At 38.7% G+C, this 62650-nt stretch overlaps 3 protein-coding genes across 3 annotated transcripts; 1 reads left to right on the top strand and 2 right to left on the bottom strand.

The window, feature by feature from the left end:
• Window positions 1-13145: 13145 nt before the first annotated feature.
• LOC121866979 lies at window positions 13146-15637 on the bottom strand. Its single transcript, XM_042366729.1, has 2 exons — window positions 15331-15637; window positions 13146-13933 (listed from the first exon to the last, which is right to left on the bottom strand). Exons 1-2 carry the CDS (start codon window positions 15605-15607, stop codon window positions 13257-13259), a joined length of 954 nt encoding a protein of 317 aa, XP_042222663.1. The 5' UTR covers window positions 15608-15637; the 3' UTR covers window positions 13146-13256.
• Window positions 15638-16154: 517 nt separating this feature from the next.
• LOC121866983 (aminoacyl tRNA synthase complex-interacting multifunctional protein 1-like) lies at window positions 16155-42367 on the top strand. The gene is made up of 6 exons (XM_042366734.1): window positions 16155-16357; window positions 19872-20006; window positions 25440-25562; window positions 31922-32086; window positions 38239-38409; window positions 41902-42367. The coding sequence occupies exons 1-6, from the start codon at window positions 16277-16279 to the stop codon at window positions 42133-42135; spliced, it is 909 nt and encodes a 302-aa protein (XP_042222668.1). The 5' UTR covers window positions 16155-16276; the 3' UTR covers window positions 42136-42367.
• Window positions 42368-45722: 3355 nt separating this feature from the next.
• Window positions 45723-58844, bottom strand: LOC121866982 (cytochrome b-c1 complex subunit 7-like). The gene is made up of 4 exons (XM_042366733.1): window positions 58727-58844; window positions 52318-52377; window positions 48483-48649; window positions 45723-46058 (listed from the first exon to the last, which is right to left on the bottom strand). The coding sequence occupies exons 1-4, from the start codon at window positions 58758-58760 to the stop codon at window positions 45972-45974; spliced, it is 348 nt and encodes a 115-aa protein (XP_042222667.1). The 5' UTR covers window positions 58761-58844; the 3' UTR covers window positions 45723-45971.
• Window positions 58845-62650: the final 3806 nt, after the last annotated feature.

Below are 62650 nucleotides of genomic sequence, written 5' to 3'. Positions count from 1 at the left end.
TCTTAATCATTATGATATTTCTTCAGTAGAGTACTTTTTTTTAAATAAATAAAAGACAGGCTAAAAGATAATAACCTATTGACAAATAAAGACAATAGAATATAACGGTTTTACTCACATTAGGAATTATTTCCACGTCAGGGTATGAGTTACTATACAGAAATGTCTGTAATGGGAGGCTTGATTGAAGATACAATAATGCCATGGGAACAACGAAAGGTGGGTCTACAACTCTACACTAACGCAACAATATAAATAATAAAATAATAATAATAATAAACGGTTTATTAATAGAGTTGCAGCCGGTGGCTGAAAATATACAGACTTCCATTTGATTTAGACAGAATGATATAATATGCATTGAATACATTTACAGTGCTGTACAGTACATAAATCAGGAGATGTTTATTATTTTAACAATAGATGGGATGGTGCTATTCTTATATCTATCGGTGCGGGCTCTTATGGGCTGAATTTGGTTGTAGTGGCGGACTGCGCGAGGTGGGTGGGGGACTGCCGGTGGCAGGAGGTGGCGATGACGAGGGTGGTGCATTAGTTGGCTGCCGAACCTTTCCAGTGCTTGGTGGTGGAGGTCACTGAGGGATGGCATTTCCAGGGTGGAGAGAGCGTTGATGTAGCCGGAGTATTATGCGCCGAGCATGATTCTGCAGGCTCTTTTCTGAACCTTCTCTAGCCAACGTTGTTGGGTAGAGTTGAGAGAAGACGACCAGGCTGGTGACGTATACGTTAGTTTGGGGAGAATAAAGGCGTTGTAGATGGTCCTCAGCTCTGGCGTGGGTGTCCCAAGTGACCTAAGTCGTTGTAGCATGTAGAGTCGGTACGAGGCTGCCTTGACTGTGTTATTTACATGGGCCTTCCAGTCCAGTTTGTTGTCTATAGTTACACCCAGGAGTTTGGCAGACTGCACCAGCTGGAGAGAATGGGCACCCACTGTGACTGCTGGGGCTTGCACTGGAGTGGTGGCGGTATTGATGTGCATGACAACGGTTTTGGTGTGGTTGATGGTGACCTTGTTCTCCGTAGTCCATGCCTGTAGCCTGTCCAGGGTGCCTTGTAGCGATGAGTAGTCTGGTGCGGTGTTGCCCACTGAAACCCCCACAGTGCAGTCATCCACGTACTTCCACCTGTGAGGAGTGTCCGATATTGGTAACATTGTTGTCAACACGTTGGATAAAAGATGCCATCATTGTTGAAAGGTGAAATAGTAGTTCAGTTGGCGAAAATATTCCCAGCAATAATGTTGCAAACATTTTCATATAATATTTACAACATTATTGATAGATAATAAGTAATTATTATCTGAATTGGAGTCATGCAAACAGTGGGTTATTGACAACAAATTATCCCTACATCTTGGAAAAACTCAATCAATATAATTTGGATCAAAAAGGAAACTCAAAAGAATAAACGAATTCAAAGTACTCTGTGGGATATAACCCATTACATCTCAACTGTAACTTCAGTGAAATATCTTGGGTTAACTCTTAACGCTGATTCTCTGGTGAATTAATAGTATATAATCCTCCATAGAAATGCTAAATGCCTGTCTTTTTACATTAATGTTTACACTGCCTGTATGCAATTTCCTTTTCATGATCTTTTTTGTACAGGAAGAAGATGACACCCGCATGCTGCTGCACTGCGCTGATGCTGCACATTAAAACCCAGCTGTCATTGTTCGATCACCTGACGCTAATGTGTTTACCCTTCTTCTTGTTCACTCACACAAGTTTGCTGCCCCTGTCTACATGGACACTAATTTTGGAGACAAGAGGAGGTTGATTGACATCAGTGCAGTACGTCAAGACATCGGTGCGGGTGTGTGTGAAGCACTCCTTGGTCTTCATGCATTCACTGACTGTGACACCACCAGTTCGTTCGTGAGGAAGGGGAAGGTGAAGTGATATAAGTTGATGATGAATAGATCCATCATTTATCCAAACATTCAGTCAGTTGGGTGAAAAATAGGTGTTGTCTGAAGAGGACCAGAGTGTTTTGGAGCACTCCACATGTGCTATGTATGGCTCAAAGTCTACATCCACAATAAACAGCTGCAGGCTGGAGAAGTTCCTGCAGCGGTTCTCAACGAGGAAGTCAGAGGGGCCGCTGAATATTAATGTCGGCATAGACACCAGCCTGCTCCCACCTTGCCTTTCGAGTCTGGTCCTCCACATCCAGAGAGCTAACGACCAGTCATTTATTTGGAAGAGAACACTGGTTGCTGCAGGACACTGAAGAAGAGCCTCCAACATGTAATTTTGAAGACACTTATTATGAGATGGACTATTAACATTACTTGTTACCCCACTTTGTCGATGGAGTTTTTCTTGTTACTGAACTCTGTTTTGAATATGTCACATTTGTGGACATCTTAGCAACAATAGCAGGACTTCTAGCGTTTAATTAACCCTTAGTGAGTCTTATGTTAGCCTTTTAGGTGCAAAGTGGCTATCATTCATTTCTGTTCTCAGGTATTCGCAATGAAACATTATTAATTTAGCAAGCAATGCATGAATTTTGCAAAATTTAAATGTCTAATTGCGTTTTTAATTCCTACAAGGTGAAATGACTGCGACGGAAGGGTGAAACAACATAGATGTTTGAGTTATATATTTTATTTTTATTTTAGCCTTCTTTATTACTAATTTGGGTGTTTGGGCATGAAGATGCCAACAAAATGCAAAAGTACTGTCACCAGTGAATTTCTCATCCCCAAATTAGTGGAAATGAATCCCTCAAAAGTTAATTTTTTTCTTAAATTTCACTGACGACGCATGGCGGCCATTTTTGCCTCCCATTATCCGAGCAGTGGTTCCCAACCTTTTTTTCTAGCGACCCCAATCATGCACCTCTAGCCATTCTAGTAAACAAGGTAATAATTTTTCATTAATGTAATACGCATTTAAACGAACTTTAAAGAAGGCTTAATCTTAACGAAACATGTACTTCAATGTTGAGATAAAATACTATTGTTTTGTCACATCCCACAAAGACTAACTAAAAATGAAAATGTCTCTGATCAACTTCGAAATCAGAGTTGGGTAATTCCATCTAATGGGGAGCCTGAGCCTGATCTGGCTGGTAAGTTTCTCCAGTCGTGAAAAGTGCTACTCTCAAATCGTGTCTAGGTTGCAACCGATTCCCTGCTTTTGTTTTGATGAGAGCCACAGAGGAAAACCCTGATTCGCAATAAATAAGTAGTAGCGAATGGCAATAGCACTTTCACAGCTTCTTCCAAGGACTGGTTTCTCCTTCTAAAGGGTGCAGTCCAGAACACGTGCCGAAAGGATGTCGCTGAAAGTTGAAGCGAAAGCTCATCATGTTGTACTTCTCGATGAGCCTCATGGAGTATTTTGAATGGAAGACTTCTGAGAGGTTCGACTTGTAGGTTAGGTTAGGTTAGGGTTAGGTTGAAATCGAAGAGTCTGGCACCCATTTGTATTTTCGTGCAATTCTTCATCCGGAATATACCTGTCGAACTCATCACTCCAACTTCTCAAGATGCTCAACAATGATATTTTGCACGTCCAGAAGTGAGACGTCTTCTTCTATCTTCGAGAAAAAGTTCAAGAGGAAAGGACGCAGCTTTCCCCCGTTCAATCTTTCCTTCCATAACTTCGGCTTCGCCTTTGAATGCCTGAGTTTTCTGACAAAGTGACATAAGTTTCATCCTTCCTGCATGGACATGTTCAGCAACTAACTCAGAGAATATATCTGCCAGATATGCCAGCTGAAGCAAATCACCTTGGTTCCGAAAGCTTTGATGCTAAAGTTCTTTCCGTTCAAGAAGATTTCAACCTGTGTACGCATTTCAAACACTCTCTGGAGCACTTTCCTCGAGATAGCCACCTGATGGCAGAGTAGTAAAGCAGGTGTTCATACTCCATCTATCAGAGCACAGCTGGTTGAATAGCCTTGAATTCAGAGCTGATGATTTAATAAAGTTTCATTATTTGAATCACATCTTCCATCACAGAGTTAAGCCTTATGTGACAGTTTCCTGGAGGCAAGGTTTTCCTGGTGAGCAGACAATGAACCACTATCACTACGGGGTTGACTTATTTTATTCCTTAGCAGTGAAAAACCTGACGTACCCCTTAGCATTGCTGGTGCTCCGTCTGAGCACACACTGAAACACTGATCCCAGCTTAGGTTTCTTCTGATGAAGCTGTCAACCAACTTGAACAGCCTTCCTCATCTGTTGTTGTCGTCTCCAGTCGTCTACAGAACAGGAAGTTCTCTTCCATGCCGCCTTCCCTTGGTACCGCGCATATACCAAGAGAGCTGTGCATCGTCACTGACGTCAGTTGACTCTTCCAACTGCAAGCTTTAACTTTCTGCTCTCCTTGATGGCAGCCACTACTTGTTCTTGATGTCTGCCGACATTTCTGAATCCGTCGGCTAACTGTGCGTTTGGACAGTGAATATTTCAATCTTTTTTCACTGCATCATCTCCGATAACAGTGAACCATATCAAGGACTGCTGGCTTCACCAAATTTTCCCAATTGTGTGGGACTGTTTACACTTGGCAATTCTTTTTTGCAACCAGATAGGATGCAATTAAGCTTGCCGAACAGAAAACACTTCTGTTCATAGGGGTGCCTAACCGCTGACGCTTCAGTTGTTCTTTCTTTCCTCTTAAAAATACTGGCGGCCTTTCGCCAGCGTCGGATGTTTTCTTCTGGAGATGGCGCCTAAGCTTGTTTCCCTTTTGAGCAACTCGTGGCTGGAGCACTTGCCACATATAACGCATTGAGGTTGACCCCATGATCGATGAGAAGCGTAAACCCAATGTCAAGGAATTCTTCTGTACATCACTGAAGAACGGAATTAAATATATATTTCTGTTTACTGATGCATCAGGCAAGAGATTTTCTTGGTACAAATTTAAAAACGCAACGCACATGTATGGAAGGTAAAATTACCGATCAACTGTGCAACAACCAACAAGTATCACTGACATAATGGGTACAATATTTCATCGGTTTCACCCCCCTTCCCTTCACCCCACCCCCTTTCCATTCACCCTCCACCTCACACCTGGGCTTCCATTCACCTCCCATTCCCTTCCCTTCATCCTCCACCCCTTTCCCTTCACTGCCACTCCTCCTTCCTACCACCTCCACCGCCTTGTTCCTACCACACCCCACCCCTTCTTATCCCCAACCCCATTCCTGTCAACACCCCAATCCCAGCCCCATCCCCTTACCATCTCCCACCTTTCCTTTCCCCCATCCCCTCCCTTCCTATCACCCCAATCCCCATCCCTGAAAGACGAAGAGTGCGGGAGATATGATGGAAGTATTCAAGTGGGTGAAAGGAATCAATAAAGGTGATATAGATAAAGTTCTCATAATACCCGAGCAGGATAGGACTCGTAGCAACGGAATTAAGTTGGATAAGTTTAGGTTTAGGAGGGAGATAGGAAGAAACTGGTTCACTAGGGTGGTGGACGAGTGGAACAAGCTTAGCAACTTTGTAGTAAGTGTTGGAACGCTGGAAAGTTTCAGAAGGAGGCTAGATAGATTCATGGATGATAGAGTGGTAGTAACTCTCGACAGGAGCTGCCATGCACAGGCCAACCGGCCTATGCAGACTCCTATTTTCTTATGTTTCACACCTCACTCCTTCCATTCACCCCCGATCCCTTCCTTAACCCCACCCCCTTCCATTCACCCCATCCCCTTCCCTTCACCCCACCCCTTTCTTATCACCTCCCTCACTGTTTCTGGTGACACTACACTTCTTTTTCATACTCATTGAAGGAAACACTGAGTGTACCTTACAGCACATTCCCAATTCAATATACGGGTAAAAATACATTAACTTACCATCAGAAGATGAACAAGTTACTTTCCTATTCGACCACAGCTCAGTGGTTGACTGGCTGAGGAAACACGTGTGATTCAGGGTTGGCGGTTACTGCATTATATTTATGAAATAATACGCAAGTAAAAATCGCCACCTTATCAGCAATATTTAACAATATCTCCAAATCATTCAACCAATATTAGACAAGTATTTTATGTACCTGAGAATCCAGCAAATACTTGTTTTAGTAGTACATATAAATATATGCTGGCAACATCTCAGATTCGGGAACTGAACCTGTAATACACGTAGGGCCGTAGGCCGAAGGACGGCGTAGGGCTTGGCGACGGTGTTGCCACTTCAAAACAATTCCCATGCACCTTAGCTATTTTCTCCCACACGAAATCCCACAGATTTATATCGAAATCCATCAAATTTCATTCAACACCTCCCACGTAGGCCTATTTCTCCTACAGATTTGGGAATTTTCCATGAAGTGGCAGAACTGCTTCGCGACCCCAAGAAAAACGCTTGGAGACCCCATTGGGGTCGCGACTCCAATAGGTACCAACTAACCAAAATCATAGCAGCAGTTAAATAGACGGGGGTGGTAGCCCTTGGACCATAGAAACATTTCTTGGCGCTTATACAATGTCACTTGAATTATTCCTGCTCGTCATGGTACTTTGCCTCAACTCAGAATCTAAAATCAGACAGTCAGACAAGAGGCCACACCGATAGGCAGCATGCCTTCCGATGAGTCTGCCACCCTTTGGGTGCAATTAGTCTATTAAAAAATAAAATAACATTCATTTGTGATAATTTAGCATAAAAGTATAATAAGAAAATTATAGCAAATTTCTCAAATACAACACAAATATTAATGACTGTCATGGGAAGCAAACTAACAGTAGCTCTTATTTCTGAAACCTTATTTACCTAGTTGCTACCCGCTAGAGGCATGCCGAGGATAAGTATGCCGAGGGCAAGTATGCCTAGGGCTATTTTGAAGCGAGTGCTGTTCTTGATCCCACACCCTGAGCTCGTAGACCGTTCCATACCTCTACCATCCTCCGTGTGAAGTATTTCCTCCGGTTCATTCCGCAGAGTAACTTGAAGAGCTTGTAGTTCTGTCCCCCTGTTGGTGGTACGTGATATCACAAAGAAATGGCTGGGGTCGCGTTTTCTATCCTTTTCAGGAATTTGAAAATTTTCGTGAGTCTACCTATTGTGCCTTGTCTGGAGGTTGTTAGTTCTAAGGCGCTCAGTCTAATTGGATAATCGAGATTACATAGTTCCAAACTTCCCGAATCACCTTAGTTGCATCTTTTCTAGGGATGTTAGGTCTTTTGTAGGAAGAGTTTCCCTGCCTGTATGCAGTAATCTAAATTGAGAAGTACATGAGATTTTTACAGTTGATGGGGCATTTTACTTGTACTGTATTCGAAGATACGCTTTATAATTCCCAAATTTCTCTTTTGCCTTTCTCACTGCTGCTCACACTTTATACTTTTAACTTTATCCTCTTCACCACTAATATGTTCGTTATCTGCTTGGACGGTCGGTATCTGTTATGCACTGTTGGCAGGAACTGGACGTATACTTGCTCCAAAATGTATCTGTATCTGCGCTGGAGTTGGTCAAGTCTGGTCTTGAATGAGCTCACACTCGGTACCTCAATTACTTCCTTTCATCTTCCGCCGGTCGGGTCGTGTTATGTCTCTGTAACAAAGCGTGTTCGTCATTCAGGCCATCGTTGTTGAGCTGGCAGAAATTGACGGTGATTAAGCATAAGAACATCATGATCGTCTTAGTGATGTGAAAGTGTAAATCGATGTAGGATTTTTAATGCTACACGCGATTGTTATTTTGAAAAACTCAATCTCTACCGAGTTGGAGGTACAGCCCAGGTCAAGAGGCCTACAACCACAAAATCATTGCCATGTGACAAAACTTTAATTTTTTTTTACGGAGCTGTGGTCACGGCTGTGATAAAGGCCAATCAAGGAGTGTAGTACTATGCCTTTAGTTTAATCAATTCATAGTGTCATCAGTGACTGCGGAAGAAGTTGTAAATAACTTAAAAGTGAATACAAATTGGCAAGCAAGCTGGTAAGGCACCACTGCTAGCAGAAACTAAGTCGTGTTATAGGTGCCACAGAGACTTTTAATTTTATTTCGGTTGTGCGCTTTCTCAAGGACTGAAACTGTGCCTACAAGACACCATTCACAAGGAGATACAGTGTACACAGTGATAGCACAAAGATATATAGTCGTTGATGAGAACTGGAAAGTAAGTATAAGGAAATAATAGTTAAAATAAAATAAAAATAAAAAATTAAACAAGCTTGGCTATCCGTAAAGACATTCTATTACCGCCCCAAAGGAAGTTTTATTTTACTTTCTGTGTTTCTAAAGGACTGAGTGGGCGTATAAAATCCGTTACCCATAGCAAAATGCAGTGTGCATAGAGATAGCACATAAATACCGACAAATTGCCGAAGTGAACTGAAAAAAAGAGAAGAAAAACAGAAGACAACAAAGGCAACAGGGGCGGTTAAAACCAGCAGAGGGCAGCTAAGTACTGGTTTTTTTAATAGGTGTTGATCTATACACAGTCTGCATCCCCCCCCCCCACCCCACAACAACAACAACCATGAGGGATATGATATGTGACTACTGCGGGAGGATGACGGATATGGATGATACAGGCCTGACCAATGCAACGTTTAGGACGATGCAAGCTGCCGTAAAGCATGAAGGCTGTTGCTGGTATTGCCCTGACTGCATAGTCAAGGTGAAAGAGGCGATTGCAAGCCATAAGGGAACGAGTTCCCTAAGGACAAAAATAGATGAAGCTGGAGCCCTGTTGGTTGCCAAACTAGAGCAAGTTGGGAAAGAGATCCTTGAGGAAGTAGCTGATAGAATGGAGGTGGTTGCTAAGAGGAGTTATGCTGAGGCATTAGCAGGGCCACGAGAGGGGGCGGAGAGTAATGCAGGATCAGAACAGGTTCTACAGCAGCTAGGGAAGTGTGTCGAAGATATGAAAATTAACGGATGGACCTACTGTTAGGGGAGAGGAGGAACAACGGGAACGTCTCCAGCGCAGGAACAATGTAATAGTTTTTGGAGTCCCCGAGAGCCAGGCGGAGGGAACTGAGAGTAAGGTAACACACGATAAGATGCAGTTTCAAAATATTTGTACAGAGGTTCTGAAGATTCCATCAACCCCACAGGATGTGAGGAGGCTGGGACAAAAGCAGGGGGATAAGCCTCGCCCCCTCAGGATCACAATAATGAGCGAGGAGGAGAAATGGCTGGTTATTCGGCAGGCAAAAAACTAAGCAAGGAGCGAGGCATTTCGGGATGTATTCATTCACCCAGATCGCACGGTAATGCAGAGGGAACAGCACAAGAAGCTCCTGCAGGACTTGAAGCAGAAGAGGGAGGAACGGGGACAGGTGTACATGGGTTATACTCAGGGGGAGGGTAGTGGAAACAAGTGTGCCGACACAGGGCCAGGGGGCAGTAGTGCACCCTCCACCCACTCAACCCCCCACCCGGGAGGCGGCACCAGCTCAGCCTACCGGACAGGAGGGGGCGAGCGCCGTGTAAACAATGACATTTCTAACCACACCCTGCAAAATACAGTGTACTTAGCAAATGCTGCAGCTTCTGAGAATGTGGGGGGAGCGGGTTTATTACTAAGAGCAGAGACGTTACCGAGAACAAATTCTGGCTTGAATGTCATGTACACTAATACTGACACGTTCCTTGATAAGAGAGAGGAGTTTGAAACACTACTAAGAGTACACCAACCAGATACTGTAGGTGTTGTAGAACTGTTGTACAAGAACAGGAGAATCGACCCAGAAGAATGTGAGTTCAGTATTGCTGGATATGACTCATTTACGAACCTTTCTCAAGAAACTTGCAAGACCTTAAGAGCCAGCCAGGCGAGGGTACTGGGAGAGAATGTTTTTGAAGAGTCGGGTGTATCTACAGATCCCCAAACTGTGGCCCACTAAATCAAAGGAACTTAAGAACCTTAATAGACAACGCAGCGATGCTCAACCCTAGCCACCTCCTTATCATGGGGGACTTTAACTATGGCGACATTGACTGTTGAAACGAGTTCACCCCCAAATGACTTGAATAACCCTGCTACGCTTTTTGTAGAAACTCTGAGAGATAATTTTCTGTTCCAACATGTAAGAGACCCGACACATTACAGGGAGGAGCAAACACCCAAGCCACTAGACCTCATCATAACAAACGAGAAGGGTATGGTGGACAAACTGGAACACCTTGTCCCAGTTGGAACCAGTCACCATATAGTGTTGTCATTCAGATTTAACTGTTACCTAGTTCAAGATAAGGCCAGGCCAAGGTGCAAATATTACAAGGGAAATTACAATGGGATGAGGGAAGAGATGAGTGGTATCAACTGGCCTGACTCATTAAGGTACAAGAACGCAGACACTACACTGAATACCGTAGCTAGTAAAGTGACACATTTGATAGATAAATATATACCCAAGACCAAACCCAGTGCCTCTAGGAATACGAGGGGATCCCTATACATGAACCATGCGGCGGTCGACCAAGTTAAGAAGAAAACCCAGAAATTCAAGACTTGGGTTGGGTCAAACGATGAGCAAGACAGGAGGATGTATGCAAGAGCCAGAAACCAAACAAAGTCAGAGTGTAGAAGGGCTGAAAAGGAGTTCTAGAGGCTGGTTGCAAGCGAGGTCAAGTCAAACCCAAAGGCGTTTTACCGCTATGCAAAGTCGAAATTAAAAACGCGAGTAGGAGTATCAGACCTGAGGCTTGAAGATGGTAGTTACGCAGATTCTGACCAGGATAAAGCTGAGGCATTAAACAGCTTCTTTTCCTCGGTGTTCACAAGAGAGGATGCGATTAACCTTCCTGCGTTTGAGGACAGACGGTTCGACACAGCACTGACCCACATTGTGTTCACAGAAGAGGGTAGTAGATATAAACTGTCAAAGCTAAAGGTCCATAAGAGTCCCGGCCGTGACATGGTGCATCCCAAAGTGCTAAGAGAGTTGTACAACGAGCTTGCCGAGCCCCTGAAGATCCTGTTCTGTAAATGCCTGGATGGACAAAAGGTCCCCAGTGATTGGAAAATGGCTCATGTGAGTCCTATCTTCAAAAAGGACGATCGTCACTCTATTAACAACTATAGACCGGTGAGCCTGACAAGCATAATATGTAAAGTACTTGACAGTATTATCAGAGATGCCGCGATGGAACATCTACTACGAAACAACCTTGTAAAGGATTGCCAACACGGTTTTATGCCGGGGCGCTCCTGCTTAACACAATTGCTCAAGGTGTTGGATAATTGGACCCATATTCTGGAACGGGGTTGTAATATCGACATTATATATCTAGATTTTGCCAAGGCTTTCGACAGTGTACCCCACGAAAGGCTGAAAATCAAACTGGAAGGGTACGGAATTCGGGGAAATGTCCTTGCGTGGATCGAAGACCTTCTACATGACCGCAAGCAGTGTATGATGTGTTTAATGACACGAAATCAGCATCTGTACCTGTCACAAGCGGGGTATTGGGCCTGCTGTTGTTTGTTTGTTTCATAAATGACATGCCTGACGTTGTACACTCCTTCATACAAATGTTTGCCGATGACGCCAAGTTATTTCGGGAAATCAAGAACCAAGCGGACTGTGAAGAGCTGCAGAAGGATCTCTGTGAGCTCCAAGAATGGTCAAAGAAGTGGCTGCAGAGATTCAATGTCACGAAGTGTAAGAGGATGCACCTGGGGCGTACCAATGGTGAGGAGGCGTATCATATGTCCCAACAGGATAAAGAAACTGCACTATTTGAGACTGAATGTGAGAAGGACCTAGGTGTGTATGTTGACAATGAGCTTAAGTTCTTGGGCCATTGCGAGAAGAAGGTAAATCAGGCAAATAAATTAATGGCTCTTATAAGAAGGTCGTTCAGATATCTAGACGGTCCGTCCCTGGTAACGATCTTCAGGAGTGAAGTGCTTCCCCATCTGGAGTACTGTCACCCCGTCTGGTCCCCTAGATATGCTAGGGACTGTCAGTTGGTTGAAAATGCTCAAAGGAGGGCCACCAGACTGGTGCCTGCACTTCGGCACCTCAACTACCCTGAGAAATTGGAGCGTCCGAACTTGCCTAGCTTATACTACAGACGGGCAAGGGGCGACCAAATTAGGTGTATAAGCATCTCAAGGGGCACTACTCAGTCGAGTGTCCTTACTTGGAGCTGGCAGACACTCGCCCCACAAGTGGTCACAGCTCAAGATGGAAGAAGCCGCAAGTCCAGAAAACTGTGAGGGCAAACTTTTCAGAGTGAGAGTTGTGAACTCTTGGAACAATCTGCCAGAAAGTGTTGTGACGGCACCGTGTGTGAATTCTTTCAAGACCAGACTTGACTAACACTGGAGCAGGTTCAGGTACATTCAGGAGCCGGTGCTTGCCCAGTACCTGCCAACAGTGCGTAACAGAGAGCCAGTACATGACTAGTACTTGCCAACAGTGCGTGACAGAGACGTGACCGATAACCCAAGCGGCTAACGAGCCGATCAGTGGTGAAGAGGATAAAACAAAACAACAACACCCTCTGGCAGATTGTTTCAATACTTACAACTCTCCCCCCAAAAAATATTTGCCCTGGCAGTTTTCTATATTGTGGCTTCTTCAACCTTAAGCTGTGACCTCTAGTGGAGAGGGCATCCTCTGGTTTCAGGTATTAAGAATCGACTGACTACCAATACCCTCCGTCTGAGGTGGTTTAAGGCTGTATTTACACCAAGCCAGTCAAGTCAATCAAGTCATTTGACTTGACTTGACTCATTGCCGTTCACACAGACTGAGTCAACCTGAGTCAATCAGGACTCAGTACCCAGACTGATTTCGAGGAGGATGGACGCATATTCTCTCGCCGAATTAGCTGTTTTGTTGTGGATTCGGCGTCGTAAACGCAAGAGGAGGACCCGAATCTGGATGCATGAACTCAACACCAAAAGACCCAATTTTGGAAGCTTCAGTCATTTATTCCCAGACTTGGTGAACCATCAAGACAAATTCTACAATTTCTTTAGGATGACAGTTGAAAACTTCAAAATGCTGGTGTACTTGACTGGGTCTTCCATAAGGAAAATGACTACTAACTACCGACGTGCAGTTGGAATTGAAGAAAGAATGGCCATTTTTATAAGGTAAGAAGTGTATGTTATTGCAAACATACCAATAATCATTGCAAATACGCTTATGTGTAGGGCAATAGTAAACAAATGTAACATGAAGACAGATTTAATTTATTCCTGTTAGGCTGCATTTACAACAAGCGAGTTACAACTCATACGTTAGGAAACATGAAATTATAGGTTTACCTCTCAGAGGTTAGATTACTCAGAATAATTAGCACTCGCATTGGAGGTAGTACACGGTGATGGTGTATGTGATTGATCTTGTTCATTCCAGTAATCGTAGGGGACAGAGCGGACGGGTGGAAATAGCCTCCTACGAAAGGCTTCATGTATTTCAATTTTGATGTCAATGTTGTCAGCCGGAGACAGCTGTTTCATCATAGGTAGTAGGCTCAACAGAAACAGGCGATCTGGGTCATTGTCATCTGTAGAACACGTTTGTTCTCGCATCTTTTTCAGCTCTTCTAGGAAACGCATATCCATGTCATCTGCATTGTCGCTGTAACGTTTTTTGGTGACTTTAGGTTTCTTTGACATGGGAAGAGTCGGCATGACAGTACTGCGGACCTTACAGATGTCGACATTATATGCAGCTTCTTGATAAGATGAATTATCTGGTGCATCCAGGATAGTAGAACATGAAGCATTGTGAGATGTGTCTTCCGCATCATAGCTGGTGTCCTCGTCAGGAGGTGTAGAGACGTTTGAGGATGTTGGTCGTGGTGTCACAAGAGGGATCAGAAATTCCATAGCATCATAATACACCCACTTCTTTGATTGGATGTCAGTTGATCCAGATGCTTTAGCACTAATCTTTCTCTTTTCCCTCATAAAGTTGCTCCTTAGATGCTGCCATTTTTCCTTACATTCAGCTTCTGTAAAAGAGATAAAGGAGATATCTTAAATAAATAGTCGTCATAAGAGTTACAATTTATGCTCTATATAGTGCAGTTCAATAATTAATCTTATGCTCGTTGTTAGGCTCATTATTAAGAATTATATTAGCGTGGTATATATATATATATATATATATATATATATATATATATATATATATATATATATATATATATATATATATATATATATATATATATATATTACTGTCTTTCCAGACATGTATGTGGCTACAGGAGAATCCTTTGCTTCCCTTGGTTACCAGTCTCGTGTTGGTACGACCACAGTACACAAGATTGTCAAAGAAACAAGTAATGCCGTATGGGAAACACTGCAGCCACAATATATGCCAGTACCTGCTGAACGTCAGTGGGAAGAAATAGCAAGAGCCTTTTTCGAGAAATGTAATGTACCTAACTGTATTGGGAGCCTTGATGGTAAACACTGTCGGCTGAAATGCCCAGCTGGAGCAGGATCACTTTTCCATAATTATAAAGGATACCATTCTTTCGTACTCATGGCATTGCTGATGTCAACTGTTGTTTCACATTGATTGATGTAGGGTCATACGGACGATATAGTGACAGTTCAGTTTTTAGTGATTCAAATATGGGTAGGTCATTTCTCTCTGGATATTCAGGTATTCCACAGTCTCGTGAAATACCAAATACTCCAACCAAATTACCATTCTTTCTTGTAGGAGATGAGGCTTTTCCGCTGAAGCCTAATCTGATGAGGCCTTACCCTAGAAAGGACCTGGATTAGGCTAAAAGGATATATAACTCTCGGATCAGTAGAGCTAGGACAGGGGTCACCAAACTTTTTTCACAGTGGGCCGGATAACTGAAAGAATGACGAGCGCGGGCTGCATAATCATTCTGTTCAATACTTGCAAGCCAGAATGAAAGCCATGGAAACCATGGTAACGTCAGAGCGTAGGCAGAGCTACCACGGCGGGCCTGATGAACTGACGTCGCGGGCCGGATCCGGCCCGCGGGCCGTAGTTTGGTGACCCCTGAGCTAGGAGAACAGTAGAATGTACCTTTGGAATGTTAGCTAAAAATTTTGGTGTACTTCAAACATCAAGGAAGACAAGCATTGAAGTATCTGAAGCAATAGTGAAGAGTATCTGTGTGCTTCATAATTTCATTCAACATGAAAACAATTTCTTGGTGATGGTGTTGATGAAGCAACTGATTTCCGGTGTTCAAACATGAGCCTGACACCAACAAGAAGCACAAGACCTACAGCAGAAGCTATGTCATTTCGTGACATTCTGAAGTTATATTTTGTATCCCCAGTTGGGGCTATCGAGTGGCAAGATAAAATGATCCACTAATGTATAGTTACTTTGAGAATAAAATTGTTGTATCACCTTTACATTTCAATGCAGCAGCAACCTCCTTCCACAGAGCAGCTATAACATCACGATCCCGGCGGCTACGATCATTGGGATCATATATAGCAGGACGCTCTCGAACTAAATTTATCAGGACGTCAACCTGCATGATGTACACACCACTGCAGACTCGGCATGACTGATGAAGAAAATGGGCCCAACCCCATCTGTGACTTGACGTGACACGATGTGACGTGACTTGACTTGACTTGACTTGACTCATCTGGTGGGAATGGCTTCTGAGAATATACATTGGAGTAAATGTGCATTTGTGGCGATTCACGATGAGTCATGACTTGACGTGACTTGACTTGACTTGACTGGCTTGGTGTAAATGCAGCCTAATACTTACATTGCGTCACCCCTATAATATATAAGCTAGGCAACTGCAAACGTCGATCGATCTCTTTGCGTACCTGAAGTGCCTTAGTGGGATAATGCATTTTAAATTTTTATATATTTATTTACTCAACCTTCAGTATAAATAATTCATAAATTACAATACAATCCGCGGCTGGATACATTGCTAAAAGGTGGATCCGCAACAACAACAACAATAATAATAATAATAATAATAATAATAATAATAATAATAATAATAATAATAATAATAATGTTTATCCAGTAAAATTACATAGTTGCTTAACAGTGTCTAGTTTATCAGAAAAACGTTGGTCCAGCTTTCTAAGGGGTAAATGATGTCATAAATTTCAATCAATAAATTCGATTATTATTTGATAAAAATTAAATAATATAAAATTTATCTCTTTCATTTAATTTAATTATGTTTGTAGTCATACAGTAGTTGTGTTGGTATTTTGGTGGTGTGCGTGGAGCTCTTGTGGGAGGAGATATCTGACTCGTTCAACTGTCTAGTTTATACATAGTGGCACTAAAAACCACACAAAGATTATTATTTACTATGGCATCACCAGAAGTATTAAGTAGGCTAGAACAAAGAGCCGTCCAGGCAGAGCAAATGATCCAGGTGCTCACTAAACAGGTATGTATGAGGGTAATTGCTCACATTATCATTTTGTCACCAGATGTTCTTAAAACTTTCGAAATGTGAATATTATACAGTTATAAGGGTAATTTTGAACTGTATTTTTGCGTTTTTATTACGTAATGGATATTTTGCCCTGACCTGATAAGTTTCTACTAGCGCTATTTTACCGTGAGTGTTCTCAGATTGGCTAGGTAGTTAGGTAAGATTAGGTAGGTTTCTTTGGTTGGTTAAGTCTGGTTCTAGTAAATGTCGCCTTTTTATAATGATAAGAACTATCTGTGGAAAAAATGAACAAATGAACAATTTCTGGTGGTTGTGGTGTTCTCAGACATTACCATATTTTTTAACCATTTTTTACAATTTAGGTAAGGTTTTCAAGGGCTTGTTTGGTGTTCTTTATAGTATTGTACCCCACATTTTTGCTCGGGTCCGACTAATTACCCAAATGTAGTCGCAATGAAGTCAAATGATGGTCCTACAAGAATAAATCGGACTGCCAATCACTTCTCGACTGGTATTTGGTGTCACGAAGTCACAAAAAATTGGTAAACTTAATTTAATTTGAGTTAATAGATCGAGTGCATGTACCTAACCTAACCTAACACAACTCAGATTAAATTAAGTTTACCAATTTTTTGTGACTGACACCACATAATAATCGAGAAGTGATTCACAGCCCGATTTACGCTTGTAGGACCATCATTTGACTTCATTGCGACTACATTTGGGTAATTACTCGCTCCCTCAGTACATGCACGCGATCTATTAACTCAGATATAAAGTAAGTTTTCCAATTTTTGGTGACTTTGTGACACCAAATACTAGTCGAGAAGTGATTGGCAGTCCGATTTATTCTTGTAGGACCACTATTTGACTTCATTGCGGCTACATTTAGCCGGTCCGACTAATTACCCAAATGTAGCCTCAATGAAGTCAAATGATGGTCGTACAAGCGTAAATCGGGCTGTGAATCACTTCTCGATTATTATGTGGTGTCATAAAGTCACAAAAAATTGGTAAACTTAATTTAATCTGAGTTGTGTTGTGTTAGGTTAGGTTAGATTAGGTTAGGTACATGCACTTGATCTATTAACTCAGATTAAATTAAGTTTACCAATTTTTTGTGACTTCGTGACACCAAATACCAGTCGAGAAGTGATTGGCAGGCCAGGATATTCATGTAGGACCATTATTTGTCTTCATTGCGGCTACATTTGGGTAATTAGTCGGGCCGCATTTTCGCTCTACTGTCCACTATGAACAACCAATATTGTTGGTAGATGGGGGAGATCTTATTGGTTAAAATACTCGAAAAATATAAATTTACGCCTTAAATGTAATAGAGCAAAGTTTTTTCTCTTTATATAAATGGAAATATGAAATTTCTTGATCGACCTAAAACAATTCTTTACCTCTATTTTTGTTAGTAGTTTCCATGCACAACAGAAATATGGTTAGGGATGTTTCTATAGCTACACAACGATTGAGTCAGCAAAATAAATGCCAAATGCCACCAGTCACGAAAAAATTAGTTCTCATGTTGTTCGCCAGTAATGGACGTTTAACCAATCGGAGCACGCGCATGGTAAAACAGCTTTAGCAGGAATTTAGCTGGTCATGGCAAAATATCCACTGCCTGTTAATGGTTTGTTTATTTTGGGATATTCCCACAACAAAATAATGAAACATTCCAGAGGGTATAATTCACATGCATTGCATTAAAAATTCTGGTAATAGTGTACCTTAACTACCTGTTGTATGACGTTTCACCATAGAACATAAACACTTTCTGGAAATGGTGGAGGCGACAACAAAAGGACTTATGGAATTGGATATGATAGTGCACCAAACCTAATACCTGTAGTTAATATCGACGACTGACCTGCCGCCGAGTTATTTGTTTTGTTTATTTTCATATATTTTCATTTGGTAGATATTGAGGCACCTAAGGTGCGCACTACTTTGTTTTCTTGGCGGTAATGCAGCAGGTGTTAAATTATGCTAGGTTTTATGTTTAGGTTAGGTTTAGTTTGGGTTAGGCTGGGTTGGGTTATTAAAAAAAAAATTGTGCAAACTATGAGTGTCCTCCATAAAACAGTGAATTGTGTCAATTTTATAATCGTTTACTATGCAAAATCGCCGGCGGGTCAGTCGTCAATAATTACTACCCTAACAAAACCTGACCTAATCTACCTACCGGTAAATATTTTGAAGTTACCAGCACTTATATATTGAGTCTAATATGGGGAGAAAGAAAAAACTAAAAATAATTTATTCTGTACCATTTCCTTTGGTAATTTATATTTTTTGAGTATTTTAACCAATAAAATTACCAGCAATACTGTATTACTTTTTCAAGTGAGCATGGCTTTGAAGTAGAGCAGGCATGGGCAACCTTTCCTCAGTCATGGGCTGCATTACAATTAAGGTATTTTTCTGTGGGCCAAGCCAACCCACCAAAATTTTTATCCTACCTTACCCTAAAGTAATGTTAATATTGTACATATTAGCACGGACAATGAAACTGTTTATCATCACGTCCACCTTACGATATTTTAGATTTACAATCACAGTCTTTTTCCCATTTATGAAATAAATCCATCTTAATAATTTTTTTAAGTAAAATGTTAATGTTTCTTGGCATTTAACAGAAGGTGAGTGAAATAGTCTGTGAATATATTGATTTCCCTAGTTTTCTTAAGTATGAGACACACATACCTGAATAATGTCAAAACATCTTGACGCAAGAGGAACTACTGTCCAATGAAACAACCTATAGGTACATCTATTTATTTTAATATACATATATACATACAAAGCACTTAAAATAAAATTTTAGTGTCATATCAGCTTTTCGCCATGTTTTACCCTGCAGTTTTCCTCATTCTTTATACCCTGCTTATTACAAGTGATTTATGATCGTAGATAGAGAAAACTTAAAAAAAGTTCTTATAATTAAAATAAAAAGTTGTATAATTTTTATTAATTACTATCATCCAAAGAATATCTGCGGAAAAGTGAACAAAATCGAACAACTCCTTCTGGTGTTGGCCGTCTGCTCTAGTATTACCTTCATTTCTGCCAAAAATGCAGATCATATTCTTTTAAATCACTTTTATCTTTAGCCTCCAAAATTGGTATGCCATGTTTATCTTATATCTTAGCATTGGTTTTCTATTAATTTTTTTTACAATATAACAATACTGTATAATATAACTAGTAATTTAGGTTTGGTAGGTTAGGTTTGATTAGGTCATTTATGAATAACAAATAACTGATGATCCCTCTCGGCAACTCCTGGCAGTTGCTAACATTCATGAGTACTAGATAAAGTACCGCTACATTTTATAATTTATAGTTGCTCCTTCTAGAATTTTTTTTTGGTTTTCTACAGTATAAATGAAGGTAATTGAATTTAATAAATTAGGAAAAAAGATTCCCAGATGTTTAAAAAAATAAAAAAGTTTTAATAATGCAGAATCTATACAGCCACATTTATTTTCCTCAGGTAGGACAGCTGCAGAAAGTTGCTGTGAGTGCTCTAAAGGATGAATTGAGAAGGGAGAATCTAGAACTGCTACAAGAGGTGGATAAATTAAAGACTTGTCTGTTGAGTCATGAGAAGACCCAAGGAATTACACAGGTAAATTAATCAAGTTTTGTAATTAATGTCATGTTTATTTTCTACCTTCTCCATTTGTAATTCTTCCTTATTTTGTTGTAACCCACCGACAGTTGTGTGTATTAGCTGGTCTGTAGAAGGTCTTTTGCCTTGCATCTGATGTCATCAATATAGTTGTTAGTAAATGTTATCCTTTGTTTTAACCTTTAAACAGTGGCCAACATCAATTGATGTTAGCTGTAGGGACTGCAGCCATCATCAGTAGGTGTTCCAGTTTATGTGTATAATACTGTATGGGTTAAGCAGGCTTGGGGTAATCGTAAGACTGTACAGTATATAAATACAGTCTTAAGTACTCTACTGCAACAGCTGGAGGGAGTCCTCGATTTATGCAGAACTGTTATACAAAAATCCAAAGTTATGAAAAAAAGTATTGTCCCATGTAGTGATTTACTGCACTGTATGTATAGTACAGCTGCTCCCCGACTTACGACGGGGTTAGGGATCCAAATCCAGGTCGTAAGTTGAATTGGTCGTAAGTCGAAAATGCTTAAATAATACATAGAAAATTTAAAATGGGTGTCTCTTTTTCTTCTCAGCACCACAAAACTCTCACTTTTCAGCTTGCCAGCCATTTTAAAGTGAATTACAAACGAAAATTTTGTCAGTACACAGCGCAATCACTGACGTTGGGACTCGAAAATACGTAATTTAACAAAATTTTGGTACGACTCAGGCGGTCATATGTCTGGGTGGTCGTAAGTCAAGGAGGAGCTGTATATGCATTTTGAGATATACGGTATTGCTTTCATTGGATTTAATTTCTGGTGAGGTTTTATCTGAAGTAGAAATGTTATATACTTACTGGGTATCCATTAAACATTTTATTCTTTCCATTGATATCAGATCAAAATCTGGGATAGAAAACACATCAGTGTTGAAATAACTTGTGTCAGCGTCTTGCCACTACTTCACCTAGTGATCTCGTGAACATTGATAGCTGAAACACTACCGTGAACTGGAGTTCAGATGGTTTTTAAGGTTAGGGTCCAAAGTCGCGTGACTTTAAGCGAAACAATGTTTAGCTGTGAATTTGACACCCTAATAAAACTGTACGTGTAAATATAGGGGGATAGGGACTATAGGAGCATTTAGGTCACTGATGAAATGCAAAGCGGAAAATTTTCTCCTATAAGAAATACAGTAATGCAGTAAGGTAGGAATAGGGACTGTTTTTTTTTTTTTTTTTTAGTTAATTTTCTACTTAAAGAATAGAAAAAGTATTTGTGATGTTATTAAACAATGATTCAAACTGTAAAGCATTTTTACACTAAAAATGCACATAATTTAAAACAGATTTAACCTATAATCTCTAACCTATAGATTTGTTTATCTTACCTTGAGTAGTAGATCAGTTCACCTTGTTTACTTTGCTTTACAATGTCCAATTTGGTATCCAGTGTAATACTCATACACTTTTTCTTCCCCTCACCATCTGCACTTGCACTCTGCTTGTCAATCATTATTGAATAATTGCAAGGATAAATCCAGATACTGTACTGTTCATAGTCGATGCTGAATGTTAAGCTCAACCGCTACTACCCACAGCGAGATAGACCACAATGGGACTGAGATACAAGTTCTGATGTTGTTTATTATATATCAACTTGGAAAAAAAGTGTGGAGCATTTTTAAATTGCATTCCTCAATAGATCATCGACATCAGTGCAAAATGATGTATAGTGTAATGACATACAGCAAGGACCCCCTGTATCTTATTGGTTTATGGGCCAATGGCCTAATAATATCCAACAACTGCAATATTTCATAGTTCATACTTATTCTATAAGATAGACATTTATAGGTGTCCAAAGTCAATCCCAGATCAGGGGCTACTTGGGACACCCATTATACAATACAGTAATTGACTGTAAAGTGCCACAAGTTACTCTAGAGCTTTCCTGAACATTTTTTTGATTGTTTTGTTTTATTGTTAAAAAATTTGACAACAAATTATCAAAAAATAAAGAGGCATCTCTAGCTCTACCTTCAGCAGCTTAATGAAAGTGTTACTTATATTTAGTATTATGAACATTATTAGCTACCTCACTAGTGTGTGGCTCTACCTTTTAGCATAATACTGTAGTGCAGACATGGGCAACCCGCGCACATAAGGGCCTGGACCATGTGTTTGTGCGGCCCGTGGAGTGATTGAGAAATTCTTTTTAATGTGGCCTGCAGTTCAGGTAGATGCAGCCAGTTTATGGTGAATAAAGCAATATTATTTAAAGAATAATCTTCACACACAATTCATTACTGTTTCATCACCTAAGAGAAAGTAACTACGAAAATGTAACAGTGAAATAAGTATAAAGTATACGGGGTAGTAAAAAATATAAATATTTTAACTTGTGTGAGTTTACGGGCCAAGTTCGGCACGGTCTGTTTGATGGATTAGCTGCTATATGGCAGTGGGTCACTTGGGAATTAACAAAGGTTGGGCAAGTCCAACTGGGGTCACGGGCGGTGGTCACACGGGGTTTAACTAATTAAGTATAGTAATTCCAGAATAACTCAAAAAACCTAAATCGCACCTCAGAAACCATAGTTGGCGAGGAATAAGCATTGAAATAATGTAATTAATATCTTGCAAGTGTCATTACAGCCACTAATTACCCTGCAATTGAATCGTGGACCATGGATTCAGAATCAGCATCTCCAAGAGTACCTGTACTGCGATTTTCAGCAAAATCCAATTTTTGGCTGAAACCGCCAATGTATATATTTATACTGTATACTGTATATTAGTTATGGTTAGTCGATTATATATCCTAAATAGCCTTAATAGATTGTAGAAAATAAAGATTAAACCTCTCCATTCCATAATATGACCGTAAGGTGGGCTGTAATGGTCACAACACTTAACAACCATGTTTGCCTGTGCTTAGCCTAGTTGGAATAGGACCTTATTTTTCTGGGTTAGGCCTTCACAACACAGTGGCTTGCTGGCTGAATATAACTCAGTAATGTTCTATGTTAACCTTTTCAAAATGTATTTGTGATCATTTCTACCCAGGAACTTAATCCTCTTAATACTTAATTCTATTTGTATACTGAAAGTCTGTTTGTTTTTTTTTGTGTTGAATGCAATTATTATATAAATTAGACTTATGAGTTAGAAAATGAAAGACAGTATTGTGAACAAATGAGAATAGGAAAAGAACATAAGAATAGGGACTGGCCCATCAGCTTCACCCACCTCTATCTTTGAGCTCCTCTCCTCTATCCAATTATTTAACCGGCTTATCCTTGAATCGATTATCATTAATTTCTGTTATTTGTTATGTTTTTTTTGTGGGTGATGGACTGACTTGCAATGTGTGTGTGTGTGTGGAGGAGAAGGAAGGGTGTGAGCCTCGTATCTTATGAGCAGGTGAAGCATGATTGGGAAATGAGCCTAAGTAGGGCATGTATATGATGTTGCACAGTTTTAAGGCTATATAATGAGCCATAATGTCGAAATAAGTAATTTGTGACTCTCGGTATCCATTGACAGAATAAGGACTGTAGAAGTGTGTTAAAGTTGCCACACAATCTTCTTTTGCAGCTGGATTCAAACATTTGAGTTATTCGTATATTCTATCATACAAATAACTCGATCTAGGTGTGCGTGATCCATGTATATGCTGATAACCACAAACGAAACAAGAAAACACGAACTTCGTGTTTTCTTGTTTCTTTTGTGGTTATCAGCATATATTCTGTCATATATATATCCTATCATATTCCTAACTAAAAAAAAATGCATGGATATGTTTTAGAAACAGAAGAAAAACCAATTTTAAAGTTATTTATCCATGGTAACGTGTTCGGGGGTAAAAGTTAACTTTACACCTTAGCTGACCTCCATTTGCCAGGTTTGTGTGTTTCTTAAGGTGGGATGAAGGATGGACCCAGTGAAGTTTCTGGTTAAGAATTTCGAGCCCTGCAGTCTGTGTGGCATATAAGCTGCGTAGAGTTGACATATAAATTAACAAAGATGTTTTTTGTGCCTGGAACATGTTTTAAGAACCGAAAATTTTGCTCCGATTAAAACAGAAAAACAGCATTACATAACCTTACAGACCAATCCAGTCCAGTGTATGCAATACTGTATACAGTACTGGTATTTAAAAGAAATTATTGTTCATCCCTGTACAGTATACTGTATATTGTACTATAATTTAATCACCTGATTATGAACCTCAATAAAGATTTTACTGTAAAAGATCTCATAAAACGGAATGAAATCAGCTACCGTCTTGATATTCTACTTGCTACCAGAGAGGCCCTTGTTGTGGTTTACTGAAGTACAGTTATGTGTGCCAAATACATGTCAAAGGATCACTTGAGGTTGCTTTATTAATTGCAGCAAACTGTTTTAAGTTATCTTTTACAGTAAAATTATTGAGCTTCATAATCAGGTGAATAAATTATAGACACCCCTCGATGTCAAATTTGAGCATACAGTATATTTAGAATGTAGATCTCACCCTCCTCCCTTTTCTTTCAGTTTTCATGATGTACTGTATATTAACATAAATATTTACACATGGAATAAAACTATGCGCTATGATTTTCCTTTAAAAAAAATTATTTTAGTCAGTGGTTACCTTTCAGTACTTACACCATAAAATAGTAAGATATATTTGCATGGAAAAATACGTAATACTGTACCAAGGAAATGTTTTGCTGTCAAGAGATCTTTGTTTGCTTATGTTGTCTAGCAGCTATCTAACATTGCATTATGGCTTTTTACTTATATAATGTCCAAAATGTCCCCAGTTCATGGTACAAATATTTTATTACAGTGTTAGTTTAGCTAATCATTCATGATACTGTATGGTATGGTATTGTATATTGCTTTTAGTTTAATTGCCTTTATAAACTGACCAGGTCTGGTACAGGAAGCCCTGAGGGTTTTTTATGAACCGGATCTTCTTAAATCAGGGACTGCCTGTACTGTACATGGTATCTGAAGTCCATGTATGATCACCCCACTAGAGACCACAACCTCAAGTTAAGGATATATTTATACAGAAAATTGTCAGAGTTAAGTTTTGGGTAGGTATAAGAGATTGAATTTTTAGACTAACCTGCCAGCGAAAGTTAGGACATCTCTGAGCTTGTGCACCTTTCAGTCTAGGCTTGTCAAAGACTGTAAATTGTTCAGGTACATTCAAGAGCTTATACATGCCTGGTACAGTACCTAGCTGTTTACCAACAGTGTGCAACAGAGAACTTACTAACCACTTCAGCAGCTGACATGCCAACAAATCACAAAGATGACAAAGTAAAGGTAATTTAATAGGATATTTAGCAAAATTTATACATAGCTCTTGTAGCTATACAGTTTATCCCAATTATTAGTACAGCAGTTGATTTTCAGATTACTTAGTAGTTTTTTCTCCACAGTATTATGACTTCACAAGCCAGATGACACCATCAAGTTCTGCTTGTGATCCTCAGATCCAGGCAGATGTGATTTCCCCACCAGTGCAGGCATCACCTGCCCCTCAGACAAATAAGCAAAACAAGGTAAAATATAGTCAGGTGAAATTGATTAATATACAACTGTTATATATTAACACTCGCTCTGTATCTTTTTTCTTTCAGATAAAATTTTCACTCTGCAACCTGTTTATTTTCTTAGTATGAAACCAACTACAGTGGTCCCTCGGTTAACGAGCACAATCCGTTCCAGCAGGTTGCTCGTTAGCCGAAAATCTCGTTAACCGAAACCATTGTTTCAATGGGTTTTTGGGTAATTGGTTCCAGCTCACCGAAAATTGCCTAAATTCAACAAAAATGGTAGAAAAGTTCACTTACTTTGAGGTGTGTATGTAGAAGGCTCTTGGATGATGATGATGATGTGAATTTGAAGTGGGAGGTGGAGGAGGAGAAGGGAGAAGAGAAGGAAGTGGAGGTGGAGGAGAGGCATTTTACTGCTTCTTGGAAGGTGAGTCACCTTCCATGAAAATGTCAGGAACCTCTGGACTGACAGATTCTCCACCATGAACATCCTCTCTCCTTCTTGAAGTGGAAGGCTGAGGGATAGCATCTTGTTCCCTCTGCCTTTTACTGTAGAAAGTGTCAATTGTGGTCTGTGGGGCATGTCCTCCTCACCATTAACTTATGTTTAAAGAAGGAGACCACTGAGTCCTCAACATGACACAAAGTTAGTTCAGTTTTTTCCACTTCTGGGTGCTTTGAAGCCAGTTCCCTGAACTTCTCCCAGTAGTAAATCACATCTTTCAACTGTTTAGCTGACATATGGTCATCACTTTCAATTTCCTCCTCACCACTGTCAGCCTCTACCTGTAACTTCTCATCCAGTTGCTTCAAGTCATCAGGAGTAAGTTCCTCCTCATGAGACATCACAAGCTCTTCCACATCCTCCTCCTCCACTTCAAGGCCCAATGACTGACCAATGGACACAATCTCCTGGTCCAACTCTGTTTCTTCCTCAAATCCCTCAAAATCATGGACTACTGATGGCCACAGTGCTTTCCATGAAGAATTGAGGGATCTAGTGGAGACTTCTTGCCATGATGACACAATCAATTTTACAGCCTCCAGGATGTTGAATTGTGTCTTCCAGAAATGTTTCAGTGTTAGTTCAGGATCAGTGGAAGTTGCCTGATGACACCTCCTAAACATTTTCTTCATGTACAACTTCTTGAAGTTGCTGATCACATTCTGGTCCATTGGCTGTATGATTGATGTAGTGTTTGGAGGCAAAAACAACACTTTCACAAAGTCAAATTGTTACTCCAAATTTCTGGCAAGGTCAGGGTCATGACCAGGAGCATTATCCATGAGGAGAAGAGCCTTTAAAGGGAGTTTATTGGTGGTTAGGTAGCTCTTGACAGAAGGGCAAAACACATCAACAGCCCATTCATTAAAGAGCTGTCTTGTCACCCATGCCTTACGGTTGGACTTCCAATAAATTCCATCAGTTTTTTAAATTCATCTAAAAACTTTGGTGCCCCTTCCTTATCAGCACTAGCAGCTTCACCATGCCTAACAACACTGAAAATGTCACTTCTTTTCTTAAATTTTTCGAACCAGCCTTTGCTGGCCTGAAAATCTTCAAATTCTGTGCCTGAAGAACCAGGTTGATCTGTCTTTAAATGTTCGTAAATCTCCCTGGCTCTTTCACAAATGAATTCAGTAGAAACTGAATCACCTTTCATCTGTTTTTCCCTAATCCAGATGATAAGTAACCTCTCAGTTTCTGCAATTAGGGATCTACTTTTAAACACTCTTGTAGATTTGTCTCTCACTTTCACTTCTTTAAATTTGTCTTTCTGTGCAAGAATTGTCGACACAGTTGATGTCGACATGCCATATTCTTTGCATAGCGCATTTGTTCTAATGCCTTGTTCATGTTTTTTTATGATTTCCTGCTTGGTTTGGATTGAAATCGCTTTTCTTGATCTCTTAGGCCCCCTGCTGGATTCAAACAATGTCAACACATGCTTTTCAAAGTTAAACTTGTTGTAAATAAAGAATATTTTCTTTAAAATAACACTGCACTTTGCTATATATTGTCAATATGTAAAATAAATTTCAAAATGACCAATAATTTGCTTGGAAACACAGAAAAAAAGCATTTAGTTGAAGAGAGTCTCAAGCAAGATGTTACCTCCAGTGAAAACAGAGAGACACTAACGCCTGTTTGCTGTGTTAAGAGGCTGGATGCCGCACATTAAACTAGTCACTTTACCTTCAATTATGTTCAATAATTGTTAAAATGACTAAAAAATTTAATATTAAACTTTTAAAATTATTGAATAGTATAAACTTCTTGATATATACTAAAATAGTAAGGAATTTAAGCCCTAGAACCGATTAATGTATTGGCGGACTAATACTACAGCTGGTTGAACCGCCCAGTGCAAGCCAAAACTTGTTGAGATCGGCTCGTAAGAAACTCGTTAACCGAGGGGTTGCTCGTTAACCGAATTTAAGAATCTTGTGGGAGGTAACTCGTTAACCGAGGGACCACTGTACATACTATGTAAAATTGATTGCTCTTTCACTTGAAACCACAAAAAAAAATAATTTCGATGATGTTAAGTCATGAATTACAGTTTTCAATACAATTAACTTTAATTTTATCCAACAAATAACCACTTAAGGACATTAAGTGTTAGATGACAATAAGGGGACATTTTTATGCTATATACTGGTGAAATAAAAAATTGATACGAGAAGTAATTAGGCTGGCAAAAAAAATTGGAATATCTTCTATTATTTTTCCCAAATTGTATACAGTACAGTAGGCTGTCACCAATAACATTTAATAGATGCCTGAAAAACACCGTTATTAGCGAAAACGTTATTTGTGTGACATTAAAATATGTACATGTAAAAAGGGTTTATTGGTGCCGCTGGCACAAGAATTTCACTCATTGTTTCCCCTTGAAGCCCTCCTAACACTTATTGTTAGCTGAAATAAAAAGAATTGCTGTTCAATCATCAAAATAAAGAGTTTGAGTAATATAACACTTAGTTTTTGAGGTGCTTGGTGTGATGATTGTTCCGTATCTGAGGGCCGCTAACACTTGCACTGTCTTTCATTCTACAAGCTAACCATTTCACAAGAAAATGCTCTGTTATCACTAACAACCTGTTTCTATCGCCTTTATCATTCATAGCTCGCCTCGCATTTCCATCACTACCGAAATATTTTTAGCCAGCACAATACTCTTCTTGGTCTCCTCTAAGTTCCTCTTAATATTTCGCACTGTAGACTCAGGACAGTTCAATTTCCTCACTTTAAAAGTTCCCAGTCATTCAGGTGGCAAATCACTCCCTCCACCACCTCCCCTAGCCCCCACAGGCAAAAATGCGGAAGCCATTATTGATCACCGACCCTAACAACCACTGGTTATAGAGGCGAAAATCTCACACGTGGGCGCAGCGCTGTATTCCACTGAGCGTGTGTGACAGTGAGAGTGAGGCGGAGTGGACAACTACGTCATCAACATGGCGGCAAACAAATGCTATCATTGATGCGCTCGGACGCTTCCCGCGAAATTTCCGTTATTCAAGAGAATCCAGACGATATTATCGAAAATGGGTATCTATTGTAACTTACCGTTATTGTCGAAAACGTTATTGTGGAAGTCGTTATTGGCGAGAGCCTACTGTACTCTACTTTTAATTTGTGTCAGTATTTTTGTACTTTTTAAAAATTCTGTTGGTTAGTATAAGTGTCTTGCTGCTTGATCCTCCTCCAGTACAGCACCCAGATTGTACAATTGGGTGGTTACCTGCACCCATGAATCAGATGACTTATGTGGAGACCCTTAAGAAACAACTTAAGACCTTTCTTATTTTGTAGGATATAATGGTGGAAAATTACAGGGTTTAGGTAGTGTTTGTATTAAAACTTAAGGGTATATGAATGATAGAAGTTGAACTGTCACTTTTTGTGATCTTTTATTGGAGTACAGTACTTCTTTTTATTTTCAAGTTTTTTACTTTGTAGTGTTTCGAGTACTAGTGAATTCTTTAGAAGAACTAGTACTTTTGAGAAACAAAAGACCAGCTATTATTATTTTTTTTATTATGGGTGGGGGGGTTCTGCCACCAGCACCCTAACTCGGGGCTTAAGGGTTAATGTTTAGTGACTCGATTTGAGTCACCATGAAGTTGGTCTTATCATGAATGTGACGTGAATTGCGTCATCATGCGCGGGAGGGTTAATGTGGTAAATTATATATTTCACAATACATTTATATTACAACATTTCTCAGTACAGTGATCCCTCGATTAACGAACACAATTCGTTCCACAGAGTCGTTCGTTAACTGAATCTATTATTTCATTGGGATATTGGGTAATTGGTTCCAACTCACAGAAAAGGTACATACAAAGTACTGTATACTGGTAATAGAATTAACAAAACATTAAATATAAACTAAATACAGTACTGTTCAATAGAATACATTATTTAACTTAATTTGAGGTGTGTACAGTATGTCGTATTACCAGCAGCTTTGTTTACATATCAAACAGCTGATTGTAGAGGCAGTCGATGATGACATGCCATATTCTTTACAGAGTGCATTGGTTCTAATGCTTTCTTCATGTTTCATATTAATTTCTGCACTTTATATTATCAATATGCTAACTAAATTTCAGAATGACCAATAATTTTAATGTGTACAGTATATGCAAAAATATTCAAGAGACCAACAAAATCGATGTTCACTCCACTGTAAACAAAGTTAAACTGAGAAGGGTTGTTGGATGATTCAATCAGCTGATGGGCACACAAAAACTGTTCCCTGTACTGTATATATTATTAATATGTTAACAATTTCAGAAAGACCAATAATTTTAATATAAAAAAAATGCAGAAATATTCAAGAGACCAACTTTCTTGATATTTACTTCACTGGAAACGAATGTAAACATAGAACCAATTACTCTATTGGTGGACTAGCCGATCAGCTGATGCGCACAACAAAACGTATTTGTCGTAAGGATTTCGTTAATCAAAGTTTTGTTTGTTAATTGAACTGAAAATCCTTATGAGAGCTAATTTGTTAACCAAAATTTTGTTAATCGAACCGTTCGTTAACCGAGGGACCACTGTACTGTACATAATTAGATTACTGGTATGTTCTTGGAAACTGAGGATCAGTCCTCTCCAGGCCCACCATATGTTCAAAAGGTTCCCAGAGAGCTTGTTGGAAATCTTGAATATTCCATGGTACATTTGTTCAAAACTAGGAAGAAAGATTCGTTGTTCACTGTACAGTACATACATAAAGTAAAAGACATTGCACCGAGGGCAAGTTTATGTAAAGTATAGTCAGTAGTGCATTAACTGCTATAATGCCATCATCATCACCATCACCACCATCACCATCATCACCATCATCACAACCACCACCACCATCATCACAACCACCACCATCATCATCACCACCACCATCATCATCATCACCACCACCATCATCATCATCACCACCACCACCACCACCACCACCACTCTATTCTTAATATATGTATGCCACAAAACAGATTTGTTAAATGTAATTACACTGTTCAGGCAGTGTCAGCATCTTGTTTCTCATATTCGTATTATCTCCAAACTCCATTCATTTCATGGTTATTACCTGATCCAATGCATGATAAAACATTTTCCTGATCCTATGCATGATAAAACATTTTCTGACTTGTCTGATCTGTGTCTCTCTTCAAGTATGGTAACTATGTAAATGTTCAGTGTAAATGAAATATTTCAAAGATGTGATCACCTTATGGTCTAAGGGTTTTAGAATGGAGGTACTGTATAGTATTTGGCAGCAAAAGCACAACTTGAAAGTTTAGTTGCACTTCAGGTGTATTAACAACCAGCAGAAAGGCCTTAGATGCCAACTTGTTTTCTCTGTTGTACTGTTCAACTTAAACAGCTAAAGCAGTGTACTTGCCAGTCTTCTGTAATGAAAGCAGTCACTCTCTCGGTTTTGTTGGAATACCAATGGATAGGCAACAAATTATTATTATTACCCTGTATTATATTTTTGCCCCCCAAGTCTCTCATGTGGGTCAGTGACCTGTGCCCAGGTGGGCTAATCTATATTGTAGATTTAAATTTATCAATACTGTATTGTAGACCCTAGATATACCAATAGCATGATTCAATACTAATGAAGTCATCATATTCATCATTTATGTTGACTGTATCAGTTGAAGTATACTGTAGTTGTTATTGAAATCATCAGTACCCAAAAGCAACTGATGGTGTTTTTGATAACATGGTATTGATTAGTTTTATTATACTGTATATAAACTTGATAAATGGGATAACATTAGCAAGCCACCTTTGAGCCTTCATTGATATTGTGTTTTTCTTAACTGGTTTTACTTTATAGGAGAAAGGTGACAAAAAATCAGAGAAGAAAGAGAAAAAGGCAGGAGGAGGAGGAGGAAAGAAACAAGAAGAAGGTCCTGTGGATGTTTCACGTTTAGACTTCAGAGTTGGGAGAATTGTGTCTGCAAAGAAGCACCCTGATGCTGATACACTCTATGTTTCTCAGGTACCTGTATGGCTTCTTTTTTTTTAATCTTCTTAATCCTTTGTGTATGGGGCCCTCTCTTTGCTGAATAAAATCATCTGATGTTAGCCAAATAAAATATCAAAAGTGGTGTCCTCATAGTGAAGGGGATAAAATATATTGTTATTAGGGAAAGAATTATACTAGGTACAATTGTGGAAATGTGTTCCTACACCCCCTCTGGTAACCTGTTTCTCCAAACGGCACCATCATAGTAGTAGTATCACTATTTATGAATGAAAGGGTATTGGTCATGTAACAACGGATGTGATTTGTGGATAGGAATGCCATAGGTTCAATACTGTAGGTTGGCTGTTTGGAGACACGGGTTACCACAGGAGGTGTAAGAACATATTTCCCCAACTGAAAATAATATATGAATTAAACTTTATTGTTTAAAGTTTATGAGTTTACATATGAAATGTACTAAATAATTTATCACATATTGTACTGCACAAAGTTGAGAGGAATGCTATGTGAAAGGACAATGGATGGAAATTGAAATTTCACTGACAAATCAAGATGGATCAGTCACAAAGAATCCAAGGTGTATGAAAAGTTTGTATAAGTCTGTTGCACTGGGCATCCCCTGATGACCAATGCTTTTTTGGCTTACACTCCCCTCCAAGCAGCTTCTCATAATACATGTTGGTAATTGGGGTGATTTGTGCCTGAACAACCCCCGGATTGTTTAGCCCTTACTGATTTGGCAAAAACTTTTAACATTTTGGTTTTGTTCAGATTCATAAATACTGTATAGATATTCCACCATCTTCATCATCACTGTTTTGCAGCCTTTTTCTGCACTTGCGTGGTTTTACTGTGATTACGGTATTTTTTTTTATCTCTGTTACATTCACACACAATCGTTCATACAGAATGTGGAAAAAAATTAATGGTTATTATAAGGTAAAAACCATTAAGAGAATAAACATTTCTTACATTCGTGGGAGTTAGTGTGCAGATCGTAGGAGGGGAAGGGGGGGTGCGGAGTCAAGAATTTTTTATTTCATCCTCCCCCTACCAGCCCAAGCTGTGAGCTGTATAGGTACAGGTTAACAATCCCTTATCCGAAATCCTTGGGGCCAGAGGCATTTCGGAATTCGGAATTTTTCGGTTTACAGAATGGTTAGTTTTTTTTTATGTGTGTGTATTAGCCCACCTGGACACAAGTCACTGACCCACATTTGGGCCTGGGGGGGGGGGGAATATAATAATAATAATAATAATAATTCTTAGGTCTAGGTCGTGTTTCTCACTTTTTATCTTTTTTTCATTCTTGTATTTCTTAATTATTATTATTTTATTATTACAGTATTATTGTTATTATTATTTTATTTGGGTGTATTTTGTATTAAATTTTTTATTTACTATGAATAATTATTATTATAATTATTATTACTATTACATATTCGCCCCCAGGCCCCGATGGGTTAATCCCTGTTTAAAAAAAAAAAATCGGTTGTCAGAGCTTTTCGGTTTTCGGAATTTCGGATAAAGGGTTGTCAACCTGTATTATTATTTTTCAAATTGTAATTTTGAGTAGATATACTGTACAGTATATTTTTATTTACTCTGTTACATGCACACACAATTGTTCATGCTGAATGTGTCAAAAAAAAAAAATAATGATGATTACTGTATATATACACAGTACTGTAGTCTAAAGGGTAAAGGGAATAATCATATCGAACGTGTACGGATCGTGGGGGGAGGAAGAGGGAGCACCATTGGGGATCTCAGCCGCTCTGGTGCCCCATGTGTAGTGAAACGTGCCATCCGGCAAAGCTGTATTTTTTCTTTTATTTTATTTTTTATTATAATTTTTATTTATTCCTCACATTTATTGGTACTGTACTACAATATACATATGACCCTAGTCCCTAATAGCCTCAAATGATGAGGAATGTATATAAAAAATATGTAATTGCAATTAACATCCAGGCTCCCAATTACTGCTGGGTAATTTTTACTCTTGTTCTGTATTGAAGAAGACGGTTTCACTAGGGTAGACTATAATATCCTGAGTGATGATGGTTACATGTTTATTTATATACTCGGACTTGAATTATGCATAGAGAAAACTATTTTTGTTAGAAAATTTTTATTTGCATTACAAAAACAGTACAGTACTTGCTCCATATAAACATCAACACCATATCTGAAACATTTATCATTTTTAACCCAAAATATTTTGACGAAATTATAATCTCAGTAGCCGTGGTACCATACCCTATTTTTTCTATAAAGTATTAAATTCATTGTTTGCAAATTCACGATTCGTGATGAAGTTTATTATCACTATATTACGAGTCGTTCCCACACACCACCTTAATCACCCCCACATCACTTTAATACTGTACAGTACTCCCCTTTCACCAGAACAATAATCATCCTACACACCACCACCATAGTTATCCACCAGTGGTCACTACATCACCTCAATATTTACTCAAATTCACATGAAAAGAAAGAAAAAAGCATTATTTCATAAGGACATTCCAAGTACAGTATTTTCTCTGGTGCTGCTTGTTTTTTTTTTGAGAAGTACAAGATATTATGTTCACTGCCTGAAGTGGTTAGCTTGGTATGACAATATTGCCATAGAATTGAAATACTGTATTTTATCTTTTTCCTTCTTAAGATCATCTATAGAATTGAAATGTTTTATCATTTTCCTTCTTAAGATCATCAATAATGGATGTACCAACACCATATTCCTCACTCAAACATTTTGCTGAGCCGTCTTTATCTAGATGTTTCAATAAATCACCTTTCTACTTACAGTAATACCTAGTGAGAAATGCTTACTCTTGGCTGAAAATGTATTAGAATCAGGTGGAACACAAGTGTTTGCACAAACTGCTCTTCTAACCTGAAGTAGCCTCAGTGGCACACGTATTTAAAATTTCTACTCATAGTTATAGTACTGGTAACAGGTTTTTGGCTCCTCCTGGATGTAGGAGGACACCAGATAATGGATCCCATATTTGTAATAAGATTTTTATTCCATTAACATATCTGATGCAGTAGTTATTTTGTAATTTATAGTATATTCCACTTTACAATTAAAGTACAGAACAGTAGCTCAATTTAAGCACCCTTACTACATTATCTACATAATATTATGTTTGGATGTACAGTACTGTATATGGCTGATTCCATTGAATGATCTTGGATCCAAACAGTGAACACTGATCCGGGGCAACACTATGTTGAAATGAGAGAAAATTTTTTTTAACAAACAGTTTACTTTTGGCATTATATTAACATAGAACTGCAGCTATGTCAAGCAACCTCTGTAATTCTAGAGAAACACAAAAGTATAGTCTCGATTTACGCAGTCAATTAAACTCGTGGAGGTCCGCGTAAAACGAGGAACGCCTAAACGAAATAACAGAACATATGGGATTAATTGAAATAGAGACTGGGCCGACCCCCCAGACTACACTTTTTCCGACACAATACGTATGTTGTAGTAAAAATAACATCTTAATTTTATGATGGTATGGACACACACACACAATATATAAGAGAATAATATTCTGTACAGGTATAAGAGAAATATCAAGGTTTTTAACACTTACGTTAGTAGAAGAGATGGCTGGGCACACGGGGATGGGGGCTGGTTCCGAGGCAGAGGGCATATTAGTGGCCCTCAGGTGAATCACCTGTATCACTATCCACCACAGAGGTTAGCAGGGCCTCCCTGACAAACCCCTCAAAGTCCATATCGTCACTGTCACTATCACTGACTTGAGCTGGCTGTGGTGGGTTGCGGGCGAAGAACTCGGTTATGTTACATTGACGGCTAGCATTGATGTGGTTGTGATACATCTGGATATACAGCTCAATAGATTGCAACAGATGGTTATTGGAGACTTCGTATCGGTGATTCACTGGGTCTTTGGAAAGGATGAGCTTGAGTTTCTCGGTCAACTCGATGGCCTCCTTTACATCACCATGTGTTAATTTCTGTTCTTGTTCTGCCGTACCACCTGCCTCCTCACTGACGTCATCATCTTCCAACAACTCGTCCGCAGTCACCTCAGGTTGCCTGATTACCCCCAGGATGTCATCGTTGGTGGTCTCGGAGAAGCCTGCAGCTCTAACACACTGTGCAGCCTCTCTTGCAATGCCCAATGCCACAGCAACAGACTGAGCCTCTCCAGCCACCGCTTGACTCTGCCTCCCACCTGGGATACCCTGCAACACATGCCGCCACGCGTGACGAATCGTTGCCACAGACAGCTGCCCCCATGCCTCTACCAAGAAATCAACAGCTTTCTTGACGTTGAACATCTTCCAAAACTGTTTGGCTCGCACTTCATGCTCCGCCATCTCTTGTTCTGGATCCTCGCTCTCGCTATCGGTGCCACTCAGAAGGTTCCGCAACTCATCCTTGGTGTTGGTGAAGTCGTTCAAGAGATTATACTTCTTTGCGGAGAAAGCAGCCTTGAAGTTACATATCAACTTCTGATCCATGGGCTGGATTAACGACGTAGTGTTGGGGGGAAGGAAGACCACTTTTACATTGGGGTGACGATCCAACAGTAGAGGCGAGTGTCCTGGTGTGTTGTCAAGGAGCAACAGAATGTTGAATGGCACATTATTTTACGCGCAGAATTTCTTCACGTCAGGACGAAACCGTCGTCAAACCAGGAGAGGGACAGACCAGTGAACATCCTCACCTTCCTTGAGGTTAGCCAGTGGACATTTAACATGCTCATGTCCATGTTTTTGTAGGTGTGCGGCTTGCGGATCACAAACAACTTGAGCTTACAGGTGCCGGAGGCATTGGCGGTGAACAGGACGGTGATGCACTCCTTCTGCAACTTCCGGCCCCTACACTTGCTGGCAGACTTGACTACGAATGTCTTGGAAAGTTATTTCTTCCAAAAGAACCCGGATTCATCCATGTTGAACACCTGGTCGTCGGTGTACTGTCCTTCCTCCATAATTTCTCATAAGAATGGAGGAAAATCCATTGCCGCAGCACGGTCAGCACTTGCTCCTTCACCAACAATTTCAACGTTCGTGATCTTGTTACGACGTTTAAACCTTTGCAGCCACCCAGCGGAAGCAGTGAAGGGTTTGGGCTCTGCAATTCCCATCTTTCTCGCCACTGATACGTACAGTTCTCTCGTGTAGTCCTGCACTGCCCGCGTGTCGACCGCCATGTTCCTTCTTGCTTGACGAATCAAGTAGCTCACCAATAAATTGTCCCTCTTGAGCAGCACCTTATTCTGACAATACTTGACCAACGAGGTACCTGCAGACTTTGTGATGCTCATGTGTTCTTTTATCTTGGCGGCATCCTTCTTGATGGTGTGGATCGTAGATTCTTTAATGCCATGCTGTCGCGCCATATCGACCTGCCTCATTCCTTTTTCTAACTCCTGAACGATTTTATATTTCACTTCGTAGCTTAAGGCGTGTCGCACCTTCTTGGGCTTGGGGCGGCTTGATCCAGGTAATTCAAGGTTTTTCTGGGGTGGTGGGGGTCCAACAGACGCAATTGTTGAACAGATTAGCGGGCACAAGAGAGAACAGTATATGCGGAGACCGAGGACAATGAGACTGGCGCACCTAAAGTCAGTGACTTATTCCCTCTGGTGGCAGGGCACGTCATATTACATTAGACCAATCACAGTTAGTGGCGGAGGGAATGCGTGGGTGGTAAGGATGCGTGGCCCAATCACAGCCAGATACGTCATATGACGTCAGCGATAATGTAAGAGCGACCTACTGCGCACCCTCCCCGCGCTGCTTCCCGCGTACGGTCAAGAATGTACAGCGTAACTAATAATTGGCACGTATGGACAGCGGGTAACTGAAACAAATATTGAGGGAAAGGGGAGATGACCGTAACACTGACCTAACCCCTGCATTTCCCCAGAATGTTTCAATAAACAAACGATGATGATGTTATGGGTTAGGTCTATTGAGGCATTGGCAGCCAGAAAAATGCTTTATCATAGGAAATTCAAAGTTGTATTCAGAAGAATATGCTGTGATGCTGAATTATTTTGATTAAAATATTGTATTTGGAGGTGAATTTGTGGGTAAATTGGTTTACCATAGTGACTGAAATGTACATGACCAGCTCTCTAATATGGTTAATTTATTTCCAGGTTGATGTTGGAGAGGAGAAGATACGCACAGTTATATCTGGACTTGTAAGACACATCCCATTGGAGGAAATGCAGAACCGCGTGGTAGTGTTACTGTGTAATCTGAAACCAGCCAATATGCGTGGCATTGCTTCTGAGGCCATGATAATGTGTGCATCTACTCCTGACAAGGTAAGTTGATGGTACGTTTGTCTTTTGGAGAGAGAGATTTTACTGTATTGCAGGAATATTTGAAATACATAAGTAATAATGAAGTTTGTTATCCCTTGTGTATGGAGTCCTTTCTGTGCTGAATAAAATTGTCTGGCATTAGCCAAGTACTGTAAAATATTAAAGTGGCATCCCTATAGTGAAGAGTTTAATAACAATGAAAGGCTTTGAGATTGGTATGAATTGAAATGTAATTATCAGGGATATTACAGGGTTAGAAATGGAGGACTGATCATATTTTCTAACAGTCTGGCCAGGTGGCTTTCATTGTTACAGTATTCCCTTAAAGCTTGCGGTTTTAAAGCTTGTGTACCTCAGAAACTCATGGATTGCCATGGAAAATAAATAAAATAAATCTGAGGCTGTGTGCCAGGGATCAAGAGGAGTCAACACTACAGGACAGTACACCATATTTCCCAGGTCATAAGATGCACCCTATAATTAGCAAGGTATTTTTTTTTGCAGATTTTATAGCCTACTGTACTGGCAAAGCCAAATCACTGGCTATATGCTATCATGTTTCTTACTACCATAGCACACTTTCATTTCATGGACCTATTTAATTGTCAAACATTTGTTAGTATTATTAATAAAATTTACCAAATTTAATATAAAAGGATATAATTATACGTATAGGTACCTACAGTATACACATTGCAATTACTTATCGGTACCAGGCACGTTCACTAGGACCTGTCCAGTACAGGTATTGTTTACATCCTGTGCACCAGATCAGCTGACGTTTCAGAGGTACAGGTTGACAACCCTTTATCCGAAATTCCGAAAACCGAAAAGCTCTGAAAACCGAAATTTTTGGGGGGAGCAATTTTTTTTTTTTTTTTTTGTATGGGTATTAGCCCACCCGGGCACATGTCACTGACCCACATCGGGGCCTGGGGGTGAAAATGTAATAGTAATAATAATTATAATAATACAGGTAATAATAATAATGATAATACAGGTACAGTAATAATAATAATTATTCATAGTAAATAAAAATTTTAATAAAAAATACACAAAAATAAAATAAGAATGATAACTCTAATAATAATAGTAATAATAACAATAATACTGTATTATGAAATAATAATAATAATAAAGAAATACAAGAATGAAAAAAAGATCAAAAGTGAGAAACATGACCTAGACCTATGAATTATTATTATTATTATTATTATTATTATTATTATTATTATTATTATTATTATTATTATTATATTTTAGTCCCCAGGCCCCAATGTGAGTCAGTGACCTGCTGTGCCCGGGTGGGCTGATCCCTGTAAAAAAAAAAAAAAAAACATTCTGAAATCCGAAAAATTCCAAAAACTGAAATGCATCTGGTCCCAAGGGTTTCGGATAAGGGATTGTCAACCTGTATTGTCTTTGCATTGTTGCTACCACAAATAACTATCACTGTGTGGACCTTATGTCCAAACAGTGTTATTTCATGTTTATTTGTTTCATATTTATTATACTGTATTGTCTAATGCATACATAATGTTATTATACATGTGCATATAGCTATTTATTTATGCATTTTGTACCGTCCTGGGACTGGCATGAAAATCTGATGGATTTTGCTTTCTCACAGGGTCCATTTTACCTAATCCCAGCGAGCTTTAAGGGAATACTGCATGTTAGCCAGTTTAGGGGGCTTGGCCATCACACCATACTGTACCCCTATTGACAATTTGGAGAGTGGAATACAAGGTTTTATTTTAGTGACAGGAGGTACCTAGTCATTGCTTTTGCCACTGTTGCAGGCTGCCATCTTTAATTTCAAGTGTATGCCTTCCAAGTTTCCAATTCACTGCCTTTCTATAATTCATTGGTCATTTAGTTCCACTCTTGGTTATAAAATTGAATTTCTGAATTAGTTCCTCATTTCTGAGCAACTGATAATTACTTCCTATGGTTTATTTTCTGCAGAAATGGTAGTGCAGTGATATTAATCCCTGAAAGTCATTTTATTGATTTCATCATCATCATCATTTACTGGTGTAAAATTCTTTATGATTGAAGTAGTAGTAGTGAAATAAACTTAATTTGCATGTTTCAAGTGTAAATGATGTTATTATTTTGAATGTGAATATGTACACCCAGCAAAAAATGTATCATGACCCTTGCTGTACTTTACCTTCTGGACCACAGGATGAAGTATTTTGACTTATTCCCTGGGTATGTGTTGGGATGCCTGCTCTCTTTACCAGATAATTCTTTATGTTGGGTGTACAAGTCATTTAGTGGCTTGCCTTGGATGATTCGTTTCTGTGTCTGCCTTCCATTTCATTTGGATGATTGTTGGAGAATGAATTGTCTGCAACTTACATACCACTTGTTTCGATTGCATAATAAAGAGTCAAATACATATCGAATCCCATGAAACGAAACTATAATTTATTCTCAAGATCCTCTAACTAAAGGAGATATAGATATCCATAAGGATATAAGGATAAGGCTTTGAATTAAATTGATATAACCAAAGGATAGAAGAGAAATACCACATAATCTCCTAATTATTTCCATCAGCCATTTTGCTAAGTGTTGGTTTTCTCTCATAAATACTGTACATATTATCTGGGAAATGGCAACCGTTCTGTAAAGGTCTCAATAATCCTTTCCTACTGTATGCTATAAATGACACCGTAATCATATATCATTAAAGAACTACAGTACAGAGCACTTGACTGTTTATTTCATTGCAAATATTAGGCTTAGTACTTACTGTATTACTTCAGTACTGTAGTCTAAATCACAGAATACTGCACAATAAAGGAGATTAGGTCTATACTGTATAGTCAAGTGGTACTAACCAAACATTTGTGGCCTGTATGTACTTGTCATTCCAATTTTCATTGGACCAGAGGGTCGCGATACCTTTTTTGATGGGTACACCTACCTTTTAAAGCATATAGTTTTGTATAAATACTCTCAGTAGCAGAAGATGTGAAGTGTATGGGAGATGGTTTGGGTAGAAGCATGTGGCTTTGTGTGTGTGGGATTGTACAGTACATTTTCAAGTCACCACACCTAGCTGCAGCCCACCATGCCATGTTACTTGTGGCATTCTATGTAATTTTTTGAGATACAAGGTAGTTAAGTCAGCTCAAAGTTATTCATATTTACATCACACTACTGATAGACAAGCACTCCTCTGTGTTGCATGTTTACTTTTGGTCCACTTTATTTTTCTGGTATTTAGTACAGTACTGTAGCTGTACTTTATGGATTACTTTAACCAGATTTAGCATGTCAGTTCACTATGTACCAATTGCACCATTCATGGAATTTATCCACATTTTCAGCATCACTTTCCTTGTTGCCTGAATGTTTTTCTCTATAGGATAAAGTCTCTCTTGTTTTTAGATGTCCCAGTGGACTTATGGTATTACTGTTTTGTGGTGTCATTATATTGTCCTACTTTCCTAGTCACTGAAATTTCTTTTGTATTAGGTGGAGATATTGGCACCACCAGCAGGTAGCCAACCAGGTGACCTTATAGAGTTTGAAGGATACACTCGGAACCCTGATGCCGTCCTCAATCCAAAGAAGAAAATATTTGAAACTTGTGCCCCTGACTTGAAGACTGATGCTAACAAAGTAGCCATGTACAAGGGCATTCCATTTACTGTTCCTGGTAAAGGTATTGTTTTATCACAAACTATGTCAAATGTCCAAATAAAGTAAATATAAAATAATACATTTCTTTAAAGGGTTAACTTATATTTCTTTTCCTAACACTGGGGTAAATGCATTGCTTTTTCAAGATTGTTTTGTACAACTTAGTCCAGTTTTATGAATACAAATTTGATACTTCAAACACAGCAATGGTAGGACAGTATTTTGGATTGTTGACCCAGAAATTTGTTGTATGTTTATAGGTGAGCTTGTTATAAATAAATTTCCATATCTTCCTGTATATATAGATGATTTTTTTCACCTTATGAAATTGTAGTGAAGACCGTCTACAAGAATGCAAGTGTGTCACATAAATCAAGGGATTACTGTACACACATTACTGTATACACATGTAATTGGCCACCTGGTGGTACTGGAAAATATCCCTGATACAGTAATCTTCCGATAAATTGTAATCCCTGAAACTCTCCAATAGCTGGAGTGGAAATCAGGCCTGAAAATTTTCTAGGAAAAATCTCTCCATTCCGTGTCTGCGACCAAGTTTCCAAGGATGAAAATCAGCATATTTTCCGGAAAACTTACTAAAAAATCTCTCCATACCTCTCTCTCTTTCTCTCTGTTATAAAACACTGACATGAAAAATAAAAAAACCAGAAGTAGCAGTTTAAGATTCACAGGCTGAAAAAAATTTTGCCAAGATATGAATGGGGAAGAGGATAATGAGTCACTAATGCCCAATTTCTATGATAATACCCAGCCTTTTCTAAGAGGAAGGGTAAATGCATCATCTTCATTTTACGACCATTCTCCACACTTGCGTGGATTAGCCTTGATTACCTGGTGGTAGTTCTCCAAGCTGTACAGTCTCTTGCAGTCTCTCTTGTCAGGTTGTTAACTCGAAATGTAATACAGTTGGGTCTCACATTACGCGGTTAATGTAACCCGGAGGGTACCGTGGAAAGTGAGGAACGCGTAAAGTAAACAACATAACATATGGGATTAATTGAAATGGAGTCCAGGCCGATCCCCAAACTCCACTTTTTGACGACACACAACTATGTTGTAGTAAAAATATTATCTTAACTTTATGATGGCATGCACACACAATAAATAATTAAGAGAAATATCAATAATATTAGGTTTTTTAACACTTACATTAGTAGAAAAGATGGCTGGGCACACGGGGATGGGGGGTTGGTTCCGAGGCAGAGGGCAGATTATTGGCCCTCACCTGTATCACTGGTATCAATTGTATCACTATCCACCACAGAGGCTTGCAGGGCCTCTTTGTTAAACCCCTCAAAGTCCATATAAGTCCATATCCTCAATATAATTATCACTATCACTGACTTGGGCCGGTTGTGGTGGGTGGCGGGTAAAGAACTCGGTAATGTTTTGATGACTGGGCGACCTTGTGCGCACCATTTTCGCGCCTCTTACACAACATGGCGGATGGCGGGAGGTTTGGATCCAAAAATGGCGCGGCTTGCCAGCCGCTCTCCGCGTAATGGGGTTCACGACCGCGGAATGTGAGCATGTTAGGTTCTGGCAAGGCACCGCTTTAACGGTGAAACGCGGAATGCGGGACCGCGTAATGTGAGGATTGACTGTATACAACCTCTCCCTTTGTCATTCCTGGTCTACCCTTGGCTCTCCTCCGTCCTTTCTATTCACATGCCCAAACAATCTGTTTTTCAGTGTCAAACTTGTTATGTCATCTTCTTAACTGCCTGTACACTTCCATACAATACATCACACTTCTCACACCAGCTGCATACATCTTTCCTTTCATGCTGTCATCAATAAAGGCGGCAACTCCCTAAACTTTCTCCAGCCAATTGTGACTCTTGCTTATGCAAGTCACCCAGGTAACAGAACTCATCAACACAGTCCAAGGATATACCCCAATTTTAAGTTTCTCCAGCCTTCTTGTGGGCACAAGGTTACTCACACATACAGAACTCGTAAAAGTCTGCAACATCCTGAAGTTTGCTCCACCATACCTCTTGTGTACAGCACCCACCTTTCACATGCATGGCACACTATTTGCTATCAACACCTTTCTTACAGACAGCACATGGCCATTTTCCAGTTTTTACCACAGGTACCTCATCGATCACTAATCAATAATGGTTTTGCTACATTCACTCTGACCAATTTCTCTCTCATCTTTCCATTCCTTAAAATTTTCCACCGCCACTTCATTACTATCTACTATCAGTGTACAAGGAAGGACACACTGGATGTCATTTATAACATTGTGACTTCTAGGGTGTAAATGTTTAGTGAAAATAATTATAACTACATAAAACCTCGATAATTCTGATTTCATTATATCGGAATTCGCTTCTTTTGGACCGAGATGCTCTGGTCACCAGAAATACAAAAAAAAAAAAAAATACTGTTTTAAGAAATGGGAAAGATTAATAAAAAAAATCTTATGAAATGAACAACACTTACTGAATACTGTACAGTAGTCTAATCAGATTTGCTTTAGGCCTACTGAGAACTAAGACACTTGAGTACTGTATGTAAGCGGGCTGGGGCTGATAAGGTGTTGCTGTATTCGTCAGGTTTATTTATTGATTGATTCAGTATATTCTCATATGGTTTATGGTTCATCATGATTAATATAACATCTTTTGTAATAGAGGAAAATTACAATACTGTATGTAATTTGTAATATGACTTGAAAATAAAAAGATAAGCTGTATCAGAAGGTTATTTCCTCAAGATGCGTTCGTGTGAGAGCTTTCACCAAATGACCAGCTTACTACAGGAGTCACTATAACAAACTGTATAGTATTTGATATAAAGATACCTTTCTAAAAATGTTATTTACTACAGTACCTTTGAGTGTTATATGATGGCTCAATTTGGCTACTTGTACACTTAAACAAATGATTAATGAATAAACCAGGGTATATGTAGATGCATAATACTGTACACTACAATATTACTGAAGTGATAAATACACAACTGTACTGTACTAATTTACTAAGTGTTGAAGACAGATATTGTAGTAAGCCAAACTGATTATCTGCTCTTCGTAAACAAATGACTCAGTTCAGTGTGGAATTCTTTTAAGATAATATTTTACCATCCTGATGCCAAATGATCCTAAATTGTAAGAGAATTATGGTGAAATTGCAAAAAGAAGTGTGAAAGGAATCTTGTGGGAGAGCCACCCATCCCAGATAAACAATCGTCTTCCACATACAATATACTCCTACACTTATGTTCTTATTTTTATCTTTATAGTACGTAGTCTACAGTTTTCTCTTTATTCAGAAGACAAATTCTGTGGTTACTTACATATAACCCTTTACAGTAAATAACAATCATCTCGGTGACAGTATGTATGATTTTCAACCCAGAAAAATCCATTTCATATTTTTTTATTGTTGATGCAATATATTTTTAATAACCTAGTTAAACACTTAAAGACCTTAGTTGTTGAAGTGCAGTAATACCATAACATAAACCAATTTTCTTTAAACGATTCAGATAAGCAATGTTATCTCCAAACCCTCCCCCCCCCCCCATATAGTTGCATTTTTCGGACTGGGGTCTGCCCCAATTAGTCTGATTTATCGAGGTTCTACTGAACTTTTAATGGGAATAAAACAATCACATTATACAACATTTTGACCTTTAATACATTCATAACTACATTCAAAACATTCACCTGAGGGCTTTTCTAAATAAAAATTAGGTATAGTAATAATATACAGGGGCTGTTTTTGGCAAACAAGCTTTTTTTTTCAACCATGGAAAAATGTTAAATTTCATGTACTAATCAATAATGCAATGTTATGTAAACAATTTATTTGGACTGTAATTATCATTAAACTATTCACATCCTGAGCAAAGCCAGAAAGTATTTACTTCTTGTTCCACTCTTCCATTTCCTTCCTCTCCTTGATTACCTCACTGAGGTATGGCTGCAGATAACGTCCCTTCTCACGGTCCTGTAGATAAGATACGTTTTTATTATAAATACTGTATGAAATATGGTGACATGAATTGGGTCAGCAGATGTGTGATTTTAATTCTAACTGTGCTGTGATCAACATGATATGGTAGACAACTTGATCAAATTGACTCTTAAAATAGTTGATAATTTGCTTTAGCTTAAATTATAAAAGCTAATGACAGTACCTTTGGGGTCAAGACCAAATGATTTGGAAGATTTTCCATTATCCTGGGTCTTAACTCGTCTAACTGTGACCCCAGGCCTACCAGTAGACTATATCAAATTTGCTTTTACACTCATACGAACTCGGTTGAATAATTTGTTTTACTTCTTAAACAAAATGAAAACATTATTGTATGCACACTGAACTCCAAATGAAGAGAATCACTAATATAGTATTTTCAGAAGTTGAGAGTTACTTAGGAAGGTTTACATAGCACTGTATCTTGGGTTCATTTACTTCTGACTTATGGCAACTTCTCGTGTCCAGACATTTGCAATAAGTAGAGTTCATAAATACAGGGGTAATTATTGTCTGATTGATAAATACCCTAATGCTGTACCTTGATCATCTTTTATTATATTTATTTGTATATAATATTATTCTGTTCACGTAGTTTTTAAAATTAATATTGGTCAAACCGAACAAAAAATTTGAGGTAACTTATGCCAGATACTTCCTGTTGTCACATAATATCATGCAGCAAGATTTTAAAAGACTGATGGTTCCTTATCTACTGCTTTCTTGAAAAGAATGGTGGGTTGGTATTAATTGTTTTGTAAAATTGATAGCAAAACAAAGTATAAAAGCATACAGTATAAGGAATATATGAGGTGTTTCCAGGATGAACGATGAAACAAGAATTTTTCTGAAAATCCGTTTTCCACGGTCTTGTGTAGCCACATCATGTTCTACCATGTGAGACTCAAAGACAGGAATTTTTCATTTTTTCCCCAGTAGCAAGACTTGGTGGGGGAGGGGGTTGGGATTCATAGAATGTCAACTTTAGTCTCGCACGGAGTGTGCGGCTAATTCCAATGGGTGTCATGCTCACACCCTCTATTCTGTGTTGTGAAGTTTATGCAGGGATTTACCCTTTTTATACCATAATTAGTGTAGAACATGAGTTCTTTTGGCAGTGATAGTGATATTTTGTTATATTTTTCATGTGCTTTTATCATTAATATTAATGATATTTATTTCATATTTTATTTTTTAGTACAAGTGATATCTCCGTTAGCTGGAACAATTGGTACAGAGCACTTCCGGGAATGAGAGATTTCCAGGTAACGAGACAACTCTCTTGAAGCCAGAAAAAATCCCTCATCCCCAGAATTTTCCAGGTACTGAGAAAATGTTCTTGGAATTTTCCAGAAAATATGCCCCTCTGAAAATCAGAACCAGATGGAATTTTCTGGAAAATTCTGGCTTTAGGAACGACTTTCCGAGAAAATTTCAATTCCAGCTATTGGAAAGTTCCAAGTTTGAGGGATTCTGGATAATGGGGATATTACTAAGTAGTTATCACTATTAGCAACCAGGCATATTATGGAATGTTATAAATTTTTCTCATATATATTCATAATGTATTGCCCCAACTATAAAATAAGACATAAATGATTAAAAATTATAGATTTTCTTGAGTTATGGACTACAAATTGAAGAAAAAATCAAATGCATTTTCCCAAAACTTTGCTTTCATACACTTGCCCCTTTTTCCTGGTAATGACTCATATAATAATGTACACTCACGCACCATAGTTTCGATGCACCCTCTACCCCTGACTCGATGGAAGTCGTAGCCTTGGCTTCATACCAAACGTCCCCCCCCCCTCCATTGTTCAGTGGTACAATGTGGTAGCTCGAAGCTTCACTGTATTGTACGAATAGCAGTTCATGATTTGAGAGAATATATGCACGATACAGGTTTTTTAGTGACAACACTATTTACCATCACTATACAAGAGGGACCGTTCGGTTTGCAGCCCTGACTACAACTTCCCTCGAGCCAAGAGTAGGGGTAGAGGGTGCATCGAAACTATGGCGCGTGAGTGTACCTGTACGGTTTTACTATTTAATTCACAAAACAATATTCTTTTCAAGATACAGTGCTCTATAAGGCTATTTATTCAATCACATAATTATTTATGAATTTTCTACTTCTTGCAAACATTTCCACACACAAGAAACTACTGAATCACATGTAAACAAATCCAAGATAGTGCAATTAGGTCTACCTAGGCAACTCTTAACTTCTAAAACCACTATTTTTTTTTAAGTATTTCTTAATTTTGTCATTTAAGAAACAAAAGAAATGTTTTAATGAGTTGTGTGAAAACAAAACATAGCTAGGGAAGAAAATTTGACCTTATCAAGGTAAGAAAATGTCTGTTTTCTGAGATCCTGTACTGTACTTACTTCCTCATAGCTAATCCACTGATCTTTAGGGAGAATGCTCTTCGTCAGGGAAAGCTGGAGTGCTCGCTGTGCTCTAAAATTGCGTTCGTCCAATACACTCTGAGGTACACGGCGCAGTGCCTCCTGGATATCTGCTGTCTCATACAAACAGTCATCATGGTACAATCCTGTATAGATTAAATCTCAATTAGTTATGAAAAATCCCCAAGCAATTAATGTATTGATCTTGAAATACTATTTTTTGGGGCAGAGTATGGAGCTAGCTAGAAGCATTCTCATAATACAGGCTCCATATTTGGGGGGTTCTATGGCCTCAGACAATGATTAATTAGATCACCTGGGGTTGGTTTATTAACCCATTTGAGCAAACCATTCATCCTTCCCTCCTAATGCTCCCACAATGCGAGAAATATGATACAAGTACTACCTGTCCTTTGGAGATAGATCTTTTATAAGTTGTCTGCCAACTAGCTCACTTTATCCCAAAGCCACTTTGAAATTAGTTCTAATTGAATAAACCACAAATCCTAGAAAGGGGAGGGGGCCAGTTTAACCTACTTGGCTATGGGTTGTCAGAAATGGAGTTTCCATTTCTAGTCTATGTCTTTTGTCAGATGGCATGTCATAATCAAAAGCCAGCTACACAAGATCAAGAGTGTACTATATAACGTACTGTAATCCCTTCCTGTAAAATCACTTAACATCCAGGCAGATACCAGTAACAATTATAGCCCTATATCAGACCACTTAGTCTCCTATTAGACGACTCATGTGAAACTGCCTCTGATGCAAGAATTAAGTACATAACATGCAGGCTAACAAGAAGGGGGAGAATCCATAAAGTACAGAAAGGGAAATCCAGATGTTCCCTCACCACATCCAAAAGCTTTACAAAACTGTCATCATACTGAAAACTAACCTACACTCACTGAAAAACCACAGTAGTACAGAAACTAAGTAACCCTGGAATATCCAAAACCCCACACACACACAGTCCCTGATTTATGAAAATCCAGTATACAAGACAAATAGTTTTGTCTCATGTTTTAATTTCCGTGTGAAAAGACTACAGTACTGTAGATATATTTTTTCCTGCAGCATCAGAAGATGTGGAAGCACTGACACAGGTATATCGGGGCTTCTCATACTGGGCCTGGTCAGTTTATAAAGACAGTTTAACTAAAAATAACATTCAGAACTAAGCTGTATAAAAGTGGTAAATTAAGCTAAAAATAAACTCCCTTTAAATCAGACTTATGCAAGTCAGAAAACCCCATAAGTCAGACAACCTCCAGCTTAGATGGGGTCACATGGGGTGGAAGTTTGGCAGTGTCAGTTCCCATGCGTTTGTTGTCGCGATCGTTGCTTTGCCGCATACATTATGTTTTGTTTGTATTTGGTGTTTCCCGGGTGTATTATTATGGCCTCTAAAGCATGTAAAGACAAAATAACACCACTAGGAGAAAAGGAATGCTGCTCAGAACTCTACCAATTGAAGAGTAAAGATATGTGGCAGAATCGATGCTGGGGTCTCCACCAGCTAACTTTAAATGCATACTAATTATACGCCAGTAAGTGTAAATGAATAATGTATAAAGTGTAATCAAATGTAAGTGCAAATATACATACTGTAAGTGTATGCAGCCATCCATCAACCACCACCTCAAGATTCATCTGCTACAATAAAAGTAAGTACTGTACGTAGTGTAAATGCATACTTTTAAATTTTGTTTTTGACAGCGGATAGTTTGCTATATAGAGATTAGTAAGGGGTGAAACCTCTAAATAATGGATTATATGGAAGAGGATATAAAGCATCCCTACTCAACTTCTGAAAAGTACTAAAGTGCAAGGCCAATGTAGTTTGATCAAGAAAATCCATTTCTTAATAAACCTTGTGAAGAGTGACAGCAGAACACTGTATGTACACACAAGCTTTTAAGGGTTTCCCAAAAGGCATCGGGGTCATATCTGGTGTATGCTACTTCAGACTTGTGCCACTAAAAAATAAGAAACTGCTCTGCTCCTTCAGACATGAGTCACAAAAAAAAAGAAACTGCTCCCCCTTACTTCTTTTCCCACGACCTCCATAAAAATGAGAGGCACTAGCAGATCCTTCACATTAATATGAAACCTTAAGAGTAATGGAAACCCTGTCCTTGATTGGACACATCTGTCCAAATGAACAAATCTCACTTAAAAAAGTATCGATGACTAAAAAAAGACAAATGTCACTTAAAATCTATTAATGAAGCACCATTTTCAACTTCATATGACTTCAACAGGTTTATCCTATATCTCACCTGTCATGACTTATTAATACTCCAAGGTGCTAACTGGTGAAAATTACAGGAGCAGAAAAAACATTTTCACACCAAATCCTCAAACTGGATACTTTCCTAAGGGACAAGAAAATGTGTACTTCATAAAAAATCAGTAAATATTTTCAGTTGGAAGACCAACTGACCCATCTCTAGCATCCCATTAGTCCTAGTTACTAATAATACAGTACAGTACTAAAGTGGCTAGGAGAAACCCTTTATTTCTCCCAGTGTGATGGAGAGGGAAGGCTACAGTTTATCCAAATGGTTTAATAAATCAATCCTGGCCAGCATAATGAGGGTTTACCCAAGGGCAGAGAAACCCTAACTGCAGCCATAAATGATGAAACTGTTGGCTAAAAGTATGATCAAAAGCTAATACTGTATCTTAATTATCTCCATTTTCACATACCTTTTCCTGTTATCATGCATTGATGCTTGACAGGTGTTTATTAGAGTAGGAATTCCAGCTGGATATTGGCATCTATCCAGTATATGGCTAGATATTCATTTATGTCAGGATGGATACTTGTCCTATCCAATAAGATAGCTGGGTATTAATTAAGGAGACTGGATAACATTAAAAAAAATAAAGTATTAAATATTGCATAGACTGTAGTAAAAAAAAAAGTGACAAGGGGAAAGAAGTATGCAAACTAGCCAAAGTTGAGAGAAGAAAAATATAAGGAAGGTCAGTCAACTGCAGTTTCATGTTTTAACTGTAAAGTCTTGATGTGAGGATGGGTGGCAGTGGTAGTCAAAGTCACAAAATAGTCTCCAAATGGTTAGCATGTCTTTAGCAGTTTGCACTTGTATTTCAAATTGTATTTCTGGTATAACAATGAATGTTTAATAACATAGCAGCAAATGATGTAGTGGGGCTATTATGCTAAATCTTTCACTCTTTCTAATAAATAAATGTTGCACACACACACAAACTTCTACAATTCAAAAATTTCAAATGCTTTACTGTACCTCATACCCTAATTAAATTTTTTTTCTGATTCAAAGCAAAAACTTATGAAATAGGTTGAATTTCACAACCTATACTGCACTGCCCCAGACCCATTTCTACCACTGATTCATCAGTTATTCCTTACATCTTGCCCGAAAGGAGCATTTTTCCAACATGTCTTTCTGAGACTTTATAACCTTCATGTCTTCAAATACAGTACATATAGGACACACAAAGACCAAATAACAATACAGTATTGTGCATTAATATTTCTGCTTTTAAAAGGTGCAGGGAAAGCTACCCTTGAGCATACCTAGTGCTAACTGAGCAAAACTGTGTGTCATCAAAGTTCTGTGCAATTCTCTTGCTACGGTACTTTTAAGCATTTAACCCTCTCTCGCTATTGTTGCACCTTAGAATTTAATTCTGGCTATTGCCAGGCAACTTTATTCAGCTTAGAGAAACCCCTAGGAGCCAAAGGGTTAAAAAAGGATACCAACCAAACTTCTACTCTTATGATGGAGTATAAAAACAAGAGAGACCTTTGATGGTAACTTACCCATCTGGTTGAAGGCTGAAGCTCTGAAGATAAACCGCTTCAATGAGTTATTGAATTGAGCTGTGAAAAAAAAATATATATATATATATACGTACCTGTATAGTATTTGTATGTATATACAGTATATATACTGTATTAACACAATATCAAAAGACAAAAAAGCATAAAGCTGAACAAATAATCCTCTCACATATAATGCAGGGGTGGATCCAGGGGAGTGGGGTCCCAGGGGTCTGGACCCCCCCCCCCCTCCTTTCATCAAAAAATTCCAATACTTTGTCTTTAATGCAGTATTATACTCAGGTGTTTTTGTATAGTAAAAAGTAAATACCATTCACTTCACAATATCTCCTAACATCAAGTGCACATGGCTTCAAAATGCTCATGATATTGGTCAGATTTAAAAAATAAAGAAATTCAAAATATATAAAAATAAATAAGAAAAGGGGGGGAGGAGGGGGCTTAAAGTGCCCCCCCAGCTGGGTGGCTCACTTTACTCGCCATGTTCCCCCACCCACAAATTCTTGGACCACCCCTTTTGATATTCCTGGATCTGCCCCTGTACTGTACCATAATCAGCAAGGTAATCTTCTCACATAACAAATTATAGCAGCAAAGTAACCCTTTCACATAAATCATCAGGAATTTTCTAAGGTTCAAAGGTCTGTAACTGTTAAATATCATTAAAATCCACCAACTTGTGAACTCATCCAAAGGCACAATGGTAAATACTGTAGTATTACTTGGAATATAATTAAATTCATCACATTTGGTAAAGTTACTGCACAAGCACTGTACTGGTTCTCTTAAAAACAACAGTACAGGCATGCCATTGAAAAAAATATTGTATAGGAATAATGATTTGGTCTCCATATACAAGTGAAAACCATATACTGTACAGTGGTTTATATAAAAAATAATATAATATGCAATTATCAAAATATAAATGAATAAATTGATAACATAAATAATAATAAAACAGTACTGTACCTGTAAAATAAAATACCTGCACTGTACTGTACTATACAGTATACAATAAACCCTTGCTATTTGTGATTCGTGATTTTGACTACGCAGTATGCAGATGGTGGGTGGCTCGCTCACGAGCCTCTCCTGCAGCGCAACAATTCACCCCCACAACATCTCCTCTCCCTTTGTTTGCACTCAACCATTGCCTGCAATGCAGCATCTCTTGTGTTGTACACAAAACTTTAGTGTTTCTGTGTGAAATGGCCCCTAAAAGACTGCCTGGTGTCAGTGCTAGTGAAGTAAAACATTTAGAGACCTCAAAGCCAAGAGGAAACAACTACCTATTACGATGTTTTTCGAGAAAGAACCAGCCGCTTGCCCAGCTGATTCATCTCCCTCACCTACTCGGTCAGCTGCTGCTACCGCTCCACCACCAGCGCTACTCCAACAACCACCACTGCATCACCCTCTTCCAACAGTGATCCTGATGATCTCCCTATGCTTCAGTAACCAGATTTCATCCTACTGTACAGTACACTTCATCAAGCTCCAAACTTCCACATACGAAGGAGAGTAGTATTGGTGACTTAAGTTTCTCATTCACAGTACTGTATAGGTAAACAGTAGTACACTAAGGTAGTATAAGTTGCTATTCACAGTTTTGCCAATTCAGGCCATTCCTTGGAACCTAACCCCCACAAATAGTAAGGGTTTACTGAATACATTAATCAAATAAAATAATCATCTACTGTTAATGGTTACGACAGAAAATTTAAAAAATTCCACCATATAAATGATCAGAGGAAAGTAACAACACTACGCCAAACAAAGCAGATGCATTATGGAAGGATGCTTGTACAATATGCCCACATAGTGTTCATTTTCCTGCATTCAAGAGTCCAAATTCCTGTTTCAGTGATCAATGGAGGTATATTTGAAAAGGCTGTCTTTGTATGAACAGATCATTATACAAAAGATTGAAACATGGCCACAAATTACAGCTGCCAGATGTTTGGAAAACAAGGATTGCCTGAATAAATACTGTAATGTACTGTATTGTATTATAAAGTAGAAATGAGAGTTTGACCCAGAAAACCTATTTCAGAGCAAAGTCTGTGGTCCCTAACCTGTAGTTCGAGGGGGCCATGGCGCCCCCAGAACCATATTATGGAGCCAGCAAGTGTTCATTAGAAAAAATTGAATTATTTGGGATTCTTTGTAAGAGTGAAATAATGAAAATATGTAAAAACTTGATACAACTGTTGTGTACAGGACGTTTGTATTTACCCCAACCCAGGCCCAGAGAGAGAGCCAACCTTCTCACTGGGGGGTAACTACTGTACAGATGTCCTGTCCAAGAGTAAATGTAAAAGTATGGAACTGGTAACAGTTAGATGTGTAAAACTGCAAATAACTGAACAGTAGATATGATATTTTAATTTTCTTGAATGTAGTTCCACTATATTTACAATGATAAATGTGACCAAGAGCCTACAAAAGGTTGGGGACCACTGCTAGGCCATAGCAACTGGTGGCAAGCTTAAGTTCCCTAACTGCTCAGTAAAACTAATGTTCAAGAAGAGATTAAAATTAATGCTATGCCCTAAAATCCTGCAAGTGTGACAGTCATGAACCATGTAGCTTATCTTCTCTACTGCAGATCACCCATCATTTTAAAGGTGTAAACCAGGTTTGCAACGACAACACCACACCAGCTAACCTCCAAGGATATCCCTGGAAGGCAGGTGGGATCCAGACTACTCCTCAATGATTCTTGTTATTTCTTCGGTTATGCAGTAGACAAGTTCTCTTAAGCACTGTAGGCAAGTACAGGCAGATGTATAACAGCCTCATCTTACATAATTTTACTTAATGGACAAAAACAAAATATTCATTGAATAAATACTACAGGTATATAATATCACATGCTGTACCATTGAAAAAACAATAATGAATTAAATCCATCCAATGTACAGCCAACAAAAGACTTTTCTGCACCTTTACAATTAAACATTATGACAAGGCCCCAAGAATTCTGAACAACACTCATTTACTAGGGTGATCCTGTTAATTTTTTTTTCTTAACTATACATGATCTACAGAATACAGTACATCATATTGGTTACACAATGTATCACACAATCAGAAGTACCAACCTTACCAAGTGACTGAAATGAACATAGCCTCAGTCAGTGATCGTTGTAAAGGCCGTCAGACCCAGGGATGCATGTGTTAATTAGAATTTCATGCCTGTCATGTTTGGAAAATGGCCTGGAGTGAGTGTGTTCAAAAAGCAACCAAGGAGACCAGAAAAGTCATTAGCATGGATATGTAAATGTAAGTGATACAGAAGGAGTGAGGCAGGGGTGGTAAGCAACGTGGCAAACTGACAAAATTAACATATTAAATTTATCCTTCTCTGTTTTTTATGCTAATAACATCTTAATTTATCTTTAAAAGGTCACACTAACATCTACTGAGCCATTACTGTCACCACCCACATGCGTCAATGTAAAGAAAGGAGTGCTAGTGTCGTCGAAGCTCGGAAAATCACAATTATTACATATACGAAAAGGGTAAAATTTTAAACAATTCTAAGACTCTTCTTCTATAGCGTTTTCGTTGGAAATTTATATTTTTGAGTATTTTAATTGATAAAATAACCAAAAATATTGCTTGTTTAAAGAGGACAGGGCTTTGAAGTAGAAGAAAAATGGGGTAAAATACTATAGTGTGAGTGTGAGTGTGTGTGTGTGTGATATATAAACACAAAACAAACTTTTGAAAACCTGACCTAACATTTCCTCACCTTTAAAAATCCTAAAACTTTTAAAAAGTTTACCTTATCATGTTTTCGGTGTTTAGAAGGTGATGGTGTTGTTTTTGGCTTTAATGTGTGTTTATGTTGTTTTCGGTGTTCAGAGGAGGGATCCACAAACTCTTAAGTGATTCTTAATATCTTTACAAGTTAGGAATGTTAGGTAAAGTTTTCAAAGTTTTGTTAGGTGTTATTTTTAGTATTTTACCCCACATTTTCCCTCTACTTCAAAGCCCTGCCCACTTCAAACAAATAATATTGTTGGTAACTTTATCGGCTAAAATACTAAAAAAAAATCTAAATTTCCGACCAATACACTATAGAAGAGTGTCTTAGAATTGTCTAAACTACCGATTCCAAAACTAAATATCCTAAAATTCGTTACATGACCAAAACGATAATAATACTGTCCCATGAAGAACTGATTTCCTCATCCACGTGTGCTTCTCATGAGGAAACAACACATTTATCTTATAAGGAGAAATGTCTTCAAGTTGCTGGCTCAGATACACAACAGTTAACAAATACCATACCTCACTCAGATCAATTAGCTACAATTTCACTTTAAGATTGGTAAAACTTTAGTTCTGGTCATCCCTGTAGTATATAGATATCCAAGCCATGTGATTTCTGACAGATATGAAGGTCCAAACCATTCAAAATACACCAAAAACCACCGGAAAAACATAGTTTGGATATCTAACCTGACCTAATTCTTAAGATTCCCCGGATGACCGAAACTAAAATAAAACCCACAGTATTACCATATATCAAGGGTAAATTGAAGGTAAAATTTTAGTTTCATACAACCATGGAATCTGGGATTTTTAACACATGCAATCGATATATTTCATCATTCTACACACTTCTGGGTTAATATTGACGAGTGACCCGCGGATGAGTTATTTGTTTTACTGTTTATTTTCTTACTTTATTTTCATCGGTGAGTTCTGATATGATCATAATTTCTTGTGCAAATGCTTCGTTTTGTAGATAATCAGGTGCCTAAGAGAGCAAAACTTTATCTTCCCGGCGGCAATGCGGCCACACTCGTCTCCCATTCCCGCACCAGTTTCATTTTCAGCATGGCATGTGAAGGTTGTTGCCGGTCTTGTGCTACAGTTCTAGTGCTTATAAAGGAACTTGGATTGAAAATGCTAAGATTAAACCCAGTACGTATTGTACTTTTATTTATAAACATCTTTCTACAAAAGTACTTTTCACAGCAATATTGTGAAAATGAACTGGGTTTGTGTGTAAAGTCTGTTGTATATGACGCATTTCCAAACACTCCGCTGCCCGGGCTTGACCAACGCCAAAAATTGCCGATGCTCAGTTTATGCTTAAGAACCGTTTGGTATGGATGGCTGCTCTCACGTCCACAAAAAATTTAAAATTACACCATATCATATTAAGTTCTTTCTGTTTAATAAGGAAGTAAGGTCAGGTTAGGTAGGTTTGTTTGGTTAGGTTGGTGAGGTCTGTTTTTCTTACCCACTAAGGTAAGGTTAGGTTTAAACTAGAAGTAACAACTTTTTAACACATTTGCACAAGCTACAAGTGTCCACTATAAAAAAACTGCAAAATTGCAGCATTTTAAAAATCTTTTTCCATGAAAAGTCGGCCGCGGGTCAGTCGTCAATATTTACCCACTTGTCACATCAGTGGTGAAGAGGATAAAAAGCAAGTGAATAAAAATGAACCTAATAGAACCTGACCTAACCAACCAAAGAAGCCTACCTAACATTACCTAACTTCCTAGACAGGGGGTTAACACAATGCCATATTAAAGAAAAAGTACTTATTTTGATACCTGGCACCAATGAAAGCAACACTGTTGAGGCATCATGGTGTAATTTTACGTTTTTTGTGGTCGTGAGAGAACGCTCGGATTGAGTGGGTCGGCTGTAAATAAAGTGAGCACTCCACCACATGCACTGAATGCAGATTTTTTAGAAGTATTTACGGAATATAATTAATTTCTTCACATACCAAGCACGTAGACATCATTTTAATGTCATATGATTTTTTTTCAGTATTTTCCCCTGCAATTTCCTTTATCCTTCATGTCCTGCCCACTACAGGTGATTTATGATCGTATAGTGAAAAACTAAAAAAAATAAATATTGACATTATTATTCACTTGCAACAAGTGTATAGAATGAAAGTTAGTCAGATTGATGAGATATAATTATTGCATGTGTGAAAAATACCAGATTCCATGGTTGTACAAAAGTGAAATAATACCACAATGAAAATTTTATTTGGTTGTTTGAAAAATTAACTCGCGGCAAACAAATTGAGACCTGGTAGGTCGACTTTCAAATACTAGTCGAAATAAATTTTCTATTCAGAGCACATAATTATGCAAGACTTAGGACAGAAATCATGGATTATCCTACTGGTGCAACCATTTAACACTTCTGCGAAGAGACAGTTTAATAATAACCCCTACCACTGAGCACCCTTAAGCAGATCAGCTGATCAACAACAACCGGATACCAGTAAATTGGAGTCACCTTGAATATCCTGGCACAATTGCACTCTAATAACTGCTATGATCTTACAAGGCTTACTCAACACACTCTCATTCTAAATTTTTCCGAAAACCTGGTAATATACCCAAAAATCCGACGGATTTTGCAGCAGCAGCCATGGTCGGAGAGGAACCAGCAGTCCAGCAGGTAGCAGCTGTGATGCAACGTAAAGTGCTCCAATCATCGCTAAAAACAGCATTGGTTCTATTGATCCTTGCTAAGATTAGCATACACTATTTCCTAATTTCAAAATAATGTCTAATCCTTCTTTACGAAAAATATTAAATTAATAAATACGTTCAAGATATAATTGTTAAATTATTAATAATAAAACTACACCTATATCCATATCTTGATTTAATGATCTGGTAACACTGTTTAGCAGACAATAAAGGGTACATAACCACAACTACACCTTCTACTAATAATAATGATGATAATAATAACAATAATATTATTCGTTCCGTAAAATCATTTAACATGTTTATAATTGGTTTGCTATTTATATACTCTATATACAAGCATGCACTTCAGCATATATATTATAGACAATACTACAGAGGTATACAATTTCCAATGCTGTTTATCTACCAATGCTGTTTATCTACCGAAAAATGCTTACATTCACCACTACAAGAACTTATAACACTTTTATTATTATTATTATTATTATTATTATTATTATTATTATTATTATTATCATTATTATTATTATAAAGGCTTTGAAGGATTGAAAAGTCTATTTTTGGTGGGTGTACTGAGGGAGTGTATGAGCGCTAGAGGAATCCCAAGTAATCTTAGTTATAAAAACTTAGGCTACACTGTATCTGCTGGGTTCAGTATTAACGTGTAAGTTGAGTAAAGTCTTGTAATTGTACTGTAATGCCACGTACCACCAGTAGGTGTGAGAAGTAAAGAAATCTACAAGGAGTGCCATATACTATGTATTGTGAGTAGGGCCAAGGAACTGGTCCTACTATGCCATGTAATGTAACACCTGTAAGGTTGTGTGCAGTAAGAGTGTAAGATCTGAGTATAACTGTTGAGTAAAGAAATAAGAAAATAAGTAAATAGGAAAATAAGTAAAGAAGGAAGTACTGAGTCTGCAATAAGCCCAGGAGTTGAACCTGGTAGTTATAAATTAATAATATCTCTCTTTCCCTTTGATTTCATATTAATAAACTTGTTCTTAGAGTATTTTAGGTGTATTCATTTCTCCCACAGTATTTTACCTTTATTTCCGTCCAAGTGATTTGATACCAGAATTACTATACCCATGTGCCTAGACCCTCGACCATGTTACCAAAAGAATGACCATGCTACCAAAAGAATGTCCATGCTACCAAAATAATGTCCATGCTACCAAAAGAATGTCCATGCTACCAAAAGAATATGTGACGGAACTGAGTAAGAGTAAGAAAAGAACAAGATAAGTAAGTAAGATAAGGGTGGTGTAGGTGTTGGAAAACACTCGCCCTTACAACACTAGCAAATTCGCTAAACCTTGAATTTGTTGCAGCAGTCACCCATAATCCACTGCCGTTTTCTATGATACGAAGACTACACGTCAGGTCTGTAAGCGGTTCCCTGGCTCTGCCTCAATTATATCATGTTGGGTGACACGCAGTCTTTTTACCTTTACCACAGAAGGCTGACACAACATCACAACCAATGAATGCATGGCAAAATGTTATTCCAGTGGCTTTTTCAAGCCCTATGGCTACAACTAACTCATAAACAGGAATCCATCTTGTAGATGCCCCTTGACCATAAGAAATCCACCTTTCTTCAAGACCAATGTTGTCTACTGCAGATGCAGTAAAAATATAATTTCTCAATACAGGTGGGCATGTCATGGTCACAAATGTACGGCTAGTAATTTCAACACTTAATTATTCATATTATTCTCCACCGTCCACAGAACATGTGTAAAACGAACGAGTTACCCGTAGAAAGATCCTTGTTTTCTCTTGCGAGACGTGCCATTCGTTTTCTTCTAAAAAAATCCTGAAGTATACTCTTACAATGTAAATTGAAAGTTATGAGATTACTTTTTTTTACTTTTATCCTCATCACCACTGATCAGCTCGTTAGCCGCTTGGGCGATCGGTCACGTCTCTGTTACTTTTCCTTTTCTTTTATCCTCTTCACCAAATGATCGACTCGTTAACCGCTTGGGCGATCGGTCACGTCTCTGTTACGCAATGTTGGCAAGTACTGGGCATGCACCGACTCCTGAATGTACCTGAACCTGCTCCAGTGTTGGTCAAGTTTGGTCTTGAAAGAGCTCACACTCGGTGCCGTCACAACACTTTCTGGTAGATTGTTCCAAGAGTTCACAACTCTCACTCCGAAAAAGTTTGCCCTCACAGTTTTCTGGACTTGCGACTTCTTCAATCTTGAGCTGTGACCCCTTGTGGGGCAAGCGTCCGCCAGCTCCAAGTAAGGACACTCGACTGAGTAGTGCCCCTTGAGATGCTTATACACCTCAATTAGGTCACCACTTGCCCGTCTGTAGTACTGTATAATCTAGGCAAGTTCAAGCGCTCCAATCTCTCAGGGTAGCTGAGGTGCCGAAGTGCAGGTACCAGTCTGGTGGCCCTCTGACCATTTTCAACCAACTGACAGTCCCTAGCATATCTCGGGGACCAGACGGGGTGACAGTGCTCCAGATGGGGAAGCACTTCACTCGTGAAGATCGTTACGAGGGACGGACCGTCTAGATATCTGAACGACCTTCTTATAAGACCCAATACTTTATTTGCCTGATTTGCCTTCTTCTCGCAATGGCCCGAGAACTTCAGCTCATTGTCAACATACACCCCTAGGTCCTTCTCACATTCAGTCTCAATTAATGCAGTTTCTTCGTCCTGTTGGGACATATGATACGCCTCCTTACCGTTGGTTCGTCCCAGGTGCATCCTCTTACACTTCGTGACACTGAATCTCAGCAGCCATTTCTTCGACCATTCTTGGAGCCCACAGAGGTCCTTCTGCAGCTCTTCACAGTCTGCTTGGCACTGTCATAGAATGTTACCAGAAACCTATAGTTCTTTTGACTGAACATTGGTCCCGTTGACGTGAATACTTGTTTGGCTTATGTGGAAGTAAGGCCAAGTGGTCTTTGGAGTTTGTCTTAGTGTTAACGTAAATTTGGCCAAGTCTTGAGTGAACCCCAAGGGGTGGTTCATAGATGTATGTTCTGATAAAGGATCCAGCATTTAACTTAATTTATAAAAAAAAAATCTATTATATGTTGGGGGTATCATTCTCCTACAGTATTTACCTTTGATTCTTCCCCACACCTTGATACCATTAAATACAAATAGACCCACATGCCCCACACCTCGCCGACCCACATGCCCCACACCTCGCCACGTGGTTACCACCCAAGTGTTCTGTTACTATCACCTTAGTTAAATGATTAATGTTATATTATACAGTATGTTCTGATAGAAAAACCTGGGTGGTGGCATCTACCGTGACTATTGAAGATTGTAACATAAGTGATTTCCCAGGTAAGCCTTAGGTCAGAATATAACTAGAGAAGAGAAAAGTAACAGAGAACAGGAAATAGAGAAACAAGTATAAAGACAGAAAGAAATAAATACTTTGAGAAAGAAAGAAAGAATTAAGAAATACAGATAAAAATAACAGAGACGTAAAATACACCCTAGATAAAAAATCGCCTCCCTCTGTAGGCACACAACTCCATCTTGTACACACGAGAAAACAGCAGCATCGCCAAGTTGGGCAGATATTTCTAGAACCCGATCATAGGAAATGCAAATACCATGCTCAAGGAACTTGTCAATAAGCAATCTTTTCCTAGTCTTTGCAAACACAGACATGGCAATATACACAGCAAATGGGGTCTCGCGACCCTTCGAATGTCTGTAAGATTTAAGAAAACAGTTGAACAGCAACAGCTGTGCCATAGCAAGATCTGACTTGGTTGCTCTGTGCTGAATTTGTGATTTAATGTCTGCGCCATGTTCAGTCTTACATA

The sequence above is a fragment of the Homarus americanus genome, unplaced genomic scaffold (genome assembly GCF_018991925.1).
Source record: "Homarus americanus isolate GMGI-L3 unplaced genomic scaffold, GMGI_Hamer_2.0 scaffold20888, whole genome shotgun sequence".
Lineage (NCBI taxonomy): Eukaryota > Metazoa > Arthropoda > Malacostraca > Decapoda > Nephropidae > Homarus > Homarus americanus.
Note: the sequence above shows the minus strand (reverse complement) of the source record. Positions and strands in the feature narration are given on the sequence as shown.

Coding starts and splice junctions, on each gene's coding strand:
- LOC121866979 (XM_042366729.1), bottom strand. CDS start 15,607: ATGTATATTCTCAGAAGCCATTCCCACCAGATGAGTCAAGTCAAGTCA. Junction 13,934..15,330: donor TGCTGCATTGAAATGTAAAG/GTGATACAACAA, acceptor TCTCTTTTACAG/AAGCTGAATGTAAGGAAAAA.
- LOC121866983 (XM_042366734.1), top strand. CDS start 16,277: ATGGCATCACCAGAAGTATTAAGTAGGCTAGAACAAAGAGCCGTCCAG. Junction 16,358..19,871: donor TCCAGGTGCTCACTAAACAG/GTATGTATGAGG, acceptor TATTTTCCTCAG/GTAGGACAGCTGCAGAAAGT. Junction 20,007..25,439: donor AGACCCAAGGAATTACACAG/GTAAATTAATCA, acceptor TTTTCTCCACAG/TATTATGACTTCACAAGCCA.
- LOC121866982 (XM_042366733.1), bottom strand. CDS start 58,760: ATGGCTGCTGCTGCAAAATCCGTCGGATTTTTGG. Junction 52,378..58,726: donor AAAATCCGTCGGATTTTTGG/GTATATTACCAG, acceptor TTTTTTTCACAG/CTCAATTCAATAACTCATTG. Junction 48,650..52,317: donor TTCAGCCTTCAACCAGATGG/GTAAGTTACCAT, acceptor TAATCTATACAG/GATTGTACCATGATGACTGT.